The sequence below is a fragment of the Thalassophryne amazonica genome, chromosome 5, assembly GCF_902500255.1.
Source record: "Thalassophryne amazonica chromosome 5, fThaAma1.1, whole genome shotgun sequence".
Classification (NCBI taxonomy): domain Eukaryota; kingdom Metazoa; phylum Chordata; class Actinopteri; order Batrachoidiformes; family Batrachoididae; genus Thalassophryne; species Thalassophryne amazonica.
In genome coordinates this window covers 72905772-72977860 of record NC_047107.1, presented here as the reverse complement: position 1 = coordinate 72977860, position 72089 = coordinate 72905772, and the positions used below count along the sequence as shown (strand labels likewise).

General features: G+C 41.6%; 1 protein-coding gene across 1 annotated transcript; it reads right to left on the bottom strand.

Moving 5' to 3' along the window:
- Nucleotides 1-22168: 22168 nt before the first annotated feature.
- On the bottom strand, nt 22169-64024 carry ercc6l2 (excision repair cross-complementation group 6-like 2). The gene is given in 22 exon segments (XM_034170534.1): nt 22169-22955; nt 23007-23726; nt 24884-25041; nt 26215-26369; nt 26454-27495; nt 28595-28684; nt 29135-29287; nt 31532-31631; nt 31896-31991; nt 32124-32269; nt 32923-32994; nt 33077-33196; nt 36267-36383; nt 36753-36893; nt 37040-37247; nt 37419-37486; nt 40794-40887; nt 41005-41198; nt 46696-46775; nt 46778-46805; nt 46927-47345; nt 63988-64024. Coding segments are annotated over 22 exon segments (4689 nt in total). The 5' UTR covers nt 64016-64024; the 3' UTR covers nt 22169-22495.
- Nucleotides 64025-72089: the final 8065 nt, after the last annotated feature.

The window sequence follows — 72089 nt, the reverse complement described above, 5'->3', positions numbered from 1 at the left end:
CTTGCTGCAGATAGTCTCTCTGTGCATCATTCAACTATACAGTGCACTTTGCACAAAGAGATGCTGTTTGATGCTGTAATGCAGAGGAAGCCTTTTCTGCGTACACACCACAAACAGAGTCGCTTGAGGTATGCTAAAGCACATTTGGACAAGCCAGCTTCATTTTGGGATAAGGTGCTGTGGACTGGTGAAACTAAAATTAAGTTATTTGGACATAACGGGTGGTATGCATAGCTGAAAAAGAACACAGCACTCCAAGAAAAACAGTTGCTACCTACAGTAAAATATGGAGGTGGTTCCATCATGCTGTGTGGCCAGTGCAGGTACTGGGAATCTTGTTAAAGTTGAGGGTCATGTGGATTCCAGTCAATATTAGCAGATTCTTGAGAAGAATGTTCATGAATCAGTGACAAAGTTGATGTTGCGCCGGAGCTGGATCTTTCTACAAGACGACCTTAAACACTGCTCAGAATCTACTAAGGCTTTCATGCAGAGGAACAAGTACAACGTTCTGGAATGGCCATCTCAGTCTCCAGACCTGAATATTATTGAAAATCTATGGTGTGATTTTAAGCGGCCTGTCCATGCTCAGAAATCAACAAACCTGAGATGTTTTGTAAAGAAGAATGGTCCAAAATACCTTCAACTAGAATCCAGACTCTCTTTGGAAGCTATAGGAAGCGTTTAGAGGCTGTTATTTCTGCAAGAGGAGGATCTACTAAATAATGATGTATGTTTTCTGTTGGGTGCCCAAATTTATGCACCTGCCTAATTTTGTTTAAAGAATTCTTGCACACCTTTTGTAAATCCTATAAACTTCATTTCACTTCTCAAATATCACTGTGTGTGTCTGTTATATGACATATTTAACTGAAATTGCTGATCCAAACAACCAATGATTTATAAAGGAAAATCATGGAAATCATCAGGGGTGCCCAAACTTATAACATACAACTGTAGATGGTTACTTTCAAGAGGTGGGAATGACGCTTCTGTGGTGGGGTGGATTTATATGCTCCCAGACCTGACCACATGGTCTTAACAAGAGATCTGTCCTCAAGAAGGCCCAGTAACACCCACCAGATTAGGAGTAAAGCAACAGGTGGTCAGGCTCATACTGACATTTGAGTCCTCCCTGATATTAGAAAAAGTGGGTCAAAGTCAGGGCCCCTGAACTCACAAGAAGGTTGTGAGATTATCTAATATCTCAAATCCAGTGCATCTGGAAAATATTCACAGAGCTTCACCTTTTCCACATTTTGTTATGTTACAGCCTTATTCCAAAAAGGAGTAAATTAATTTTTCCCCTCAAAATTCTACACACAATACCCCATAATCACAATGTGAAAAAAGGTTTTTTTTTTTTTAGATTTTTACCAATTTATACATATAAAACAACAACTAAGAAATCACACATACATAAGTATTCACAGCCTTTGCCATGAAACTCAAAAATTGAGCTCAGGTGTACCCTGTTTCCACTGATCATCCTTGAGATGTTTTTGCAGCTTAATTGGCAGTGCAGTGTCATTTGAGGGTGGGCGCTAAAGGGTTAAAATATCACACATATATGATGCAATAAACCCACAACCCCGTATTACTCCATCAGAAACATGGCACTTTCTCTGAGTTTTTGGGCAAATTACACAGCAAACAAAGTGAAAATGCACAGAAACAGTGACAATGCGGTGGAAAGTGGACATGCGCCGCAGTTTCTTTATGACCTGGAGCTCAAACATGTTGAGGTATTTGTGCAGGCGAGAGACTGTGGCTACTCTGTCAAAATATGTAGGCTAAAACCTCCCAGCACGACCTCTCCCATATGCCTTGTCTTCCCTTCTGCACTGGGAACCGAAAAAACTGCAGTTTCGCGACTGATTTGGTGATTGCAGCCGAAAACAAAATAGTATACCAACTTTCCATGTGAAGTAATGCTGTTTGTGTTGTGCAATGGCACGCTGTCCCCGTAAGTGGTCAAATCCCGCAATGTCATGCAGGTGTTCAAACTAGACTGGGCTGCCCCATTGGAGTCCACCTGGGGTAAATTCAGTTGACTAGCCATGATTTGGAAAGGCACACACTGTTGTGCTGCCTTGGTGTGTTGCTCCCACTCCCTTTCTGTTTCCTGCAGCCACCACTCCATGGAGCTGACGGTCTACACCTGTGCACAGTCATCGCCACCTGTATTTATACCCTGGTTCATCCACTTCACATTCGCCAGAAACTCCGCTGTCCTTAGCGGTATCTGACCCTTGTATCTTTCAGAATATTTCCATGTCTGTATGTTCTCCAGTCTTAGAACAAGTAAGCTCTCCTTCTTTGTTCCCCAGACTAGGCATGACCCGGTTTTAGGGTTTCACGGTATTATGTATAGCTTTAAAATGTGCTTTAACAACATTATGGCTATTTGCATATGAAGCGCGCATGATTCAGGTGCACTAATTGATGCGATGTCTACCCCTACGAGCACTATACCACTGATAAATTTAGTGAAAACACCAAAATAATAGTCACTCTTTTAGACATCTGCCCTGTGGGAAATATGACTTACTTGCTTAGGGAGAAACGTGGCTGGAATAATGTCTGGAACTCCAGATGCTCAATACTGGCCCAGCTTCACCAACAAAGTGCTTGGAATAGATGTATTTGTCTTTCTTGACGTTTTTGGGCGAAATTGCGTCGATCACAAGCACAACTCGAGTCCACTGCTTGTAATTCTCAGTGGTTTCCAGGATGGGATAAAGTTTGCTCCTTCCATGAAATCCTTTGTGGGTATCTTGAATCACTCCGAGGCCGACACAGGCCATAGCTACGATGCTTTGTTGCCACCGTTTTTGGCTTGAAGGGCTATTCCCCGGAAAATAAAATGAAAAAGCTGACTCGGTCCTTTTAGACGGAGGGAAAAGTTCAGTGCAGGCTTCGCCTCCTTCAGCCATGATGCAGAGCTAGCTAACGTTAGCTGCCTGTTTGTAAACAGAGACAGAGGTGCACGCCAGGGGGAAGGGCGGCAGCGGCTGCCTCTGCTCTGCCTGTCAAGAATTCTCATAAACCGCTCATACCGTAGGGATGGTATAACGGAAAATTTTAGTGGTTTTGATACTGTGGCTTTTTGATACCTCGGTATACCATGAAACCGGTTATCGGCCCATGTCTACCCCAGACTATTTCAACTGCCAGTCAGCTCCGTGGGTGGCCACCTGGTTCCAGTTTCCAGACCTGCTCTAGCCCGTGCTTTGTGATTCCATTGACCTCCTCCCATTTCAAAATTCTGTTTATTCCTGTGCTCATTATTTCAACAAATTGTTACTCCTTTTACTCCCGCTCAGCTTCCCGCATTTGTTGGGTCCAATGTGGTTGTCCACGGCTTGGCCACAACACACACCTGTCTACATATAAGGTCCCACAGTTGACAGTGCATGTCAGAGCACAAACCAAACATGAAGTCAAAGGAATTGTCTGTAGACCTCTGAGACAGGATTGTCTCAAAGAACAAATCTGGGGAAGGGTACAGAAACATTGCTGCTGCTTTGAAGGTCCCAATGAGCACAGTAATCTCCATGATGCATAAATGGACCTGGCTGCCCGTCTAAACTGATTGATAGTGGGAGAAGGGCCTTAGTCAGGGAGGTGACCAACAACCTGATGGTCACTCTGTTAGAGCTCCAGCATTCCTCTGTGGAGAGAGTAGAACCTTCGAGAAGGACAAACATCTCTGCAGAAATCCACCAATCAGGCCTGTATGGTAGAGTGGCCAGACAGGAGACTCTCCTTAGTAAAAGGCACATGGCAGCCCGCCTGGAGTTTGCCAAAAGGCACCTGAAGGACTCTCATACTATAAGAAACAAAATTCTCTGGTCTGATGAGACAAAAAATTGAATTCTTTAGTGTGAATGCCAGGTGTCATGTTGGGAGGAAACCAGGCACCATCCCTACAGTGAAGCATGGTGGTGGCAGCATCATGCTGTGGAGATGTTTTTCACAGCAGAAACTGGGAGACTATGAATGCAGCAATGTACAGAGACATCCTGGATAAAAACTTGCTCCAGAGTGCTCCTGACCTCAGACTGGTCAGGAGTGGTTCATGTTTCAGCAGGACAATCCCTCTAACCGCACAGTCAAGATATCAAAGGAGTGGCTTCAAGACAACTCTGTGAATGTCCTTGAGTGGCCCAGCCAGAGCCCAGACTTGAATCTGACTGAACATCTCTGAAAATGGCTGTGCAACCTGATGGAGCTTGAGAGCTGCTGCAAAGAGGAATGGGCAAAACTGTCCAAAGATAGGTGTGTGGAGCTTGTGGCATCACATTTAGAAAGACCTGAGGCTGTAATTGCTGCCCAAGGTGCATCAACAAAGTATTGGGAAAAGGGTGTGAATACTTGTGTACATTGTATTGTATTTTTTTTTAATCAATATGAAAAACAAACTTTTTTCATGTTGTCATTATGGGGTGTTGTGAGTAGAATTTTGAGGGAATAAGGCTGTAACATAAACTGTGGAAAGGGGAAGTTCTATGAATACTTTCCAGATACACCGTATCCTGGGTCTGCAATGATTTTGTGCTGAGTAAGAGCACAGGGACAGCCTATTTTTACATGTATATCAGAATTTGACCAAGAAATAGCAGCTCAAGATCAGCACTGTCTGAACAACTGCCTGGTGTTTCAACTAAACAGCATTCAAGTTACTACAACTTCAGTACAAAAACTCAATCTTCAAACAATACTCAAGGCAAAACTGTCGACCCAACATGAGAGTACAGTATTCCTTGGGGCTTAGAATACGTTGGAGTTTAACGTCCCTATCAAGGACACTTTGGCATACACGTAGACCAGTGGTGTCCAAAGACATCCCAGAAAGGGCCAAGAAGATGCAGGTTTTCTTTGCAACCACTGACTCAACTGGGTTATGTCATTGATTAACATCACTTGAGGCAGATGAGATAAGTTTATCATTGAAACCACCTTGTGTGGGTCAGTGGTTGCAAAAAAAATCTGCACCCTCTTGGCCCTTTCTGAAATGTCTTTGGACATCACTAAGTTAGATAGTTGGTAACTCTGTGGGATAGGAGTTCAACTACCAACCTATGGACCGAGACTTGATTCCAGGACTGTACTTCAGGCTACCTGTCTGTGCCCACGGACAAGACACTTTATCTGCATTGTCACAGTCCACTCAGTTGCAAATAGGTACTACCACCGTGACCACAAAGATATGTCACTTGGTCACACTTCCATTGATCCAGTGGACAGCAGTGATGTTGGGTGGCTATGAAGCTAAGGTAAGCAGCTAACTGTATAATAGGTGAGCTTAAATAATTTTATTTACGTTTAGTGATGTTTCCTCACTAAATGTTCGGTGGCAACAATTCGAGTCGTGTTAGCTTGCTTCGTTCCATTACATTAATTAGCTGTTTGGCCTGTGATGGTGCTTGTGTTGTAAATCAATACTGCAACAATTAACATGCTATTGTTAAAAGATGAACCCCGAAACTAAAGTTAACTAAAGTTTAAGGCAGACATATGCCTGAAAATGTTTGCTTGCTCAGGTTTTACATTGAGAAGTTAAATCCTGGCCCCTTTTCTCCTCACAAACAGATCTGTGCAACTCCATAACATAATTCTGTCTTCTCCACAAGAGCATGCTATCAGGGACAGGCTATGGCGGGGAAACGTTCTGAGGGATAGACTGAAAAGGCCAAAAAGGCCAGAGACTTCTGCAACGGCTCAGTGCTCGCATATGGCAGGCTGTGCTTGTGTAGGCTCACTTCAAGGCGAAGGGGCCGTGCAAACATAAACAGTGGAGAGGCTGCAGCTGGAGAAGGGAGGCAGCCGCTTGCTTACCAAGACCTCTCTGCTACGTTAAACAATGGATCAAGTGACACACAGGCCTTTGGCAGAGCAACACAGATGCAGAGACGAGCCTGTCGTCTGGACATTTATATCTCCCTCAATATTTACCCCACAGAAAATCACTTTTCCATTCCATTTTGTCCTGAAACGGCAAAGGACTGCCCTCATTCACACCTTGAACACAGGAGAAGTTTAGAGAGGACAAGTGCTTTCTGTGCAAAAACGCAAAAGTGATATTTCAACAACTGGGTCTTGAATTCCAATCAGTGTTGCATTTAGGTGTGGGGAAATAAAAGATGCTGTTTTTGCACAGTGCTGATATTCACACTTTCTACTTCCAACCATATTGAGGGGAAATAAAACAAGGATTAGGGTTCATTGTGCTTAACTGAGAAAGCCTGTGTGTGATAGAAACTTTGTGTGTGTCTGTGTTATGTCTCTTTTATGACGGGGAACAATAGGGAACGGAAGGGCCCAGGAGCCAGTGAATTAACCCAAATTATAGTTAACTGTTGCTTGGGTAACTGGATAGGAATGAGGGCTAAATGCTGTGTAATTTCCAAATGAAGGGGGAAGATTTCTCCTTTTTTCACATTGAGAGACCTCCTCAGCCTGTTACCGTAACAACAGGAGGACTCTATGGTCCCCTCCACTGCAGTTTTTTTTTCTTGCTGAGTCACATAAAAATTTCTCATAACAGGATGTAGATGAAAACTATTTATCCTGCAGCCTCATAAACACCTCTGATGCCCAGTTCCATACTGAGCTCAATGAAGTATTGCCCTGAGGGTGGATTACACACCAAGAGTGCACAGTTTATGGGATGTTATTAAAATTTTCATCTGTAACAGAGCTGGATTTCACTAGTCTTCTCATCAGCACACTGTCTTTGCACATTCAATGTGGGAACCTGAGCTAAAGGTGACTGGGGGCCCAACAAGGCTCCAGGTCAGCACACCAAGCACAGATTTTTATGGATCAAACCAAAGGAGGTGTCGGAGGACTTCTACAAATAAACCCACCAAACCAGCACGTGTATGTGAGACTGTTCAGATTAGTAAAAGACACCCAGGTTATACTGGCAGTAATGTAAACAGACCCTGACCCTAACAAACGGAACACTAACAGCAAAATCCCTGCTGGTAGTTTTCATGTTCATTTGATAAAGAGCGTACTGTCAAGGAGAGTGGGACAGTCTCTCTCTCATATACACACACACACATATATATATATATATATATATATATATATATATATATATATATATATATATATATATATATATATATACACACACACACACACACACGATTTATTTTATTAATATAAAAATCACTTAATCGTAAGTAATAGTCCACTACATTCACCAATAACACTAAAATCGAAGGATCAAAATGACAACAGTATCAAGTATCTACCATTTATTGTTATGGCATTACAGTGCATCTGGAAAGTATTCACAGCACTTCACGTTTTCCATATTTTATTACAGCCTTATACCAAAATGAAGCAAATTAATTTTTGTCTATTCACAAAACCCCATAATGACAAAATGAAAATGTTTTTAAAATTTTTTTCAAATTTATTAAAAATAAAAAACCTAACAAATCACATGTACATAAAGTATTCACAACCTTTGCAGAGTACTTTGTTGATGCACCTTTGACAACAATTACAGCTTCAGGTCTTCTTGAATAAGATGCCACAAGCTTGGTGCTGTTTTGCCCATTCCTCTTTGCAGCACCTCTCAAGCTCAATCAGGTTGGATGCGGCGTGTCGGCGCATAGCTATTTTCAGATCTCTCCAGAGATGTTCAAGCTGTTTCAGTTGTGGACTCTGGCTGGGCCACTCAAGGACATTCACCGAGTTGTCCTGAAGTCACTCCTTTGATATCTTGGCTGTGTGCTTAGGGTCATTGTCCTGTTGAAAGATGAACCGTCGCCCCAGTCTGAGGTCAAGAGCGCTCTGGAGCAGGTTTTCATCCAGGATGTCTCTGTGCATTGCTGCATTCATCTTTCCCTCAATCCTGACTAGTCTCCCAGTTCCTACTGCAGAAAAAAACATCCCCACAGCATGATGCTGCCACCACGCTTCACTGTAGGGATGGTGCCTGATTTCCTCCAAACATGACACCTGGCATTCACGCCAAAGTGTTCAATCTTTGTGTCATCAGACCAGAGAATTTTGTTTCTCATGAACTGAGAGTCCTTCAGGTGCCCTTTGGCAAACTCCAGGTGGGCTTCCAATGTGCCTTTTACTCAGGAGTGGCTTCCATCTGGCCACTCTACCATACCGGCCTGATTGGTGGATTGCTGCAGAGATGGCTGTCATTCTGGAAGGTTCTCCTCTCTCCACAGAGGAATGCTGGAGCTCTGACAGAGTGACCATCAGGTTCTTGGTTACCTCCCTGATTATGGCCCTTCTTCCCTATCACTCAGTTTAACGGGATGCCAGCACTAGGAAGAGTCCTGGTGGATCTGACTTCTTCCATTTAAGGAAGACGGAGTCCAATGTGCTCATTGGACCCTTTAAAACAGCAGAAATGTTTCTGTAACCCTTCCCCAGATTTGTGCCTGGAGACATCCTGTCTCGAAGGTGTACAGAAAAATCATTTGTGCTCTGACATACACTGTCAACTGTGGGACCTTATATGTAGACAGGTGTGTGACTTTCCAAATCATGTCCAATCAACTGAATTTATCCCAGGTGTACTCCAATTAAGCTGCAGAAACATCTCAAGGATGATCAATGGAAACAGGATGCACCTGAGCTCACTTCTGAGCTTCATGGCAAAGACTGTGAATACTTCTGTACATGGGGTTTGTTTTTGTTTTTTTAAATAAATTTGCAAAAATCTAAACATTTTTCACATGGTCATTATGGGATATTGTGAGTAGAAGTCTGAGGGAAAAAATTCCTCCATTTTGGAATAAGGCTGTAACATAAAATGTGGAAAAAGTGAAGCGCTGTGAATTCTTTCTGGATGCACTGATCATGCACCCAAGAACATGTTCACACAGACAAACACAAACGTAACAACATAATAGCCCACTTCCTATCGCGGTGGGATATAATAAAACTCCTCACTAATGGGAGCTGTATTTTTCATTACGGATGCTTAGTAAAATCCTGCAGTTGTGTGAAGGATTAGAGTACTTGTTCTACTACTGGGCCATGCTATCTGCCATCCATTAGCTTCAAACCACTTAATTATTAAACCCATCTATCGTCTGTAGCAAGCTAAGCCTGTTCTTTCACCCAGGCTAAAAAGATACAGATCTGAAATTCTTGTGGAGAATGAACAGAAGAAAAGAGGCAGAGAGGCTGAGCCAAAGGTTATTTTTTTAACCCTCCTTTCTCTGTGATTTAAACAGGTGTGACAGATGTGTGTCTATGTCCGCAGACAGCCATGATTTACCTCCCAGGACATGTGCATGCAGACACATGCACACATCTCATTTTCAACTCCAAGTTACAGTGCACAGGATTCAGTGTGCTCTAGTGGTGAGGTTGCAGATTGCATTATGCCAACACCTGTTACGATTTTTCCTTTCACAATTTAGTAGAGGACCTAGGAGAGGCTAACTCAACTGTTCTAGATTAATATGACCCCAATGAACTTGGGATATGTGCCAAAATCTCTATCCAGGATAAACAGCCCAAAAATGACCACACCCTTTTTCGTCCCAAGTGCTACTTCAAATACAGCTCTATTTTCTAAACTGCAGCAGCTACAGATTTCCCAAGGTATTCAAAATATTCAGAATGACCAATACATTTAAATGTCATAAAATTTCTCTTTTGATATTTTAATATAAAATGGGTAAAATAAGTGGGTCAACTTAATACCGTACATCGACAGAAAACGAACATTTAACCAATATAATGAAATTTTATTTTCAGTCATACTGTTGTCAATGGAATATTAATTTACATTGAAAAATACAAAACAAAACTAGAGATCTTATTTTTTTTAAAGACTATCAGGGAAATTTCCCAACAGCCAATAATTAAGGAATAACCCTGTTGAGTCTGATGATTTGCGGCCGTTCATGCTGGTTTATATGGTTGTAAATAGAGCTTTACGGGGATGCAGAGCCGTAAAAAACAGCTATTTGCGACCGTATAACAGCATGAACGTCCGCAAATCTTCTGACACAAGGGGGTTATCCCCATTCTAATTCAATTCCATCGTTTGGATGGTTTATTTTTCTGTAGGTAATTCGGTCGGCAAGGCTTAAAGTCGCGCTGAGGCAGCGTCGCTCCAGCAGCGGTCAGGGTGCGGAGTAATCCATCAAACGTGATAATTCATCAAATGTAAAATAGTAATTCTGTATCATACTCCACATCAATACCTTCATATGGTCGCTTAAATTCACCCATTTCGGGGGCGGCGTCAGTACGCGACTTTCTCTCACTCTCAGCTAACAGCACTAACAGCTAGCAGCACACGCAGCCACTGTTCTGTCTAATTGGGCGTCTCGTCGCATAAATTGAGAGTTCCGCGTCCTGACTATATTGTTATTGTTATATTATTATATATTGCACGGTGGACAGAAATGACATTTGACAGGAATGACATCTCGTCAGAACACCAGTCAGGGCACGGAGTAATACATCCAAATGTGAAACAGTCGAATATTTTGCAACTGATACCCTGATATTATACGGTCTGAAATCTCACACGCTTAACCAATCAGATTTGTGGAAAAAATGTAATTGGATTCAAATCCAACTTATAACATCACACTGCTGTTTCTTTTTCAAACATGTAAACACAACAAAATCCAGATATGACAATTATGCTCATTCAGTGTTCGGGTTTCCACAGCAATCTCCTCCCTTGCATTTGCAGTACTTGCAGCAACATATCCCAGCTACCCGAAAATACAGCTGTATTTGAAGTAACACTCTGGACGAAGATGAATGTGGTCATTTTCGGGCTGTTCGATAGAGATTTTGGTACATATCCCAAGTTGTTCATTGGGGTCATATTAGTCGAAGACAGTTGAGGTATCCATTCCTAAATGATGTGCATACATGTCTAAGCTAGAGTTGTATGCAAAAGTTTGGAATCTTGTTAAAGTTGAGGGTCACATGGTTTCCAGTCAATATCAGCAGATTCATGAGAACAATGTTCATGAATCAGTGATGAAGTCAAAGTTGCGCCGGGACTGGATCTTTCAACAAAGAACGACCCTAAACACTGCTCAAAATGTACTAAGCACTCATGCAGAGGAACAAGTAAAACATTCTGGAATGGCCATCTCAGTCCCCAGACCTGAATATTATTGAAAATCTGTGGTGTGATTTAAAGCGGCCTGTCCATGCTCGGAAACCAACAAACTTGAGATGTTTTGTAAAGAAGAATGGTCCCAAATACTTTCAGCCAGAATTCAGACTCTCACTGGAAGCTATAGGAAGTGTTTAGTGGCTGTTATTTCTGCAGGAGGAGGATCTACTAAATATTGATGTATTTTTTCTGTTGGGGTGCCCAAATTTATGCACCTGCCTAATTTTGTTTGAAGAATTATTGCACACTTTCTGTAAATCCTATAAACTTTATTTCACTTCTCAAATATCATTGTCTGTCTGCTCTATGATATATTTAACTGAAATTGCTGATCCAAACAACCAATGATTTATAAAGAAAAATCATGGAAATCATCAGGGGTGCCTAAACTTTTACATACAACTATAGACTATTTTAAATATACCTGTCAAAGACTCATCTTGGTTAAAACAGTGACCCCCATTTACATGCACATAAAAATCTGGTTGCTATCTGATTATTGGCTGCTATCTGATTATTGAATGGTCATGTAATGTGTCATGTAATGTGTAATGTGTCATGTGCTTTATCCGATAATGGCTGTTATCTCATTATGAGAAATCAGATTAACACACCTGGATTTCTCCCCAATACTCTTGATTTATTCGGTACATGTATACCATTAATCTGATTTAACTAATTGTTGTTGTTTTTTTTAAGCAAAGTTTATTTATTGGAAATATTTTTACAACAACGCCACACAAAATTTTTCAGACATTTTTCTTTTTTTTCCTAAACAACTCACCCCCCCAAAACAAACCCTGCAACATATAACCCCATGCCAGACAGGTATAAGAATGGTATAAACAAATAAATAAATAAAATAATAATAGTATATATGCATATATAAATAATAAAATGAAGAAAAATAAAACAAACAAACAAACAAAAAACCGCACAGTTAAATCACAGAAATAAGATACATTAATGGAGTGAAATACAACCATACCACCGATTCATATGTCATATGTATCACACAGACATGTCATTCCCCCGTTACATTTCATGCAATTTGGTTTGCTTCCATCGCTTGAAAAAATGTAATAAAGGGATTCCAGATTTTATAAAATTTTTGGACTGAACCTCTTGTTGTATATCTGATCTTCTCCAGTTGAATGTAATATAAGACATCCTTAACCCAAAGTCCAAATACAGGAGGTTGTGGCTCTTTCCAATTTAACAAAATTCTTCTTCGGGCTAATAGTGTGCAGAAGGCCACTAGATTAGCCTGTGCCTCAACGAGCCGTAAACTATTAGTTACTCCGAAGATTCCAACAAATGGGCAAGGAGCCAGTGGTTTACCACTTATCTTGGAGAATACATCAAATATATAGCTCCAAAAATTTTGTATTTTTGAACAAATCCAAAACATGTGCAACAGAGAGGCAGGTTCTTGCTTACAGCGATCACAAGTAGGGTCAAGCCCGACTCTAATCTTACTTAGTCTGGTTTTAGACCAGTGGAGGCGGTGCACCACTTTGAACTGAATCACAATATGCCTAAGACAAATTGATGAAGAGAAAATTCTCTCAATAATGCTTCCCCAGGTCTCGTCAGAAATCTGTTTAGTTAACTCTTCCTCCCATTTGCATTTAAGTGACTGTAATGTAGTCATCTTGTATCTGTTAAGCAGTTCATATGAAGTACTTATGACGCGTTTAGCATTTGGTTTTAGCTTAAAGTAGACCTGCATTGAAATAAATGTGGTCAGATTTCAGAAAGAAATAGCTGATATGTATTTATAAGACCCTTGTGAATGCAGTAAAGTAAATCTGTAAGCCCAAATTTGTAATTCAGCGGAGAAATCTTCATTTAAAAATGACAAATTTGCAGCTAAAATTTAGCCCTCTGTGAAAAGTTTGTACAGCCGCATCATTTCCATGACGTCAGGGACAAGACAACACGCTCCGCCTTCAGTCCGATCCCGCACTGAAATTGATTTTATGTTAGTAATGTTACTTATACACGTCCTGGTTTCAACATCCAAAAGTAAGCTGCAATGAATGTGAGATACAGATCTGTGTGCTAAGATCAGCAACACATCGACAGCGGGTGCCGTTCTTCCTCTCCCGCTCTCTGCCTCCGCTGCGCTTATGAAGTCTGCGGGCTCGTTAACGAGCTTGTTAACTGCCTACAGCCCGTGTCTGCTTTGCAGCCGGTGTTGTGCCAGATTCAGCGCACAACACCGGCATCACCTCTCTGTCTACTGAATGGAGCTGCAGCACACTTGGCACAAGTCCTGAGATTACACTCGCTGTTTTAATGCGAAGCGGCCGGTACACCTGTTGCTGCAAGGACAGACTTCTTGCGGCAAAATCCACAGCACTGCATGTCTCGGCAATTGGAGCCCCAGAGCTCCATGTACGCTGAGAGAAGTTTATATATTTTTAATGACTGGGATTCTTTGCGGGCCTCGCCTCCATATCCCGCGATGGTACCAGAGGCGAAAGACAGTAGATTTTCATTGCGACACCACTCAATCAAACGGGCGTATGAAAAAGTCCCCCAAAATAATTTTCAAGCACAAATAAAAGAAATGTGTACTCACCAAACGTGGCGCAAGACAATATGAAGTTTTAAAAAAGTAGATCCTTCCGTATAAGACAAGAAAAAGGTGCAGATGCAAACTGACGTAAATCCACAATTTACAATTGGCGCAATGCATGCTGGGAGAGGGTCTTGTCCGTGACGTCTCGGCAGCGTCCATGATGAGAGGGACAATTTGCAGAGGGCTAAATGTCAGCTGTAAATTTGTCCTTTTCAAATGAAGATTTCTCCGTTGAATGACAGATCTGGGCTTACAGATTTACTTTACTACATTCAGAAGGATCTCATGTGTAAATGTAAGTCATTTTTTGTTCAAAAAATCTGACTGCATTTTTTTCAATGCAGGTCTCCTTTAAATACAGTATGTCATCCAAAAGGGTTGGTGCAGGGCAGGATGAAGGAGGCTGTAGCCTATTACATGAAATGGAATTTCTAACCTGCAGGTACCTGTAAAAATGTGGCCTTGGTAGGCCAAATTTAAAGACCAGTTGTTCAAAAGAGCTGAAGACATTGTCATTGTAGAGTTTGTACACTGAGGTTATTCCACAGTTCATCCATATGTTGAATGCGTCATTTGTCAATGATGCTGGAAACATGCAATGTCTTTGAGGAGGCGCCAGTAGACAAAGTTCAGACAATTCAAAGTGCCTTCTGAATTGGTACCACAGTTTGAGTGAATTAATAATAAGTGGGTTAGATGTAAAGTTGGAAATAGGTCTTGAAAGCGGCAATCTCGTACAAAGTAAGGACCATAATGACATGTTTAACAGACATTTTCTCCAATACCGCCCATGATGGTAGGTCATCATTATCTTGAATCCAGTGCAACATTGCCCTGATATTGGAGGCCCAATAATAAAATAAGAAGTTTGGGAGCGCCATGCCACCCGCGCTCCGAGGTTTTTGTAATACACTTTGCTTTAGTCTTGGCGGTTTCTTATTCCAAATAAAAGAGGATATTAGGCGATTTATATTAGTGAAAAAAGATTTTGTTAGAAAAATAGGTAAACTTTGGAATAAATATAAAAATTTGGGAAAGACTGTCATTTTAATAGTGTTTATTCTACCACCGAGTGAGAGGGGCAACAACTCCCATCTTTCAAAATCTTGTTTCGTCTTTGAAAGCAGCACTTGATAATTGCATTTATACAACTCTTTATGATTCTGTGTAATCCACATTCCTAGATATTTGAACTTATTGTAACTAAGTTTAAAAGGGGCAAATATTGCTGACATGTTCCCAGTCTTTTTACCAAGTGGCATCACTTCACTTTTTTCATAGTTCACTTTATACCCAGATATTGCTCCAAAGTCCTCAAGTAAATCTAAAACTTTTGGAAGACATTCGGATGGATTAGAAATAAACAGGAGCATATCATCAGCATATAGCGAGGCCTTATGTTCTGTGACCCCACGATGTACGCCTAAAATATCAGTACGCTGTCTCAACACAATGGCGAGCGGTTCAATCACCAGAGCGAAAAGAAGTGGTGACAGCGGGCATCCCTGCCTTGTCCCACGCTGAAGTTGAAAATACTGAGATAAATTGTTATTAGTGTGAACTGCCGCTAGGGGAGAGGAATATAATACCTTAACCCATGAAATAAAATTATTACCAAACCCAAATTTTTGTAATGTATAAAAAAGAAAGTCCCATCTCACCCGGTCAAACGCTTTTTCAGCATCCAGCGAAACTACAGCCTCAAGTGTATCATTATTGGGTCGATCATAAATCACATTTAATAAACGTCTAATATTAAAGTAGGAATGTCTATTCTTAATAAATCCAATTTGATCGGGTGAGATGATGGACGGCATAACTTTTTCTAAACGTAGGGCCAGGATTTTAGCAATCATTTTAGTATCCACATTCAATAATGAAATTGGGCGGTATGAACTGCAATCTAAATGGTCTTTGTCTTTTTTAAGAATAAGAGAAATTACAGCTCGTCTCATAGTTGGGGGCAAAGAATGTGTTTGGAATGATTCATCAAATGTGAGTTTTAGTAGTGGGACAATTTGAGGTGCAAACCTCTAATAGAATTCGGATGGAAACCCGTCGGGACCCGGAGCCTTGGCTGATTGCATACTCCTCAGCGCTTTTTCAATCTCAGCATGGGAGAATGGCTCCTCCAACATGTTTACAGCGTCTGCTTCCAGCTGAGGAACATCAACGTTACTGAAACAAATGTCAAAATTTGAGTTGTCGGCTGTAGTTGGGCAGCTATACAATGTTTGGTAAAATTTCAAAAAACTGTTTATTTCCAGATTGTCTGTACATTTAATTCCTTGATCATTTTTTATTTCTGGTATGGTTTGATTGGCTGTTCTCTGTCGTAACTGTTGAGCCAATAGTCTACCTGTCCTCTCTCCATGTTCATATGAGCAACTTTGTGATTTATATAGAAGAAATTCAGCCTGTTTTGTGGATAGAAGATTATATTCTGTTTGCAGCTCTAGCCTGTTTTTATATAATGTGAGGGTAGGTGAATGGGTATTTGCTTGATCCAGTTTAACAATTTGATCAGCAATTTTATTGAGACGCTCATTTGCGATGCATCTTTGTTTTGCACAGAACGAAATTATCTGGCCCCTCAAATATGCTTTGAGTGACTTCCAAACAGTTGAGTGAGACACATCTGGAGTTTGATTTATGTCAACAAATAATTGGATTTGAGTTTGTATAAAGTTTGTGAATTCCTCATCTGCAAGCAGCAGTGGGTTTAATCGCCATGGCCGATAGAGTGGGCATTCGGAAACTGCAGAAAGAACCATAGGGGAGTGATCAGAGATAACCATAGCCTTGTAGTCACAGTCCTTGACTAAAGGTAGAAGTTTTTTGTCCAAAAATATATAGTCAATTCGAGAAAAAGATTTATGAACATTAGAAAAAAAGGAGCATTTTTTTGAGGTGGGATTTTTAAATCTCCAAACATCTACAAGCCCATAGGTATCAAGGAATGAGTGAACTGCACGTGCTGATTTTGACATTTGTGCCACCGTCTGAGTGCTGCGATCCAGAGTTGATAAAACACTGTTTAGATCCCCCCCAAAGATAATATTATGGGATGCCATATTTGGAAGTCGTGAAAAGAGATTATTGAAAAAGTTTGCATCATCCCAGTTAGGAGCGTAAACATTTGCCAAAACTAGAGGGAACCAGTACAATTGGCCTACAGCAATAATATAACACCCGCCTGCATCTGCATCAACCCTTGATACCACTAGAGGTAATGATTTATTTACGATAATTGCAGCCCCCCTCGCCTTAGAATTAAATTTAGAGTGGAATACTTGCCCCACCCATCTATTTTTTATTTTACAGTGGTCAGAAATTCGCAGATGTTTCCTGAAGAAACCCTATATCAGTCTTGAGTTTATATAAATGAGTAAGAACCTTGCTTCGTTTAATTGGGTGGTTCGCAGATGTTTCCTGAAGAAACCCTATATCAGTCTTGAGTTTATATAAATGAGTAAGAACCTTGCTTCGTTTAATTGGGTGGTTCACAGATTTCACGTTCTAGCTTACAATGTTAACAGAGAGACCAGTATTTAAGCAGGCCATGTTTGTAATATGCATAAAAGTGACAAAAACAAAGGGAAACAAACATTCATCTCAAAACAAAAATAAAATAAACCTGTCTGGTACAACCCCAACCCTCCCACCTTCAGAACTCTGTCATCAAACAGAACATGATGACTACAGAACCACTTACACAATATAAATCCACACATCTGGTGCTTATTTGGCAGACTTCAAGCCAGGAAAAGAGAAGGCTCCCGCTAAATCTACAATTCAACCTACAATACTTTATGTAGTAAAGGGAATTTTAAATCTGTAAATGAATAAAAGGAATACTGCAACTTATGGGTATAAAGATCAGAGCAGGTCAATTTAACGTCCAATCACATCTCTGTTGTAAATGAAATCTCTAGAAAATACAAGTTACGGATATTACCGTGTTACAGCGTTGTCACTCAGTCTTGGTATAGCAAATTAAGAAGTGGTGAAATCACGTCGCTCCCGTAGCAAATCCTCTGGTGCTCAGACTTTAATCACGTTTCTTGATGTACTCCATGGCGAGTGCGGCATCTACAAACTCCTTCTCCTCCCCGTTGTGCGTAATGCGGAGCTGAGCTGGAAACAGGATGCCGAACCGGACGCCTGGTTGATCATGAAGAAGTTTCCGGGCCTCAGTGAAGGCCGCACGGGCCCGAGATACTGCCGCGGTGAAGTCGGGGAAGATGGCAACAGGTTTTCCCTGATGATGCAGTGGTGCTTGTGTGCGAGCGCGACGTAACACTTCCACGCAGTCCTGGTAGTAATGCAGCTTTGCGGCCTTCCACCAGGCTATCTTGGCCCGCTGGTTCTGTGTGAGCGATCGATGACAATATTCTTTCCCACGTTCAGCACTTCATTCAGTAACTTGGACACAGCTGTGGTGGTACTGGAATCTGGGGATTCTTGAATCCCCACTATGCGGATATTACATCTCCTCATTCTCCCCTCAAGTCCGTCACATTTGCCTCTCAGATCGTTCAGTTCCTTTTTCAGGCCCTCTACTGTAGTTTGCAGGGTGGACACTTCATCGCTCCATGTAGAAAGCCCGTCCTCGATATCCTTCACCTGCGTTTTCACCTGGGCCACTTCCCTGCTCGTCGTCTCCTTGCAGTTAGCAATCTCGCTCCTTATCGTTTGCAGTTCTTCTTTTATAGCGCCAAAATCTTCCGCGAATACCTTTCTAAGTTCCTCTTTAATCACAGCGGAAATGTCCTCTTTGAGTGACACGAAGTTGGGATTTCAAATCACTGATAATGATCTGTTCTTCATCCGGGTCTGGAGCCGTGGCCAGGCTAGCAGTTTCAGCCGGATTAGCAGGCATGGTTAGCGGTGTAGCCTCAGCACTTTTTCCCGAGGCGGTCTCTGGCGTGGAAACAGCGGATCCGGTGTACTTATATTTTCTTAAACTGTGTGCCATTTCAGTTGAAAAAAAAAAAAAAGGACTGATGTAACGACAACCTCTCAAATTTCTTTGATACAGAGAAATACGCGATTGTAGAACGGAAAATTAACTTTTGGAACTTTTTAGCAGTAATTAGCAGGAGCCTCCAAGAAACACAGCTTACTCCATCGCAGGCTTGCTAGCGCCCCTAATTAATTGTTTTACATCTGTGCATGTGTGTTGTTTCAACATTCTAAAGAGCACATTTCTTGGCGATCTACGCAATTTATTGACTAATTAATTCATTAATTATATTAAGCTGAGTGGAGTTTCCTAAAACCATGACATCATACTTAGGGCACAAGAACATCAACTCCACGCAGAGACAGAAAGAGAGACAGACAGACAGACAGAAACAGAGAGACAAAGACAGAAAAGAGACAGAGAGCGTTGCCCATGCCTCAGTAAGAAAAGTAGCTATTGACTGTCACAATAAGCCGCTAGAAATCACAAAATAATGTAATTGTCTAATGTGCATAATATGATGCTGTAACAGATGCTGTAGGAAAAAAGAATAAGATCTTGGGAGAGACAAAAAGGTGAGTAAAAACACCTTAAAAATATTTTGAACTGCAAATACGTAAACTTGATTCTAGGTTTATTTATTTTGTCATCTGCTCTGTGTAAGCCTGACCCCGTCAGATCTCAGAAGCTAAGCAGAGCAGGATCTGGTTAGTACTTGGATGGGAGACCTCTTTGGAACACCAGCGGCCATGTGTGTTTCTCCAGGTAACACTGGAGTTGCGTCAGGAAGGGCATCCGGCGTAAAACCTGTGCCAATTAGCGATGCGGATCTGGCTGTATCTGCTGTGGCGACCCCGAACAAAACCGGGAGCAGCCGAATGAACGACAACATTTCTCAAAATACTAACTCTCAGAGTAAATTTCTTGTACTTGGTAAAACAAAAACAACAACAACAAAACACTATTCACTGTTTCTGTACTCTGGCAAAACAATAACCTTTGGGATAAATAAAGTTGTTCTTATATTAAAATAAAATATACTCAATAAAAATATAAACGCAACACTTTTGGTTTTGCTCCCATTTTGTATGAGATGAACTCAAACATCTAAAACTTTTTCCACATACACAATATTACCATTTCCCTCAAATATTGTTCACAAACCAGTCGAAATCTGTGATAGTGAGCACTTCTCCTTTGCTGAGATAATCCATCCCACCTCACAGGTGTGCCATATCAGGATGCTGATTAGACACCATGATTAGTGCACAGGTGTGCCTTAGACTGCCCACAATAAAAGGCCACTCTGAAAGGCGCAGTTTTGTTTTATTGGGGGGGGATACCAGTCAGTATCTGGTGTGACCACCATTTGCCTCATGCAGTGCAACACATCTCCTTCGCATCATCCGTGAAGAGCACACCTCTCCAACGTGCCGAACGCCAGCGAATGTGAGCATTTGCCCACTCAAGTCGGTTACGACGCCGAACTGGAGTCAGGTCGAGACCCCGATGAGGACGACGAGCATGCAGATGAGCTTCCCTGAGACGGTTTCTGACAGTTTGTGCAAAAATTCTTTGGTTATGCAAAGCGATTGTTCCAGCAGCTGTCGGAGTGGCTGGTCTCAGACGATCTTGGAGGTGAACATGCTGGATGTGGAGGTCCTGGGCTGGTGTGGTTACACGTGGTCTGCGGTTGTGAGGCTGGTTGGATGTACTGCCAAATTCTCTGAAACGACTTTGGAGACGGCTTATGGTAGAGAAATGAACATTCAATACACGAGCAACAGCTCTGGTTGACATTCCTGCTGTCAGCATGCCAATTGCACGCTCCCTCAAATCTTGCGACATCTCTGGCATTGTGCTGTGTGATAAAACTGCACCTTTCAGAGTGGGCAGTCTAAGGCACACCTGTGCACTAATCATGGTGTCTAATCAGCATCTTGGTATGGCACACCTGTGAGGTGAGATGGATTATCTCAGCAAAGGAGAAGTGCTCACTATCACAGATTTAGACTGGTCTGTGAACAATATTTGAGGGAAATGGTGATATTGTGTATGTGGAAAAAGTTTTAGATCTTTGAGTTCATCTCATACAAAATGGGAGCAAAACCAAAAGTGTTGCGTTTATATTTTTGTTGAGTGTAACTGCTCAAGGCCAGGGCTTCTCAAAGTCTGGAGAATAATTAGGTATACATCCGTACTGGCAGCCTCTTAATTTATCACACGACACTCTCCCATCACATGTTCGTTCACCTTTTCCCACTTAGCCTAAATGTTAAACATTGCCTACTTTTATACTGCTGGGTGTACATATGGGACTAGATGATCAGATCATTGCAGCAGTAATGATTTAGGTGAGAATTTTTTTTTGTTTGTTTTAGATCTTGCTCTAAAACAGGGTGGGATCAGCCGTGGCGGCATCGCACGTGCATGATTCATTTTCGCTTTAAATGCAGAGGATTGTAGATCCCCGTCCACTCTGTGCTTTGCAGCTGCCGCGGGCGGAGCACACACCTGCTACCGCTCAGTGAAAACAGAGACTGTAGATCAATACATGCTTTCACCTTTGACTTGTCAAACACCAGAAAAGTCTCCAAGATGCCAGGAAAAGTAGCTAGATTTGTTGCTGGTCGCTTTTGAGAAAATAAGTCATCAGATATATAAAGTCTCCAGATATAGCGAGAAAGTTGCCAAGTTGGCAACACTATTCTCCACTTCCAAAGAAATCCAACTAATGAACTAAAATCATGGAAACCTGGTTTTTCCAATTATCAGATTACTGAAGTGCATGTAAACGTGAGCGATCAGATTATTATAGTTATCTGATTATTATGGTCATGTAAGCGTGGCCGGTGACTGAGGGTGGATAAAGGAATGATGGTTGAATGGCTGTGAAATATGTGCCGTTACTCCACCTCCAGAGCTTTCTGCTGCTTAGCGTTGTTTCACTATTATCGCAGGTAAACCTCCAGTCTGAAGGATGTCTGCGGTTCAACTCGGCCAAGTCACAGACGATCGGATTACTTATGCACAGCCCCATGCGAGTGAACCACACCATCTACACACTGTAATGAGGCAGCAAGTGGTTGAAAGCTTGAGGTGGGATCTCTGCTTGGCCACCAACAGTCCTGTGGTTGTGCTCACGGTATCCAGTAACATTAATGGCCAGTGCCCACAATGAGCTAGATTATGCACATAATTACATCAGGTAGAGCTACAGTTTGGATACTTTCCACAAACTAGGGCCATGACTACTAATTATTTTCATAAGAAATTAATCTGTCAATTATTTTCAGAATTAGAAACAGTAACAAATGACAACTGCATTTTCTCAGAAAGCACAGAAGAGTCCTACATCTATAGTGTTTAAAATCTGCTTAAGTAGTTTTTCCTTGTGTAGACTACTACTAACAGTTTACTATGAAAAGATATGAAAGGCATTACAAGGGCAGTGCATACACTCTTACATGAGTTTTTTGAATTATAGTGATATCAGCATGGCGTACCTTGGTGATCAAGTGAGTTAAGAAAGAAATTAAGAAAGAAAGAATTGCATTTATTATTGCAAGAGGTTAATATTGTGGGAATAATTCAGAGAACAAATAATATTTTTTGATTCTGACAAATGCAAATGAAGAATTTTTTAAAAGTACAACTACTACAAAAACATAATCAGTAAAAAGACTCTGAAGTAAAAAAAAAAACTGTACATTCAAATTACTGTATATGGAGCAATTCTTCAGATCTTTTCATGCAAAGAAAAATAAACTATAACTTTACCTAAAATGTTTCCTTTGTATCATTTCTTCCACAAGAAGTTTTCATTGGACTTCCAAAGTGTCTTTCTATCCTCTTGTCCAGATTTAGTTCGAGCTGCCACACTGGTGTTAATACAAACCCTGTGCACTTGTGACGGGTCAGTCAGCTTGTTAATGTGCTCTTCATTGCCCTCATTCAAGATGTCCCAGAAATCTTTGCGGCTGCCCTTTGATGCCTGTGTACTTGGAGGGTCCTGGTGTCTGCATGGTGTGTGAGAAAAAGGTGATGCAGAGTTTAAGTGGGCTTTCGAGCTAGAATCAGTTTTCAGAGTCACACTGCGCAGAGACGCCACAGCAAGGCCTGCGTTTGCTGACACCAAAGAGGATACAGGGGGGGTTTTAGGAGAGGCTCTGGGTTTGGGTCTTAATAAGTCATCCAGGATTGTAGTGTCTCCTATGAGATCTGTGAGAGTACAGGCAGACGGGGCATGTACTGGAGAGGAAAGAGAGTCTGGATCTCTGCTTTGTTTTTGAAAACTGCCACAGGTACAGGAAGAGCTTTCCTGCTGTTCTTCTTTTCTCTGTGCTGTAGGTTTAGACAAAGAAGACGAGGGATGACTGAGTTCTGGACAAAATGAGGTACCTCTGTCTCTTTGGTCCTTGAAAGCAGCAGCCTCCTCAGGTTTCAAAGTGCTACGGCTAACGCCATCCCCAGCTCCGAAAACAGAACACAAGACACCACAGGTTTTTGTCTTCTTTTCTTCTCTTGCACTGTAGACTGCCTCCTTCTGTTCGCCTGACTTGGAGCTCAGGACATCATAAAGAGGATCTAGATTGCCCTCTAGTAAGCTCTTCTTCTGGGGGCGCAGAACATTACCTTGTGAAGGTTTTGACATTTTGTTCTGTGATTTTGTGATTCTAGCCTTTTTCAGGGGTTGTGGAGTCTTTGGACCACATTTAGGGCTCTTCCTGGAGTTTTCTCGACAAACGTTTTTTTGTGGGGTTTGAGTTCTCTTGTGAGATTTTGCAACACTGGTCTGAGGCGTTGTTTTGGAGGTAGAGGATGTGACAGTTGTAGAAAAGGAGGTCTGGGCTGAATGAGGTTGTGGGAAGTTGTTTGTGACTGTGGTGGCCAGTTCAGGGTGGTTCAGAGGGATGTAATACTGCTGCAGCCATTCCAGTCTCTTGGTTGAGGTTGTTGTTAGAACTTCTTCTGCAAATTGATGGACTGAGGGAAAATGGAATTTTGCTGCCATCTCCTCCAGCTGCTGTCTACATACAAGACCACAAGAAATGTGCCACATGTTAATGGACGCTCCATGAAAATACATAAAAATGCAGCATTGAATAAGCCACAGCACAGTGTAGCCAGGCCTGTACTATAATCTGATATTCTGTGGGACAATCAGGCTGAGCTGAAAGAGAATAGTTCTCCCCACACACAGTTGTATCCAGACAGCCATGCGGTATAATGTATTTTTCCTAAGTCATTACAGTTTTGATCTAACCAGAGTCAGGGACAAAAATACTTCAAAGCCACGAGTGGTAAAGTAGCGTTATGTGTTATTACCATTTGTGGCTTTCCCTGGAAAAACAATAAATAAATGTCATAGCCGTAAAACCTGACACACATGTAGACTTACACCATTAAACAACAAGGTTAATTGAGAGGACATCAATATAACTCGTGTATATTTTCATTCCTTAGTGAGCCTCTGGGCAAAGATCCAGTGTTCCTCTCCGAGGACTAGACTGGACCTACAAAGGTGTCTGTGTATTTGCTGAAGTAGTGGGTGGAGGTGACGCAGCCGGACACAGGTCCGAATGAGAGATCTGCATGCCTGCACATGAGAGTGTGTGTCCGAGTGTGTGTAAATGCGTGCTCAGATGTGTGTGTGTGCATATATGAGTGCAGATTCAGAGTCCTCAGGCAATCATTTTTGGGAAACCCAGGAGGGCTGTGGTTATGGAGGGGAAAAAACCTCCTGCTGGGCTTCAACACAACTGCGTATTCTTCGGTATGATGCTGGGAAAGCTCACAGGTGGTCTCTCGAAGCGCACAACACATACACACATATGGATAATTCCTGAGGCCCAGTTGGGGCCGATGAAAACCAAAACTGTGCCGACCTTTAATGCCAAGAATTCTTCTTCTCCTCTTTCTTCCCAACATATATTCTCCTTCCAATACACAGACCTTCAATCTTTCACTCAGTTCTCTGCTTTGACTCTAGTCTGGCCAAATCCTTTTGTTTTTGTTGTATGTACCTACATTGTTATAATGGGTCATTTCACGAGAACCAATTGTGTCACATCTGCCATAAGATTCTTTTGTTCTGTCTTCCCTTCCATGTATTTACTTTGTCCTAACGGCTACCTTTCACATTTTTTTTCTTGCGTCCTGAGCTTGCCTGTTGCTCTCTGAGTACCTGCGTATGGCCTGTGGAGTCTCTCCAATGATGATGGTAGAGGATTTGTTGTGGTGTACACTTTTGTTGGTGAAGATGACTGGTTGGACCACACTGGGCTTCACCAGCCTCACAGCAGTGGGACATTGCTGACTGTCTGGTGGGCTCGCAGAGAAGCTCTGGTTAAATCAAACAAGAATTTTATTAAAATAAATATCAAATCACAATTTGTATGATTTTTTTTTATTTATTGAGATACATTGAAAAAAATAACAAAACAAAAAAATTCAGTAACATTATAAATTAACTGTTGTACGTATACAGTACTTAATATCTGAAAGGAACAGGGGTGAATTATAAACTTATCGAGTCGTATCCTCTTTTTTAAAATTTGAATTAAACAACAAAAATAAATTATGGCTTTCTGCTTCAGTTGGTTTTCACGTGAACTCAATTTAATCTGTCAACAAACATTCAGACAAGCAAACAGATACACAACATAGAAAAAGCCTTATAGTCACAATTTTACAATCTTCTCATGCAGCTCCTAGATATACGTATTTACTAAAATACAATCACAATGGGCAACTGGATAAAAAAATATTTGTGTCAAAGAATGAGTAGAAGTGTAGTGCATCCAGAAAGTACAGCAAAGGGAAAAAAAAAACCCATTACAAATCTGATTATGCGGAAAGATGTAACTATTTTCCAGGTGACTGAGAAATTTAGTGATCTAGCATGAAAGATGTTCCAGTCCAAATAAGAAGAAAAAAATTGGGACACTATGGAAAATGCAAATAAAAAAACAAAAAACAATACTTCTGGCATTTACTTTGATTTTTATTTCGCTGCAGATCATATGGAAGTCGTGTTTGGCACCAAATGCTTATCCCTGGATACTGCAGTGTGAAACAGAAGAGACTCGAAGACTCCCTCTGGATGCGACACCAGTCCATCGCAGGTTACTACCCCAACCAACTTCACTGAGCCCATTTTGCCAAAGGGAAGTGACAACATTCGCCGCCATGAATACTTATATTCTTCTACAAGTGTATCAACAATGCACACATCTAAAACAAACAAACACACAACCAACCCCCCCCCCCCCCCCACAAACACACACAAAAATGCTCATCGGCCCTCTGGTTGGAGAGAGACAAAAATATGTCATTACATTTTTTTAATCCTTACCACTCTACCAAACTCTAGTCAAGTAATCTGTAGTCTAATCTAGGCAGACAACTGATCCTTTATCTACCAATCAATGTAGTATAGCCCTGTACTGGAGCTGTGATAAACACAGCCTCACTAGTGTGTAAAAAAAATAAATAAAAAAATAAGGTTCTATGTACCTGCTGGATGCCTAGAAGGTGATTGGCTGGGAGCTGAGAGTACATCTTGCGTTCAAACACATCTCGCACAGCAGCCCTACTGATTAGCTCCTCTGCTTTGCTCCCTCCCACAACACGTTGGTTAGAGTGGGTATATACCACGTCCTGCACACCACCTTTATATAAACAAATACATAAACACTGAGTAATTTCTTTAAAACCTGTTGACATATATGGGAGTGACAGGCTTACAATCTGACCTAGCACACTGTCGATGGTTACACCCTTGGCTTGGGATGTTGGGGAGGTCTGACCTTTCAGACCTGTAAATGAAACCACTTTAGTCATCTCTGGCTGTCTCTCACTTCTTCTGTTTACTGCTGTAGATTGTTGATAATCTCTTGGCAACTCCTCTTTGCATCTTTCTGTCTGTGGAGTTGTGATATGGCACCTGCGAGACCTCTCTCTCTTAGCAGGTGTACTTTCATCATCTGAAGAAGTGAATGTTTCAATTTCTTCTCTATATTTATACCTGGCCTTGTCCCTTACACTGTGCCTCTTCCTGATAGGGTCTACCTTTCCTCTACCTACTCCCCTATTACATGAGTTGAAAGCATCTTTCTTGGGCAAAGTCAATGCAGCTATACCAAAGTCCTCTGATTCATCTGAATATCCTTTATAGTGTTGCACTTTTGAAACGGTTTTAGAATTGTTAGGTTCCTTTTTCTCTACTGAGTTGTTTCCATTACTTTCCTCATCTGTTTTCTTTGCCTGTACTTTTACACCATCATCTCTCTTTTCTACCACAGAAATCATCTCTCGGCTCCCCTTATCTTTTCTGTCTGAACCAGAAGAGATATCCCAGGTGTTTGTTCTGGATTTTTGGACACAGACGGTACCGGCCCCTCTACTGGAGTTCTTACACGTGTCAAAGGCTGTAGTAACCTTCCACCTCATTTTTCCTGGACCATTTTTATCTTCTTCAGATGTGTTGTCTTCCAAAGAGTCCATCTCATCCCAACTACTATCACCCTCTACTAGCTCTGGCTTCCCTCTAACCCTTTGGAGGAGTCTGGAGAAACCATGCTGGAGGAGACTCAGTCGGCCTGGATCAGAAGCAATGTTTCCACCCGCAGTGCTGTCAGCGGCATTGGGGTCTAAAGTCTTCCTCCTCATTGCCTGCTCTGATTCATCCACTTCACTCCCACTGCTGAAGTCGAGCACTCCTATGGGGATCTTTGAGGTATCTTTGTACTCAGTAGCTGATGCTGGCACATTGGTATGTAAAGCCCCTCCAGGTTCCTTTTATAGGACAGCAGAAACAACAACAGAAGACATGAAAACAACAGAAAAACAATACGAGAAGTAGAACACAGAAAATACTAGTGAGAAAACCCTTAATATATACAGTACATACTACAGGGAAAATATTAGGCTCAGACACAGAGCCAAAAGGCTACTTTGTTCTTGTCATAATTCAGATGGACAACCCATCTGAGAATTCATTGTATATTAGCAGACAGATGTTTGTAATAAATCACAATAAACATCAGCTTGACACATGCTCTCCATCTTGATGTAATATCATGAAAATAACACACTCAGAACGTTTACTACAGTTACTGGGACTTCACAGAATCAACCACTAACCATTGTCATAATCACAAAAACTTTGGTGAATTTCGTTTACTCCGCCCTATTCTTGCAGTGCTTGTATACATGTCGTGATTCAAGTGATTCTGTGCATATCGGCAGGCATCGTAAAGTACTGTTTATTTCAGTAAGAATCAGAATAGTCTCAGTGTAGCTTTGGCTGGGAACAGAATGACAAGGAGCATCACAGCTGCAAAGCAAATGATAGACTTCAGTGTGGTCTGGTCCTTCCACTGGGACACAAGGTAATTTTATACAGCTGTTTAAGACAACATCACAGAGATTAATGGACAAAGGGAAGAAAAAAAATTCATTGGAAATTAGAAACCCCTCAAAACATCCATGGAGCATAACTCTTGTGGCACAGCATAATGGAGACACTTACAGATGTTTTCCAAAAATACTGCCAAATGTACTACTACTACTACTACTACTACTTCTAAAACATCTAGGTTTGATAAGGATGACAGTATAACATGGAAGCAGTTGATTCAGCCATATTCTGACAAAAATATGTGTGTTGGCACATACTGAAACATATCTGGGTTATTTATTTATTTGTTAGTTTTTCTGCCACAATAGCAACATAAATTTCTGAAAAAAAAAAAGATGGATAGAAACATCCCTGTGTTTGATATCCCATCATTCACATGGGAATTGGGGGGAGGGGGGGTGAGTACCAAAGGCAAAGCATGGAAAACAAGAGTACCCCAAGTATTGGATCCACAAGAAATGCACCGTTACTCACACCACCGTTCTTCGTCTTTGCCTCCTCTTCCTTCTCCTTACCAGTGTGTGTGATGGTCGTCATGACACCAGCCTCCACTTGTCCTTCTCGCTAATTGGAAGCATCAAAGTGAAAAACACAATCATCATTATAAAAATATTTCTGTGCGTGATTGAAAATTCAACAGCTTCACAATCAAGTACAAGACGGATACATTTTATGTTGCTGATAGTATACAAAGAAAAAATTTCAGAGTAGTGGAATGTGGCTCTTGCATTACAATCAAACCATAAATAAACCTATCACATTCAGGAGCTCGTGGATATGGGTAAGACATAGTAGCATGACAAGGACATTATTCTGTGAAGAGAAATAAACTGAGGTATTGAAAAATCTACACAGTATGGCAGCAAAAAGTTGCACCAAGGTGTGAAGTAACTTTTGGTCTGACTGATTTAGTCATAACAGAGTAAACTATCTATAAATCACTAAAACCATAACATCTCTATGATACAATACGATCATATCTATAAATCACTAAAACCATAACATCTTTGGTACCTCTATTATTTTTTGTGTAAGGCATGTCCCTTGAGTCTGAAGCCTGAACAGGTTCTTAATCCCAAACAGCTCCCCCTGATGGCCTCCATCACCTTGCACGGCCTCAAAGTATCGCCGAGAGCTCTCCTTGCCCACCACTGAGCTCTGCAATTGCTGACAAAAACAAACAAGGTATATTAGTTTTAAAGAAGCTTGCACAGAGTGAGAGCAGAGTCAACAGCTAAATTATCTTTGTGTGAAGCGTCACAGTGCATTTGGAAAGTATTCACAGCGCTTTACTTTTTCCACATTTTATGTTACAGCCTTATTCCAAAATGGAGTAATTTTTTTCCTCCAAATTTTAATCACAACTCCCCATAATGACAACATGAAAAGAGTTTTTTTTCCCTCAAAATTTGTGCAAATTTATTAAAAAAAAACAACAAAAAACAAAACTAAGAAATAACGCGTACGTAAGTATTCACACCCTTTGCAGAGAACTTTGTTGATGCACCTTTGGCAGCAGTTACAGCCTCAAGACTTCTTGAATATGATGCCACAAGCTTGGTGCACCTATCTTTGGGCATTTTGCAGCACCTCTCAAGCTCCATCAGGTTGGATGGGGAGCGTCGGTGCACAGTCATCATCAGATCTCTCCGAAGTTGTTCAATCAGATTCAGGTCTGGGCTCTGGCTGGGCCACTCAAGGACATTCACAGAGTTGTCCTGAAGCCACTCCTTTGATATCTTGGCTGTGTGCTTAATGTCATTGTCCTGTTGAAAGATGAACCGTCGCCCCAGTCTGAAGTCAAGCGCGCACTGGAGCAGGTTTTCATCCAGGATGTCTCTGTACATTGCTGCATTCATCTTTCCCCCAATCCTGACTAGTCTCAGTGTTCCTGCTACTGAAAAACATCCCCACAGCATGATGCTGCCACCACCATGCTTCACTGTAGGGATGGTGCCTGCTTTCCAAAGAGTTCAATTTTTGTCTCATCAGACCAGATAATTTTGTTTCTCATAGTCTGAGAGATGCTTTTTGGAAAACTCCAGCCAGGCTGCCACACAGTAAATATTGCAGAGTATAATTTACTCTGCTGGGAGAACATTTAGTCCTAGTCCAAATAGAGTTAAATATACTCTATCACAGTGCTAAATCAACTCTATCACAGTGTAAAATCAATTCTTATTGGAGTAGAAACACTTGATGGTAGAGCTGATTTCACTCTATAATAGTGTATTTTACTGCATTTAGACTGGGAGCAAATGTTATCCCAGCGGAGTATAATTTACTCAACAAAATTTACAATGCATATGCCATTTATAAAGGCGTGGCTTCCGTATGGCCACTCTACTATACAGGCCTGATTGGTGGATTGCTGCAGAGATGTTTGTCCTTCTCAAAGGTTCTACTCTCTCCACAGAGGAATGCTGGAGCTCTAACAGAGTGGCCATCAGTCCACCTCCCTGATTATGACCCTTTTCTCTGATCGCTCAGTTTAGACAGGCTGCCAGCTCTAGGAAGAGTTCTGGTGGATCCAAACTTCTCCCATTTACAGATGATGGAGGCCACTGTGCTCATTGGGACCTTCAAAGTAGCAGAAATGTTTCTGTACCCTTCCCCAGATTTGTGCCTCGAGACAATCCTGTCCACCTTTGGGAGCAATTACTGCCTCAAGTCTTCTTGAATATGACGCCACAAGCTTGGCGCACCTACTATTGGGCAATTTTGCCCATTCCTCTTTGCAGCACCTCTCAAACTTCATCAGGTTGGATGGGAAGCGTCAGTGCACTTTCATCATCGGTCATTTCCAGATCTATGGCAGAGATGTTCAACCGGATTGAGGTCAGGATGTCTGCACATTGCTACATTCATCGTTCCCTCAGTCCCGAATAGTCTCACAGTTCCTGCCGCCAGTGGCAACTGTTAATTACTGTTAATAATTACTGTTAGCAGGTGGACAGTGGCAGGTGGGGAGTTTGACTGGGGCGGGACACCTATGAAACAGTAACGCAGGTGACCTAAGTCGAGCTCAGGGCGGACAGAAACCTCCCGTGAACCAGAAGGGCAAAAGCTCACAGACCATGAAAGTGTCTATCAGTAATTAGAAAGCAATCCTGCCCCTTGTCAGTGGAAATTCATATCACTAATATCAGCTTTACCCACAGTATGTACACAACATACAGTATATACAGAACTCCATATTAGAAAAACAGAGAAGTGGGAATTTAATATGGCACAGTTCATGGTATCACAAACTCAACAGCGACGTGTAATGTTTTATATATAGCTCCAGCTCCCCCAATAACGAAGCAAGCAGGTAGACATGAAAACAGGAGCAGGGCAAGAAACACCTACTCTGCACCCAAACATATACCAAATTGTGTTTAAGAGTCTATTGTTGCTATTATATACTACCTGTTTGTAAACTTGTCTTAGGTAGATGATCTCCTCAACAGTCCCCAATGAGATAAGCCTGAGAACGGTCACATCTCTGCACTGGCCAATACGATATGCCCTGAGAAATCACATCAACGTGCGCATGCACACACACACACACACACACACACACACACACACACACACACACACACACACACACACACACACACACACACACACACACACACACACACACACACACACACACACACACACACACACACTATAATAGCACTAGTGATCATCGAAAAACAATTTGCCATCGAAAAACAATTTGATCGAAGCTACAACTCTCTAAAATTCTCTAAAATTTTTTAAACCCATTACATGGTCTACCTACCTGTCAACAGCTTGGAGATCATTGGCAGGGTTCCAGGTGGGGTCAAACAGCACGACTACATTTGCCCCAACAAAATTAAGGCCAAGGCCACCCGCCCTGACAATAAGAACAAAACTGTTTTCAGAAGAATAGGCTTAACATAAACAATTACTTCAAAAAAAAAAAAAATCTTGCAACAGGTAACTGTAGCAGCATGTTTCCACACTTAAAGAGCAGCAAGGAACTAACATAGTGGAAACCAGGCAAAGGTTGACGTGAGAAGAACTGTTGAATTCTTTGACAATCTGGACTCTCTCTTTGGCTTTGGTGGTTCCATCCAGTCTGCTGTAGTCCAGGCCCTCTGCCATACAGTAGCTCTCCAGCACATCCAAAAGCTAAAAATTTCAAAGCATACCAAATCATCACAGTATTTTAACAGAGTAAGATTGCAGCACCCTCTAAATCTAGCATATGATGACATTCATATTTAAATGTTCAAGAGAGAAATGAAATACAAATACAATGCAAACACATCTAATTAAAAAGTACATGCTTACTGTAAGGCTAACATTAAGTCGTTAACTCCACAAAACATAAAATCTGAGCTCTGAAGAGATGACCTCGGAGCAGCCAGAAGCTTGAAATGTTATCATAATGTCTCAAGTGACAGCAGCCACTGGAATCTGCACTCTGGGGACTGCATATTAATCCATGTTATGAAAAAACAATCCTCCCTGCTACTGTAATTTTTTTTCTACAAACAAGACATCTGTTCCAATAGTGATGGAGTTAAGAGCGCTATGTTGAGGCCTGTTGTGAGTCTGAAATATGTTAAGGGGTCTAACATTCTAAAAGCAGCGAGCACACTCCAACCGTGACACCATCTAAAATCCTTGGCAGATGATATCACTGTAAGTGCTGGAGGATTTTCTTACAGGACACAACTCAGATGATTGCTCAACCACCTCACACAGAACACATCTCCTCAAATCACTCAGGTGCATATGTATTCTGGTTTCTACATATACAGACAAGACACAAATCTTACCTTAGTTGAAAGAGAAAAGAGCAGCACTTTATCTCTCTTTTGCATATAAAATTTGAGCAGCTTTTGCAAAACCTAAAATGTAAGACAGCCTTGTTAACCCAAAGTCAAACAGCCTGTAGAAGCAACTGACTTAAAACTTTGTCTTTCTGCGTACCTTCATTTTACCACTGTACATCGGGTCTGACAGAGCCTCAAATGCTTCTTCCTTGCATCTCTGTACAAAATCTGGAAACTTTTGGAAAACATTCTCACATATGGCATTCACAAACTTTTCCTGGGAAGAAGAAAACAAAACAAAAATGTAATCAATGACTGGAAGCTGTCATGTCAAATTAATCTGGAGGATCATGTCTTAAGTCCCTCTCACATGTGCAGCAAAGCGCCTGTGTTTATGTGGGATAAACATAATGCAAATAACCACAAGTTGTGGGACGCAGGCGTCTACATCACGGTGAAATCGTAAAAGGTGCAGGGTTATTGCAGAGTGGTGGAACTGTTGGGGAAACCTTATTGCACGTTAACTACATTCTGTCAGCAGCTGCCACACACCGTCTGTGTCTCTCTGTGCCAGACAGGAATATCCCTTCACTCACATTAATAAAGAAACACATGCTGTACTGCAGTGTGTATCTTACAAACTGACATGTAACATGCTATGTGCAGTCATAGAGGAACGTGCACACATGTTGCAGTTTGCACTTGATGTCACAAACCTGCATGGATGACACATTCACATGTCAACAAAGGCTGCTGTTTATAGAATATGTGTTTTATAAAATCATACAATAATTCCAATTTGTGTGAAGTAGAGAAAGATGATGTGTTGCTAAGAACTCAAACTCCAGCAGCTGTAAGAAAACACAATATCTAGGCAAACCTAGCCTGCCTTCAACCTGAGCTTTCTCCCTACATACGGGAACAGATGTGGGAGTGACCTATACTTTACCTACATGATGTGTGTCTCATGTATCTGTTGGTGGGGGAAAGGTGTGTGTATGTGTGTGTGTCGCCAACTCATGGCGTTTGTTGCCCGGCGTCCTCCGCAGCAGCTTCCACCTTGGGCCCAGCCCACACTTGACAGTCAATTCAGGTTTTTGTTAAAAGGTGGAAACCCCATACAGTCCACAAGTGATTCTCTTCTAAGTTTTTCGTATTTCTTGCCATCTCCTCACAGTGAAGTGACCAAAAACCACTCTCACGCTCTCTCTCTCTCTCTTCACACAAGTATGACAGAATTCTGCCATATTTTCCTTTTTTCACTCATTGAAGCTGTCTCCCTAGAAGTTGCAACGTGGGTGCTGCTTCTGTTCTAGGGTCGGCCGTTCGAATCCAGCTCCAAACCAGTTAAAAATGTGCATGTTGCCATTGTGTCCTTGGGCAAGACACTTAACCCACCTTGCCTGTGTATGAATGAGGTGGCAACCATGCTTCCATCAGTTTGCCCCAGGGCAGCTGTGGCTACACCGGTAGCTTACCACCACCAGTGTGTGTGAATGTGCGAGTAAATGAATAATGCAACTTGTAAAATGCTTTGGGTGTCTTGAAAAGTGCTCTATAAAACCAAATCATTATTATATCTGGATTTAACACAGATATCTGGTTTAAGAAGTCTGTGGGTCACAGAGCTTTCTCTTATCATGCTCCTGTTCTATGGAATGATCTCCCTGCGTCAATAAAACAGTCAGATTCTGTGGAGATTTTCAAGTCCAGAGTTAAGACGCACTTATTTTCCCTTTCATATGGCTAGCATACTGGTACAGTTTTGTTTTACGCTTTTTACTCTTTTAATTCATTTATTAGTAATTGGAGCGGGCTGCGGCCTCAACTTTACCTAAATTCTGGGTCTTTTAGTGAAGTTTAGGGCTAGTGGCCGGCGATCACCTTAGTACTTCTCTGTTTATCTTGTTTAATGCTGGCAAATTATACAGTATTTTTTGTCTTTCTGATGCCTAATTCTGTTTTTTCTCTCTGTTTATGGTGCAGCTCCATCCAGAGATGGGAGCTGTATTCGTGTTGTCGATCCTCCTGTCCTGTGCGCCAATAGCATTTCTTGTATATTCGTCCGTGAATTGTTCTGTGAATTGTTCTGTAATTTATGTTTGTAGCATGGCCCAAGCAGAGGGTCACCCATTTGAGTCTGGTCTGCTTGAGGTTTCTTCCTCAGAGGGAGTTTTTCCTTACCACTGTTGCTCTGGGGGTTGGTAAGGTTAGACCTTACCTGTGTGAAGTGCTTTGAGGCAACTCTGTTGTGATTTGGTGCTATATAAATGAAAATAAATTAAAAAAATACTGAATATCTGGTTTAAGCCACACCATTTAGTGAAAACTGCAGCGGCCAAATCAACTGAGTCCGAAACATGGGGTGATGGCATCACACTCAATGTTCAAAGTATCATCTGTAAGCACGTTTGTGTGTGCACGAGAAACTACATAAACTGGAAAAGCAGTTGAATATTGTTCCTCTAACACCTTGGTCTCTTTAACATTGCAAGGCATTGGAGACAAAAGAGGAGTCACCATTATTTGATCATGAGCCAGATCCTTGCCCAAGACAAATGTAACACCCATAACTGGTAACTCAAGCACTACTCCCACAGGAGCACATCCAACAAAGAGGTTAATTCTTACAAACATCTGGTATAAAGGAACAGCACCATTAGCTCTCGCAGTCTCTTAAAGTCATTTACATTACTGGCTCCCAGCCATTTGTCAAATGCTGGTCTCTCCAGGTTGTACTCTCTCTGATCTGTCTCTGTGCTTCTGGAACCAACTCATACACTTTTAGCACTGCCTGTCGGACCACATCATAGTCGTTTGTCTGACTTAACTGCAAAGAAACATAGGCTTCCTCTGCGTTCCCTGTTAAAGAACCTTGTTTCAGGGTCAGACACTGCCCTTTCAGCCAATTTTGTGGCACAGGACTTCAAACAATGTACAACAAAGAACTTCAAACATGCAAAACAGAGATAAAGGAACTAGGTGTCCAGATAATAAAGATCACATCTCACATTCTCACAATCGCATCGCAGATGTTTTTAGCATGCTTGTTTCGTAATGCAGTGTGTTTCTGTACGAAGCTGTGGCAAGGCGCACTGATGTAAGGCCCAAGCAGACAGTGACAGAATGTGGTAACTGGTGACAGCCTTTTAGTTAATGTGAGAATACTTTGTGATTTATGACATTTAAATTTTTTTTTAAATCCTAAATGAGATAACTCTATACCTGTTGCATCTTCACTGCAATGGAGACGATTACCTACTGCACACAACTTGCTGTTATGTCTATCCCAAATAACTTCAGGCTTTTGGCTGCATGGGTGAGTGAGTAACTAAATTAGTTCCTACCTGTTTCTTGCTGGTACCAGCAGTGGACTGCAGCAGTGCGACATGATTGGCAACCTTCCTGAGTATAGCCAAGTAACTAAAATACAGTGCCTTTATTTGTACACCATCAGAGTTTGTCTGCAGAAAGAAGACATTGGTGTATTATTACAAGTTTGCTGGCAATCACCAATCATTAGAGGTGAAATGGTGTAGGTCTGTAGGAGTTAAAAGTGTCTACTCCAATCTGGTGAATGTTTGTGGAAATATTTGTGAGAGATGATGCAAGTTTGTTTTTTTGCATGTCATTTTTCAATGCTTTGACAAGAACAAACAAACTCTGTATGGTTATATCCCACTAAAAGAAAGGTGGAAATTGGTGTGGTAAAATTGGATTAATTTTCATTTTTCAAAATTTGCAAGAGACACTTTAACCTTCACTGCCTTGTTTGGCCCGATATATTGCACAGCATACTAAAGCACACAATAGGAATTGAGGGATGAACTGACTTTATAGCAGCAGCTCCTGCGAGTGCGTCCACTTTGACAATGACATTTCTCAGAAGATCTTAGCAGTAATGTCACATCTTGGGTGTCCAGCACTGTCTGATAAACTGTGCTCTGAAAGTCTGTCAGAGTGCAATACACCACCTAGGAGAAAGACAACACTACGTCCCTTCAAGAAATGACATCAGACTTGAAAGATTTCTATAGAGTTAGGTGAAGTGACTGCTGAGCTGTGAGATGATCAACTGATACACAAAGGAAATAGTCTGTGGCCCCTCAATCCATCCTACCCTATCATTTTTCTTAGGCAGCTGCTCCTTGATGAGCGCTTTAGTTCTTCTGAGAAACCAGGGGGAAATCATCTTCGCCAGAGCTTTGACAGTCTTCCTTCCAGTAGCTAGGGCACGTTTGGTTGCAGTGTGTCTTTGGCCCTTTTCAATTGGGTCTGCAAACTTATTTTTAAAACATCCCAAACTGCCAAGACAACCAGGTATGGCCCTGAGCAGAACAAGAAAAATTATATTTCAAAGGAAGTCATTAAAATGAATAGCAAAAAACATCAAAACATCACTTTCACAACAAGGAATACATGTCTCACGTGTGCTTACAAGTATGCAAAGAAAAACTAATTTCAAAAGCGCCTTAAAACAGAAAAATTTCTGAACCTACCAGTCCATGACACACCACAGCTCCTCAAGATTGTTCTGCAAAATGGTACCAGTGAGGCCAATTCTGATCTGACAAAAAGAAGGTGAAACAACAGAATGAAAAATAGAGTACCTATGCAAAGACAAAGCATTTAGGACACCACTCCACAGAAACTGTGCTCAACTGAAATTCACACTGGGACTATGCTTGTTGAATCTTCGTGTGGCATATGATGCTGTGAGTTCATCTATACTGTTGAAGAGACTTGAAAATTCTTTTGGTGTCTCTGACTGGGTTCTTTTGCAGTTTAGATCATGCTTACAGGTCGATGGATGTGTGTACAGTAGTGTCCAGAATAATAGTAGTGCTATGTGACTAAAGATTAATCCAGGTTTTGAGTATATTTCTTATTGTTACATGGGAAACAAGGTACCAGTAGATTCAGTAGATTCTCACAAATCCAACAAGACCAAGCATTCATGATATGCACACTCTTAAGGCTATGAAATTGGGCTATTAGTAAAAAAAAAGTAGAAAAGGGGTGTTCACAATAATAGTAGCATCTGCTGTTGATGCTACAAACTCAAAACTATTATGTTCAAACTGCTTTTTTAGCAATCCTGTGAATCACTAAACTAGTATTTAGTTGTATAACCAGTTTTTCATGATTTCTTCACATCTGCGAGGCATTAATTTTGTTGGTTTGGACCATGCTTTTGCTCGTTTATTAGTGTGCTTGGGGTCATTGTCTTGTTGAAACACCCATTTCAAGGGCATGTCCTCTTCATCATAAGGCAACATGACCTCTTCAAGTGTTTTGACATATTCAAACTGATCCATGATACCTGGTATGCGATATATAGGCCCAACACCATAGTAGGAGAAACATGCCCATATCATGATGCTTGCACCACCATACTTCAGTCTTCACTGTGAACTGTGGCTTGAATTCAGAGTTTGGGGGTCGTCTCACAAACTGTCTGTGGTCCTTGGACCCAAAAAGAACAATTTTACTCTCATCAGTCCACAAAATATTCCTCCATTTCTCTTTAGGCCAGTTGATGTGTTCTTTGGCAAACTGTAGCCTCTTCTGCACGTCTTTTATTTAACAGAGGGACTTTGCGGGGGATTCTTGCAAATAAATTAGGTTCACACAGGCGTCTTCTAACTGTCACAGCACTTACAGGTAATTCCAGACTGTCTTTGATCATCCTGGAGCTGATCAATGAGTGAGCCTTTACCATTCTGGTTATTCTTCTATCCATTTTGATGGTTTTCCATTTTCTTCCACGCGTCTCTGGTTTTTTTGTCCAGAGCATTGGAGATCATTGTGGATGAACAGCCTATAATTTTTTGCACCTTCCCCTCTCCAATCAACTTTTTAATCAAACTACGCTGTTCTTCTGAACAATGTCTTGAACGTCCCATTTTCCTCAGGCTTTCACAGAGAAAAGCATGTTCAACAGGTGCTGGCTTCATCCTTAAATAGGGGACACCTGATTCGCACCTGTTTGTTCCACAAAATTGATGAACTCACTGACTGAATGCCACACTACTATTATTGTGAACACCCCCCTTTCTACTTTTTTTACTAATAGCCCAATTTTATAGCCTTAAGAGTGTGCATATCATGAATGCTTGGTCTTGTTGGATTTGTGAGAATCTACTGGTACCTTGTTTCCCATGTAACAATAAGAAATATACTCAAAACCTGGATTAATCTTTTTAGTCACATAGCACTATTATTCTGAACACTACTGTATGTGTGTGTTTGTTTAACATAATACTACATTAGAACTGTCTACAATGAAGCATGGGGTACCTCTTGCATCTGTCTTGGTCCCACTCGTTTTTACTTTATGCTCCACCTGTATTGTGTAATCATGAGATTAGCTCTCATTGTTATACTGACAGAGCACCGCTGTACATACTTGTTAACGCAACAAATGGCTCATATTGCAAAGCTGAAAGCTTCTTTGGCTGTAGTTAAAGGTTGCTGGATGTCAGTTTTTCACTTTATCTCATAGAAGCCTGAAACAATAGTTATTAGCTGTGATAAACAGACATTTGTATGATCAATTAACCTTATGTCTTAAAAATCTTGGTGTGATCTTTGATCCCACATTGTCCTTTGACTTAGAGAGGCCAAGACATCATTTTTTCTTCTAGATAACACTGCAATGGTCCAATCAATCCTGTCTAAGGATGACGCAAACATATTGACTTTTGCATTTGTGGCTCATAGAATTCCATCCATCCATTTTCTATACCTGCTCAGTCAATTTACATTTTCCAATTCACCTACCCTGCATGTCTTTGGATGTGGAAGGAAGCCAGAGCACCTGCAGGGAGCCCATACAAACATGGGGAGCACAAGCAAACTCCTCACAGAAAGGCACCAGGTGGGAAGTGATCCCACAACCATCTTGCTGTGAGGCAACTGGGCTACCCACAAAGCGTCGTATTGAATTGCTTAGTGTAATATTTTATTTTTTGGCATATCAACATGGTAGGATAAGCGGTCTTAAATTGTTCCAGAATACGGCTGCTACAGGTTCGACCAGTACTAGGAAAATTAATCATATTACTCTGGTGTTAGCTTCCGGTCACTAGCTCCCTTGCCATGTGAGGACTGCTTCAGGTTTTGATTCTAACATACTTGTATATAACCCTGAACAGAGGTGCATGCCCTTCCTCATCTTATGGTACTTGTGGAGCCTTATTTGCCATCACGTGGCCTGCGGTGTCAGGGTGTAGGGTTGGTGCAGATTCCTAAGGTGAAGCACTCGTCAGCATTTATTTGTCATACTGCTGCTTTGTGGATCAGACAACCTATTAACATTAAATAGGTCAGATTCTCCAAAATTGCTTAAATCCAAACAAAGCACATTTCTGCTTTCTTGTAATTCTGATTTGCATATGTTTTTATTTTATTATCATGTTAAATGTTCCTTTGTTTAGGATGGGCTTATGTTGATTCTTTTATTTATTTACAGTATTTATGTTGGATTCTGGTGCTTGGTGTTTTATCCTTTTGTTTAGCTTGATTTTTCTGTAATCTCTTGGATCTTGTTCAGCACATTGAATATTTGCCTCTTCAAAGTGGTATACAAATAATAGTAATAACAATAAACAGTAGTAGTATTACACTCTTGACAATTCACAGACAGTCAGAAAAAAAAATCCTACAGAGGATCTGACAAAACATTTTAGTAACAGATGAAGCTAAACAGGAAGATGATTAACATTTCATAATCTGACATCCATTTGTAGTTTAAAGTTACATAAATATGGCTCTTCTTTCCAAAGCCGATCTCTTCGACCAGTAAATTTAAACAAGCAAACATGACAATAACAAAAAAACTTTTACATTCCCAAAACATAAAGAGCACTGACATGACATCTCAGCTCCTTCATGGCTTGCGTGATCTGAGAGTTAGGATTCTTTATCTTGTGGGCCTCATCAACAATCACAGTAGACCAGTCTATGCTGCAAAAGGCACACAGGTGTCACTTAGTTACACATGTGAAGTCAGAAAAGGTTTACATTTTCCTAAATCAAATGGTTATAGTGACTATGGTCCGTTTAGCAATGTTGTTTGCCAACCTGTTAAACTGATCCAGACAAAGACGAAGTGTCTCGTAGGTAGTGAGTGCGACCTCAAAGCGTTGTTTCTTAATGCGAGCCAGTTCCTCATATTTTCTCAACCCGTGGACCACCACACACTGAAAGTGACCCCATGTGTCCAGTTCATCCTTCCAGTTGTAAAGCACCGACAATGGGGCCACAATCAGGAACACCTGAATGACATTACACACCTTCATCATGCATAATGTTATTGGTGCTTTTACACCAAGCAGAACTTTAAATGCAACAGCAAGAATCCACAGGTATATCTGGTAAGGCTTACAAGATACTGATTTTGGATAGTGATTCTTTATATATGAATTGAGAACTCCAGAGTGTTTAAGCTTTTTGTGCCAATAAACTATTCCTGAAAGATTTCATAACGTGGATAATTTATAGGTTTACCCTTGGTTGTTGGTTGCTCATTGTCCTTTTGAAATTTGATGAATAATATTCCAGCTGTTGGAACATCACGGTAGCAGGTTGCTCAAAGTCTTCACTAAATGTGTCTGCTATTTTCAGGTCATGGAATGGAAACAATGATAGAGGTAGCGCAAATGACCAACCACATACTCCTAAACCTAGACTATGTGTAACTTCACTTCAACTACACCACAGTATCTACCTTCAGCACCGATGACTTCACTTTTGCCCAGATAAATCACAATCCTAATGAACAAATCAGTCTGCAGGAAGCTGGTTTGCCAATATGATTAATTTTTAGAGGCAGGAGACTAATTTTGCGAATACAGTGGTCCCTCGCTATATTGCGGTTCACCTTTCGCGGACTCGCAGTTTTGCAGAATTTTTTTAGTGCAATTTTGCATGCTTCTTCTTTTTTTTTAACAGCGCATTGTGTTCTGTGCCCTCATCAGGCGGACCGGTTGGCATCACCGCAATTGCTCTCACTGCCTCCGATGCGCTTACCGAGTCTGCGGGCTCACACCGCCCCACTGTCTGCTGTGCTGAGTTGCAGCCAAAATCTGGCAACAGGTCCAGAGACTACGCTCGCTGTTTAGATGCAGAGCTGCATGGTCTCGGTAACCACAGCCGCAGAGCTCCGTGGCCACTGAGAGAAGTTTGTTTCTTTTTAATGACTTGGATTCTTTGTGGGTCCCTCATCCGTCCTGCAATGGTAACACCAGAGGCAGTGAGCGAAGGGAGAGCATGCGCATTGTGTTCTGCGTGTGTCTGTTTATAAGAATCTTCTCGCCCAGAAGAAAAAAAGAGCGCCAACAACTACCCATAACTGTGTTCTTCACTCGGAAAAAGACACCTGCACTGAGGTGTCTCTCAGTGGAAAAACACACTGCGGAGCATCGCCAGGACGAAGACGCGTGATCAGAGGAACTGTGAAATACTGATCAGTCACTATTAATAATTTCTTATGTGTCCAACCTCGTAGGTTGATCGTTAAAATTTAATTTGTTAGTTCTAAAAGCCATCATAATTATTTATAGGAAAAAGTTCTATTTTTATTTCTCAAACAAATGCGTGGGCCTGAAAACAGGTTTTGATCTTTGGTTTCATTCTATAATACTGGTCTTATTTTTCTACTAAGGTTTGAACTTAGTGTTTACACAGGAGAGAAAAGTGAGAAAATGTGTGTAGTGAGGGGTTTTACAGCCTTAAAACATCCATAATAATTGTAAAAAATAATGCTGACTACTTCGCGGATTTCACCTATCACGGGCTATTTTTAGAATGTAACTCCCGCGATAAACGAGGGACCACTGTATTAATAAAGCCCGAGTCGCAGTGGCAGGAGACCACCGTGATTGAGATCTGAAAAAGAGGCAGAACTGAATGAATGATTGAATGGATAATAAAGCCCTTGCAACAATGTTTCTTGTCAGAAGAACAGAACTTTGAATTTTGCTGCCAAGGTCTGACATTATAGTAGATGTACATGTTTATCATGTCATTAAAGTTCATATCATTGTTGCGCTGGGTTGCATTGTTCAGTATACATTTGTCTGAATAAAATGCTTATTGTATGCAAAAACACATCAAAATCTATATAATAACAGCCAAGTGGCCTTTGTGTGCATACATGGATGCCTGTTGAATGGCTCAGACCACACAGAAACTGGGGAGAGCTGACATTTGCCATTTGGTATGCTTATGTATTTTGGGTCAAGGATGAACACTGTAAAATGGAAAGTTGATAACACTAATATTTTTGGAGAAATTAGCAATTTTAGCTAACCAGTAAAAATGGACATTGTGCTGCAATTCATCATGGGAGTTTGAGGTTTTGAATGTTGTTATTGTGGTTCATGTTAGTTTAACAGTGTTGTTAGTGTTATTGATTTATTGTGTTTATGTAGTTCAATTAGTTTAGTCAGTTTAGTTACATGTCATGTTGTCGTGACCATGAGTGAAAAGTGTACTGCTTTACATGTCTTCCGCTATGTCTCTGTTTGTGCATTTGTAAAAATTAAAAGCACTTGCTTGCAGCAGCCACCGTCTCTGTGCGTGTGTAAAAATTAAAAGCACCTCCTTGCAGCAGAACGGTTTACAGGCCAGTGACGGTAGCTCAGTGGTAAAGTTTTGGACTGACAATCAGGGTTTTTTTTATATATATATTTATTCCACATCAGCAGCGCGATGTGGTTCCACAGGTACCAGCTGGTTTTTATGTTCTGTTTATTCCACATCAGGAACACGATGTGGTGCACCTCGCACTGTGTTCCTGCTCGAAAGACACCGTTGCGTCCACGAACCCTCGCACTGGGATCTTGCACGCCTGCCCGTCAGCGTGATGTTTCATGGTGCGCTAATTCGAACTCTTTTGCCGTATTTGATCAAACTTTGCACTATCTGTGAAGGAGCCTTAAAAATGGTTGAGGTCTGAGGTTCTAAAAACTTTCTGAACTCATACACCATTCCAACTCATTATACAACCCCAATTCCAATTAAGTTGTGACGTTGTGTAAAATGTAAATAAAAACAGAATACAATGATTTGCAAATCCTATTCAACCTATATTGAATTGAATACACCACAAAGACAAGATATTTAATGTTCAAACTGATAAATTTTACTGTTTTTGTGCAAATATTTGCTCATTTTGAAATGGATGCCTGCAGCACGTTTCAAAAAAGTTGGGACAGTGGTATGTTTACCACTGTGTTACATCACCTTTCCTTCTAACAACACTCAATAAGTGTTAGCATCCCCAAAAGGCTCAGCAAAAATAGTCCAGCAGTTTAAGAACAATGTTTCTCAACATTCAATTGCAATATATTTTGGACTGGGATTCCAGTTCAAAATATAATCAGAAAATTCAGAGAATCTGGAGAACGTTCTACAAGTATGCGGCAAGGCCGAAAACCAACACTGAATGCCCATGACCTTTGATCCCTCAGGTGGCACTGCATTAAAAACCAACATCATTGTGTAAAGGATCTTACCGCGTGGGCTCAAGAACACTTCAGAAAACCATTGTCAGTTAATACAGTTCGTCGCTACATCTACAATTGCAAGTTAAAACTCTACCATGCAAAGCAAAAGTCATACATCAACAACATCCTGAAATGCCGCTGCTGGCTCTGGGCCCCGGGCTCATTTGAAATGGACAGACACAAAGTGGAAAAGTGTGCTGTGGTCTGGTGTGCTGTGGTCTGATGAGACCACATTTCAAATTGTTTTTGAAAATCATGGATGTCGTGTCCTCTGGACAAAAGAGGAAAAAGACCATCTAGATTGTTACCAGCGCAAAGTTCAAAAGCCAGCATCTGTGATGGTATGGGGTGTGTTAGTGCCCATGGCATGGGCAACTTACACATCTGTAATGGCACCATCAATGCTGAAAGGTACATCCAGGTTTCAGAGCAACACATGCTGCCATCCAAGCAACGTCTTTTTCAGGGACGTCCCTGCTTATTTCAGCAAGACAATGCCAAGCCACATTCTGCATGTGTAACAACAGTGTGGCTTCGTAGTAAAAGAGTGCGGGTACTAGACTGGCCTGCCTGCAGTCCAGACCTGTCGCCCATTGAAAATGTGTGGCGCATTATGAAGCGCAAAATATGACAATGGAGACCCAGACTGTTGAACAACTGAAGTCATACATCAAGCAAGAATGGGAAAGAATTCCACCTACAAAGCTTCAACAATTAGTGTCCTCAGTTCCCAAATGCTTATTGAGTGTGGTTAGAAGGAAAGGTGATGTAACACAATGGTAAACATACCACTGTCCCAGCTTTTTTGAAACTTCTTGCAGGCATCCATTACAAAATGAGCAAATATTTGCACAAAAACAACAAAGATGATCAGTCTGAACATTAAATATCTTGTCTTTGTGGTGTATTCAATTCAATATAGGTTGAAGAGGATTTGTAAATCATTACTTCTGCCAAGGAGGTTATGTTTTCGGTCGCGTCCGTTTGTTTGTTGGTTGGTTGGTTTGTTAGCAGGATTACTCAAAAAATCCTCAACGATTTCAATGAAATTTTTACCAGGGATGTATCTTGGCCTAACTTAGAAGTCATTAAATTTTGGTAATGATCCGAAACACGACCCAGATCCAGTATTTTTTTTTAAGGATTCTTTATCATTGCAGGATAGGGTCAATTTCAATATTTTTGCATCTAACTTCATGAAGACAGGTCACAAAGGCTGAACAAAAATTAAGTTACGACACAACAATAATTTAGCATTTGTTTCTCCTCATTGAATAAACTTATTAGAAAATAAAAAAAACTTGTGTAGTTCATGCAGTTTCTCTTTATAAATACACTTGCTGAAGATCTAAGGGTTTAACCCTCTGGGGCCGACGCCGTCGTATACGACAGCTGAGACCAAGCTTTACTACAGTATAAATAACTTTTTAATATTTTTTTTTTTTTTGCTGAAAAGTTAACTTCGCGGACTTTCACGCCACCATCCACCATCTTTGTACTCCTCATAGAAGCTGTGTGATGACGTGAGCAAAGTGACTGTCCATTCGGAATTGGTTCACCGTCACATGGTTTTCCAAAATCCAATCATAGGGCAAATTCACCTCACGTGACACACCAAAGATTGTTTTTAGGAGTGATGTGTTACTAGTTTATTATAGTTTGCTGTGTGTTTTGAATAAATGGGTGTGGAAAATTATTTCCGCTTTACTTTTTCCTTTCTTATTTCTGACTGGAAACCTTTATTACACTTATAAAACACAACTATAGAATATATATTTTGCAAGTACGTATAGATTGTCCTGAAAAAAGAGACATAAAACTTGATTGTGGGATGCAGGAAGATCTGTTAACAGCAATAATAAAACATTTATGCCAGGCGAGTGAACTGTCCAAAAAATGCCCTCGGACCCCAGAGGGTTAACCACTGAATCTGAAACATGATGGTAGATACGTGAAACGACGTGGAATAAGTCTCTTTGCCAAAGGGTATTCCATGCGACATCAGTGACCCTATGGCCTTGGCAGAGGTTTGCGCTCTCTGATTGCTTCTAGTTGTATTTTGTTTTTATTTACATTTTACACAACATCCCAACTTCATTGGAATTGGGGTTGTACAAGCTTTGCTTAATATATTACCACCATGAAAAATGTCAGCTACCTATTTTATAAACACTACCCAATCTAGAGCCCGTGGATCCCATGGGCAACTTGCTAGTTATATCATTAATGCAGTTTTTCTCTTAGCAGCGTATTTAACACCTACTTTGTCAGGTTTATTCAGCTTGGAGGGCATTTGAAGGAACTGAGGCCTGTTGTTCTCAATGTCCTTCCACAGTCCTGTTTATGCAACACTGCAGCTAGAAAACCAATGACCTAAGATAAAAGAAGTAGAAACAGATAAGACAGAAACAGTCAGAGGAAATACTATTGACACAAAAGATGTTTTAGAAACTACCAACAAGATTAATTTTCTAAATGCAATTGTACTTTGTACCTGAACAGTTTTCCCCAAGCCCATATCATCCCCCAGGATACAACCTCTGGATTGCATGTAATTGTGGTACAAAAATCTGATGCCTTCTCTCTGGTAGTCCCTCAAGTATCTGTTTATGGTGAAGGGGACTTTTTCTCCACTTGCTGCACTCAGCTCCATGGGGATGCAGGCTGCAAGCGGAGTGACAATGCTGAGAAACAAAGGCTTCTGGTGAAAGTCATTCAATTGTGGTCTCAAGAGCTTTGAGACAGGTATAGCTTCCTCGTTTTCCTCTGCAGCATCATTGCCATGATCACTGAACACTACCCATGCAGTGCTATCTTCACTGTGGGAGGGCGAGAGTCTCTGGATGGTGGCTTCACGTAACACGCCATCCCATGGATGAGGAGCCAAACAACAATCTCCTTCACACCAATCTGCTGTGAAACATGACATCATCATAAATACAACTGCTGATAATTTCTTCCATTCATCCATATAAATCTGTTGATTTTTTTTTAAAACAACAAAGGTTCCTCCAAAGTCTAAATTTTTCCCGTCCATTTACTCACCGGTATATCTAAAAATTCTCAACAAATTAACACAGTATCAAAACTGTTAAACCCCAATCATGAACATTCTCCTTGCAAATCTGGAAGCACGTTATAAAGAACAGGTTCAATACATGTCCAGCAATATAATAAACAACCCATCATAAGGGAAACCTTTGGACAATCATCCATCATAATAGAGCAAAAACTATCAAGAACAGCATACAAATAAAAGGTTGGTTGATAAAAAAAAACTATAATTTTTCGAGACATAATCTGGCCTCTAATAAAGTGTCTTAATATCCTGCACAATTTCTGTTGTTGTGACCTTTTTCCTTAGATCATGGCAAGATTAAAGATTGTATTTTAGACAAAGGTCTCTCGTTGTTTTTTTTTTTTTTTTCTCACAACCTCAATGAAATTCAACTTTGGGGAAAAGCATATTAAATACCTGCGGCTTATTGACACTTGATATATGGACAGTTTTTATACCACTTCCCACCCACAGCTTATGTGACTTCAATCTAGCAGAAGTATAGTTCCATCATGTATAATATGCATATGTCACGGACATGAACGAGCAAAGCTCGTCAGCATCTCACCATGTCATTTAGGCCATTCAGACTTTATTTTGAGTAACTTCTTCAGGGGAGCATTAGCATGGCAAAATCTTTCAGCTTCTGGGGGGACGTAACAATTTTGTTTTCCTCACGCCAGAGAGTTGCTGCTGTTTAAACAACAGAATCCACAATGACATTGGTAAATGAACATTATACAACCAAAACGTACATTTTTATTTCTTTAGCTGCTGCAAGAGGCTGCAACAATTCTCTGTCATGCAAAGGATTATGGGATATCTCAATACTTAGGATGAATACTGCCATGAACACTACTGGCCAGTAGACAGCAGTAGAGACCGTGAAAACTTGCCAAAACAAATAGTCCAAATTATCTGTGTGCTATATGTAATCTGTGTAGAAAGCAACCTGAGGTTCTTCTGGCATTTTTACATACAACAAGCACAATAACAATGTCTATAAACCCAGAGAATATAGTTTAATGCTGTTGTCCGTGCGGAGCCTGATCAGAACGTCTCAAATGCATTTCTCCTGTCGTGACTGTACAGAGATTACCCATAATGCACCTGGACACAGCATGACCACACTAAAACCTTCAAAATTAGTGCAATACTTTAAAACTAAAACATATAGCTGATGTTTTCACTTTATAAAACTTCAGAAGTGGCATTAATTTAAATAACATGTCCGAAATTAGTTTTGTTAAAATTTTAACCATAAGTTAAAACTGTATGCCTCTGGATGACTTAGGTGATATTGCCGGTGAGTTAGTATGGTGTCAAGAGCAATTATCTTGTGACCAACTCTTCTCTGATTGCAGAGGATAGAGCAGTTTCTCCTGAAACCAGCTCTCTTCTGTTTACAGAGAACAAGGCTGTTTATCTGCTACAAAACATTTACACGTGCTATAATCTTTGATATCAGACTTAATAAATGTTTTTAACTGATTAAGATTTATTCACTTCACCTACAAAAACATGTTAGCAATCTAAAAATCATCGAACCAAAAGGACCAAAATTTATCAAAAGATAATTGGTCAAATTATGGTTTTCAAAGTTATCTGTAAAACTAATCTGATAATGAAATCATTAGCTTCAATAATTAGCAGTGAGCGGATTAGCAGAACTGTGCCCACCAGTGGCAGCTAGGTAGGGTTCAACTGAAGAATTACACAGGGGTCAAAATTAAAAGATGCTCCAATCATATAGCAAACTACACCACATTATTTGCCTGATCATAAAGATTCTTAAAAAAGGTATAGTTTGGACAATGTGTGACTGAATGTCATGGAGTTATGAGGTAAAAGTAGCAAGAATGGTGACAAAGGTCCGTTTCAGTTTGTACAGGGGTCAAAAGTTAAAGTTTCTCCATTAATTTTGATCCAGCTGTATTTGTGCTGAATTTGATGCTTGTATCACCATTTGAAGGATTCAGTTATCAGCTGCACTAATAAGCCAACAGAGCATGAACCAGCTGCTGTCTGTTAGCTTAAACATGTGTATATAAGGCAACCCAAATTAAAGGAGAAATGTTGCTTTTAACAACCTGGACCTCATTTTTGGCATAAAGTATGATCATTTACTCACCATAACTATAACTATAAGACAAAGGTTTTGGAGTGTCAGAGGACAAGTTGGGACATGCCTATCTCGGCTTTTAGTGGCTTACCAGTCGAGTGAGTATAAGAGAAATTGTGGAGAGCTGGGCATGTCCCAACTTGTCCTCTGACACTCCAAAACGGAGGTGTTCTTTGTCTCGCTCCATCAGCAAATCCGTCGTGACGCGCGAAGCCTCCGCGCGGCTTTCCATGACAAAATCTCTTGTTAAAAGTGAAATCTGCCGGAAAATGGCTGATGTCCAGCTATTGTGATAACCAGAGAAATTGCACATGATGGTCCTGGATCCATACAGCCATCCGTTTAGAAATGAAATGGTGGTTTCAGCCTGTCGATCGTGGCTCGTAGCACGGAGAGCCGTGTGCCATTGTGGGCCGTCCTTAAAGCGGTAGTAACACTCCTTAATCTCTGTGAAGCCCATAAAATTTTCACTGAAAGCCATGTGAATTTTCTGAATGGTTTCCAGCTGCCTGTCTCTAACAGTTTCTGAAAACATTCTGATGGAACAAAGCCCAAATCATTCCGCCATTTCCTCGCAATGAAAAAACGACGAGAGGGGTGGACCAGTGCTCACTCAAAGCCTGCCCACAGGCGAATGACGCAACCAACAGGCGTGAAAAAACTCACGCATGTGCACGAAGGTTCAAGCTTGGCTGACGTAAAAACATATGAATCAAATCCATATATTTTTTGCATAAAATAAAAAGGTCGGATACTTTTCTCACAGACCTCGTATGGTCGAATGAAAATCAAAAAATCAAACCTGTTTGATATTATTCTGGTCGGCTGTTGTGAGTGTATCCTGCTGCTGAAGAGCTACAAGCATCCAACTGCTCGCACTGTGCATGTGCAAACACCACAGAGCTGTCTTGTAATGTTTTTTGTTGTTGTTGTTGTTTTGTTTTTAAACTTAATTTGTAAAAAAAAAAAAAAAAAGCCATTTGCAAAGCCAAAAAGTTGATTTGACAACCATCTGATATAACCGGGGTCGAAATAAATAGAACACTGCCATCTACTGGTGCCCAGACACTTAGTACTTAGGGCGAATACTGCCATGAAAACTACTGGCCAGTAGATGGCAGCAGTGGCCTTGAAAACTTGCCAAAACAAAATTCATGTCTGCTACATTTAAGATGCGTGGAATTTAACAAACACAAATACAATAACGTCTATAAACCCAGAGAATATATTCACGAGAGTTTTAGGCACTAGAGTTTAATGCTGCTGTCCGTGGAGCCTGAACAGAGGGCACAGCATGTGGTCAGAAAACCTTACAAATTAGCACATTACTTTAAAACTAAAACATATATCTGATATTTTCACTTTATAAAACTTCAGACATGACAGTAATTTTAAATAACTTGTCCAAAATTAGTTTGGTTAAAATTTGAACCATAAGTTAAAAATGTATGCCTCTGGATGACTTCGGTGATATTGCCAGTGTATCAGTATGGTGTTAAAGAAAATGAAAATGATTTTTTTTGTGACCACTTCTCCTTTGCCTGCAGAGGATAGAGTGGTTTCTCCTGAAAGCAGCTCTCTTCTGTTTGCAGAGGGTAGAACTATACATCTCTTAGGAAACTTTTAACAGGTAGGTCTCAACTGATTTTAAATTTAAAAATGTTTTCCGCTGTTCAGCTTGGTTTACTACGTCATCGGTCTAAAAGTTATCGGACGACAATTTATCGGAAGATAATTAGTCCAATAATGGTTTTTAAAGTTATCTAAAAAGATAATCCGATAATGAAAACATTATCTTCGATAATTATCTGTTATCGGATTATCGGAAGTGTGCCAATAGCCAATCACAGATTAGATCATTTACCTGTATTTTGGCATGCTTGGCGCCAGAAAGTTATGTTGGATCCAAAAGGATCCAAAAAGGCTAGGACCAAAAGTTATATTGGATCGGTTCCCACTGACCAATAGCGTTAGAGCTTACTGCCAACAGCTAGTCAATCAGAGCGCGGCATACGAAGGTTAGGAACTAGCTGACAGACGCTGGTTGAAAAAATGGCAACAAACATGTCAACAACACCAGAAAATCGTCTGCCAGCAAGGTTTGCTGAGTTCACAGAGGAGGAACTGGTGGAAATATTGAACTCCAAGGATGCCAAAAACACTAAGAAGGTAGACAAGCATGCTACTGACGTTTTAGAAGCATTCATTGCATCAGAATCAATCATATGCTGTTCACAACAAAATAAACTGATCTAATTTACTTGACTCTTTGTTGTTTGCTTAATTTGGGGGGGTGGGGGGGTGGAGAACATAACAATTGATGAATGGCAAGTCGTCCAACATAGAGAAATATTGGATGAAGAAAAGTTATATTGGACGAGGCGTAGTCCGATATAACTTTTCTTCATCCAATATTTCTCTATGTTGGACTCCTTACCACCATTGTGTGTGTGCTCCCAGACCACCAATAACCAGTAAAAATCTATTTAAGCATAAAAATTCAAAAAGAAAAAATAATATAGCACCTTCAACTGCACCACCGACTAAAACAGTTAAATGTGGTCTATTAAACATTAGGTCTCTCTCTTCTAAGTCCCTGTTAGTAAATGATATAATAATTGATCAACATATTGATTTATTCTGCCTTACAGAAACCTGGTTACAGCAGGATGAATATGTTAGTTTAAATGAGTCAACACCCCCGAGTCACACTAACTGTCAGAATGCTCGTAGCACGGGTCGGGGCGGAGGATTAGCAGCAATCTTCCATTCCAGCTTATTAATTAATCAAAAACCCAGACAGAGCTTTAATTCATTTGAAAGCTTGACTCTTAGTCTTGTCCATCCAAATTGGAAGTCCCAAAAACCAGTTTTATTTGTTATCTATCGTCCACCTGGTCGTTACTGTGAGTTTCTCTGTGAATTTTCAGACCTTTTGTCTGACTTAGTGCTTAGCTCAGATAAGATAATTATAGTGGGCGATTTTAACATCCACACAGATGCTGAGAATGACAGCCTCAACACTGCATTTAATCTATTATTAGACTCTATTGGCTTTGCTCAAAAGTAAATGAGTCCACCCACCACTTTAATCATATCTTAGATCTTGTTCTGACTTATGGTATGGAAATAGAAGACTTAACAGTATTCCCTGAAAACTCCCTACTGTCTGATCATTTCTTAATAACATTTACATTTACTCTGATGGACTACCCAGCAGTGGGGAATAAGTTTCATTACACTAGAAGTCTTTCAGAAAGTGCTGTAACTAGGTTTAAGGATATGATTCCTTCTTTATGTTCTCTAATGCCATATACCAACACAGTGCAGAGTAGCTACCTAAACTCTGTAAGTGAGATAGAGTATCTCGTCAATAGTTTTACATCCTCAATGAAGACAACTTTGGATGCTGTAGCTCCTCTAAAAAAGAGAGCTTTAAATCAGAAGTGCCTGACTCCGTGGTATAACTCACAAACTCGTAGCTTAAAGCAGATAACCCGTAAGTTGGAGAGGAAATGGCGTCTCACTAATTTAGAAGATCTTCACCTGGAAAAAGAGTCTGTTGCTCTATAAAAAAGCCCTCCGTAAAGCTAGGACATCTTTCTACTCATCACTAATTGAAGAAAATAAGAACAACCCCAGGTTTCTTTTCAGCACTGTAGCCAGGCTGACAAAGAGTCAGAGCTCTATTGAGCTGAGTATTCCATTAACTTTAACTAGTAATGACTTCATGACTTTCTTTGCTAACAAAATTTTAACTATTAGAGAAAAAATTACTCATAACCATCCCAAAGACGTATCGTTATCTTTGGCTGCTTTCAGTGATGCCGGTATTTGGTTAGACTCTTTCTCTCTGATTGTTCTGTCTGAGTTATTTTCATTAGTTACTTCATCCAAACCATCAACATGTTTATTAGACCCCATTCCTACCAGGCTGCTCAAGGAAGCCCTACCATTATTTAATGCTTCGATCTTAAATATGATCAATCTATCTTTGTTAGTTGGCTATGTACCACAGGCTTTAAGGTGGCAGTAATTAAACCATTACTTAAAAAGCCATCACTTGACCCAGCTATCTTAGCTAATTATAGGCCAATCTCCAACCTTCCTTTTCTCTCAAAAATTCTTGAAAGGGTAGTTGTAAAACAGCTAACTGATCATCTGCAGAGGAATGGTCTATTTGAAGAGTTTCAGTCAGGTTTTAGAATTCATCATAGTACAGAAACAGCATTAGTGAAGGTTACAAATGATCTTCTTATGACCTCGGACAGTGGACTCATCTCTGTGCTTGTTCTGTTAGACCTCAGTGCTGCTTTTGATACTGTTGACCATAAAATTTTATTACAGAGATTAGAGCATGCCATAGGTATTAAAGGCACTGCGCTGCGGTGGTTTGAATCATATTTGTCTAATAGATTACAATTTGTTCATGTAAATGGGGAATCTTCTTCACAGACTAAAGTTAATTATGGAGTTCCACAAGGTTCTGTGCTAGGACCAATTTTATTCACTTTATACATGCTTCCCTTAGGCAGTATTATTAGACGGTATTGCTTAAATTTTCATTGTTACGCAGATGATACCCAGCTTTATCTATCCATGAAGCCAGAGGACACACACCAATTAGCTAAACTGCAGGATTGTCTTACAGACATAAAGACATGGATGACCTCTAATTTCCTGCTTTTAAACTCAGGTATTGTACTTGGCCCCACAAATCTTAGAAACATGGTGTCTAACCAGATCCTTACTCTGGATGGCATTACCCTGACCTCTAGTAATACTGTGAGAAATCTTGGAGTCATTTTTGATCAGGATATGTCATTCAAAGCGCATATTAAACAAATATGTAGGACTGCTTTTTTGCATTTACGTAATATCTCTAAAATCAGAAAGGTCTTGTCTCAGAGTGATGCTGAAAAACTAATTCATGCATTTATTTCCTCTAGGCTGGACTATTGTAATTCATTATTATCAGGTTGTCCTAAAGTTCCCTAAAAAGCCTTCAGTTAATTCAAAATGCTGCAGCTAGAGTACTGACGGGGACTAGAAGGAGAGAGCATATCTCACCCATATTGGCCTCTCTTCATTGGCTTCCTGTTAATTCTAGAATAGAATTTAAAATTCTTCTTCTTACTTATAAGGTTTTGAATAATCAGGTCCCATCTTATCTTAGGGACCTCGTAGTACCATATCACCCCAATAGAGCGCTTCGCTCTCAGACTGCAGGCTTACTTGTAGTTCCTAGGGTTTGTAAGAGTAGAATGGGAGGCAGAGCCTTCAGCTTTCAGGCTCCTCTCCTGTGGAACCAGCTCCCAATTCAGATCAGGGAGACAGACACCCTCTCTACTTTTAAGATTAGGCTTAAAACTTTCCTTTTGCTAAAGCTTATAGTTAGGGCTGGATCAGGTGACCCTGAACCATCCCTTAGTTATGCTGCTATAGACGTAGACTGCTGGGGGGTTCCCATGATGCACTGTTTCTTTCTCTTTTTGCTCTGTATGCACCACTCTGCATTTAATCATTAGTGATCGATCTCTGCTCCCCTCCACAGCATGTCTTTTTCCTGGTTCTCTCCCTCAGCCCCAACCAGTCCCAGCAGAAGACTGCCCCTCCCTGAGCCTGGTTCTGCTGGAGGTTTCTTCCTGTTAAAGGGAGTTTTTCCTTCCCACTGTAGCCAAGTGCTTGCTCACAGGGGGTCATTTGACCGTTGGGGTTTTACATAATTATTGTATGGCCTTGCCTTACAATATAAAGCGCCTTGGGGCAACTGTTTGTTGTGATTTGGCGCTATATAAAAAAATTGATTGATTGATATATATATATATATATTGTTGTATGGCTGGGGGGCCTGGCTGCCTTTTTGTTTCTGTCTTTTGTTTTTCCTTCCAGGTGGCTTGCATTTGGGACTGAGTGGCTGTGTTGCTGAGGTTATCAGGACCTCACCCTGATCACCTGCGGCTCGTCAGGACTCACAGCTGTAGTGTATCTATATGGATTGGAACATGGTGGCATTTAAGACTGGAGTATACAGTGTGTATTTGCCAGAGACTCGACCTTGTGACCAGACGGGTGAGATCGTCGTGTCGGGAGCCATCTCATCATCAGTGGATGCAGAGAACGTCCAGGGTTTGATGCACGGTCTGTGAAAGAGGAGGGGGTGAGGTCTCACGCTCGTCAGCACACTTCCTGAGGTACGTTAGATTTTGTGACTAACGTTTATACAGTCAGTAAATGTGGTGTCCCTCACACCTTATTATATTGAGCTGTACGTTAGTCATGTATCGGCTTCCACTGCAGTGGAGTTTTGTGAACTGGATGTTCCATGCCTGCAGGTTGGGAAGCTGATTAGTAATTAAGCCAGGAAGTGTTTGCTGTTTATGTACACCTTTGAGTGGTCTCTCTGTGTGTAGAGTGTGGACTCACATAATGGTTCCTTCTTTCACAGACTCGGTTTGTTGCGGCCACCTGGGGGGTGTCGGCGGGGTCCTTGGGTCCGAACGGCTTCTGGCTCCGGACCGTTAGCGCTGCTGGGAGCGCACCGTATCACCACCACGCCAGACCGCACACTCTTTTGTTGTTTTGTATCACATCACTGTTATGTATTAAATTCAGGTTAGCCTTTGTACCGTGCTCTGCTTATTTCATACTGGGTCCTTCAAACGCTGGTCGGTTCTCCGAGCTGCGTCCGACACATAACAGTAGTCTCTGGCCAAAACATCACGGACCCAGCGGTAGTAGAGACGGTAAACGCGCCGGGAAGGCGGCAGCAGACGTTCAGTAGTTATCCGGATCAGTTGCGGGTGCTCTCCGCCCGGATGGTGCGTGTTTGAGACCCATTACTGAATACTGATTTGTGCTCTCTTGCAGCCGTGTTCCTGTGTTTGTGCCTTATCCGTGGGTCGTGGTGGAGTGTGACTGGCGACGGCTTCGCGTCACGCTCCGACCGGATAAGAGGTTTAAACGGGAGCTGCAAGAGTGTGTCTGTAATGGGTGCGCGCGCACGGCGGAGCTCTGTGGCACGGGTCGCTGAGCTTCCTGTGTTACAGTTGTAGCCCCATTTCCCCGGATAAAGATAACTACTGCGTCTGTTGTATCAGCTCCGGCGTTATTTAGTTGAGCACATTTTGGTTGTGTGTTGCACACAGCTGTGCACGGAGATGCAGCTCGTTTGTTTTTTGTCACCAAAGGGGTTTTTTTCATTGTTAGCACTTTGGCTCCCTCTTTTGGTGACTTAGTCACATTACCGTTAAGCTCTTAAGTTAGAACAGGTGTGTTCGACTTGTTTGAGCTTAACGGTATACGTCACTGATTTGTTTTGTGTTAGTTCATTTTGTGTGGGTGTTTTTTGAGTTGGTTTTTGTGTGGGATTTTATTTTTTTGTTTTACACTATTTAGTGTCTGGGTCGTGACCCTGCAGTTCTAAGAAGAAAAAAAAAAAAAAAAAAAAAAAGGACCCACACAACTGTATGTTGGTCTGTTAGTCTTTCTTTTTATTTCTTTTTGTTTCACCTCCCCAGGGTTTGATGGGACGGTCCCCTGGGGGGGTGATGGGGTGGTATTTGGGTTTTTTTTCTTTTTTTTTGTTTGTTTTTGTTATGCCCTCTCTTCTCCTCTGACTCCAGCCGGGTGAGCCGTAGTGTCGGCGTTGCTGGAGGGGTGCAGTTTGGTTGTGCTGGGCATTTCCCAGGTAGCCTCTGCACCCGGGGGGGTTGGGGTATTTTCTTTTTCTTCCCTCTCTTCTCCTCTGGCTCCAGCCGGGTGAGCCGTAGTGTCGGCGTTGCTGGAGTGGTGCAGTTTGGTTATACTGGGCGTTTCCCGGGTAACCTCTGCACCTGGGGGGGGGGGGGGTTTGATTCCCTGTTTCACCTCCGGCTTCAGCACGCCTTGGCCGTCTGCCATCGGCGTGGCTGAGGTTTGGGGCAGTGGGATATACCCGCAGCTAGTGGCTGGTGTAGAAGTCGGAGGAGTGGCGCCGTTTTGTGCCGTTTGCCATAACCGCTGTTCCACTCCTCCCGGTTGGCTTCTGGGGTATAGTCACGGTTGGTGACACTGGACGTGCTTCCAGTTTCCACTGCGCCAAGGGGGTGGGGTTGGGGTTGTTTTGTTTGTGTGTTTTTTTTTCTCTCTTCTTGTTTTTCCCCCCAGTTTCCGCCCTCAGGGTTTGACTGTGGTGTCCTCTGGGGGGGAAAGGGCTGTGGGTCCATCTAGCCATAGACGGCCGGGGCTGGGTCCGTTGGTCATGAGGGCAGGCGTCTCCTGGGGTTGACGAGTGGTCCTCTGGGAGGCGCTGGGAGTCCCCGTGGGTGACGCTGGATCCCAGAGGGACCTCGGCTGTGGTTATTACTCCTGGAGCTGGCGGGAAGTCCTCTGGGGGGTGTTGGTCCCTACATGTCGTTTGGGGGGGGGGGGGGTGTTTTAGCACTTTTATTTGTAAGCTTAAGTTTGGGGTTTTTCTTTTCTCCTCTTCCCGGGGTTTGATGGGACGGTCCCCTGGGGAGGGGGGTGTTTTGGTTGTTTGTGTTTGTCTTTTTTGTTTTATGACTAAAGACCGAACATGGTTGGATAAAGGCTGACCGCACAGGTTTAAGAACTCCTGGCCACACCTGTGCTAAGTGACTGACTGAAACAAAGGCAAAGATGCAGCCAGAGGAGAGGACATCAACCATTCTGTTGGAAGACGAATGCAGATGCGGTTTCCAGCCATGGTCCCTGGAGGGGGGTGTTTCTCCTGGGCCGGGTTTGTGTGGTCGCCGGGAGGCTTCCCGTGAGGGTGGGGTACTGTTGTATGGCTGGGGGGCCTGGCTGCCTTTTTGTTTCTGTCTTTTGTTTTTCCTTCCAGGTGGCTTGCATTTGGGACTGAGTGGCTGTGTTGCTGAGGTTATCAGGACCTCACCCTGATCACCTGCGGCTCGTCAGGACTCACAGCTGTAGTGCATCTATATGGATTGGAACATGGTGGCATTTAGACTGGAGTATACAGTGTGTATTTGCCAGAGACTCGACCTTGTGACCAGACGGGTGAGATCGTCGTCTCGGGAGCCATCTCATCATCAGTGGATGCGAGAACGTCCAGGGTTTGATGCACGGTCCTGTGAAAGAGGAGGGGGTGAGGTCTCACGCTCGTCAGCACACTTCCTGAGGTACGTTAGATTTTGTGACTAACGTTTATACAGTCAGTAAATGTGGTGTCCCTCACACCTTATTATATTGAGCTGTACGTTAGTCATGTATCGGCTTCCACTGCAGTGGAGTTTTGTGAACTGGATGTTCCATGCCTGCAGGTTGGGAAGCTGATTAGTAATTAAGCCAGGAAGTGTTTGCTGTTTATGTACACCTTTGAGTGGTCTCTCTGTGTGTAGAGTGTGGACTCACATAATGGTTCCTTCTTTCACAGACTCGGTTTGTTGCGGCCACCTGGGGGGTGTCGGCGGGGTCCTTGGGTCCGAACGGCTTCTGGCTCCGGACCATTAGCGCTGCTGGGAGCGCACCGTATCACCACCACACCAGACCGCACACTCTTTTGTTGTTTTGTATCACATCACTGTTATGTATTAAATTCAGTTAGCCTTTGTACCGTGCTCTGCTTATTTCATACTGGGTCCTTCAAACGCTGGTCGGTTCTCCGAGCTGCGTCCGACACATAACATATATACACACACACACACATACATACATACAACCATAATTCCAATGAAGTTGGGATGTTGTGTGAAATGTAACTAAAAACAGAATACAATGATTTGCAAATCCTCTTCAACCTGTATTCAGTTGAATACACCACAAAGACAAGATATTTAATGTTTCAAACTGAAAACTTTATTGTTTTTGTGCAAATATTTGCCATTTTGAAATGGATGCCTGCAACACATTTCAAAAAAAGCTGGGACAGGGGCAACAAAAGACTGGGAAAGTTAATGAATGCTCAAAGAACACCTGTTTGGAACTTTCCACAGGTGAAAAGGTTAATTGGAAACAGGTGAGTGTCATGATTGGGTATAAAATGAGCATCCCCAAAAGGCTCAGCTGGTCACAATCAAAGATGGGGCGAGGATCACCACTTTGGGAACAACTTGCGTGAAAAATAGTCCAACAGTTTAAGAACGTTCTCAACGTTCAGTTGCAAGGAATTTAGGGATTTCAGCATCTACAGTCCATAATATAATCAGAAGATTCAGAGAATCTGAGAACTTTCTACACGTAAGCAGCAAGGCCAAAAACCAACACTGAATGCCCATGACCTTCGATCCCTCAGGTGGCACTGCATTAAAACCAACATCACTGTGTAAAGGATCTTACCGCGTGGGCTCAGGAACACTTCAGAAAAACCACTGTCAGTTAACAGTTTTGTTGTGTGGGCCGCTGAAGAGGAGGCACTGCTGGCCCACCACCACCAGATGGCGCCCTGCTTGGAGTGCGGGCTCCAAGCACGAGAGGGCGTCGGACCTACTGTGAGTGACAGCTGTCACACATCATCAACACCAGCTGTCACTCATCAACCACATCCTCCATAAAAGCCGGACTGCAACTCCACCTCCCCGCCGAGAAATCAGCTACCATTCAGGTAACCTTCTCTGCTGTGATTTTCTGAGACTGAATATTGTCTGTGTGCAGCCGTTTTCCTGTGGTGACAGTCTGAAGCTGGATTGGCGGATAGTGTGAGCGCGACGTCTTCGCCTCTCACTCCTTCCAGGGAAGTGACTGACAGGAGCTGCATGGGTGATTCTGTGTCTGGAGGTGGAGGGTTTTCCCTCTTGGAGGAATTAGCTCTGTAAGATTGCTGGGGTGATATACACACACCCACCATTACTGTTTTTGTTTCTGCCATCAGTAACCGGGTACTGACTGCTGAAGACAGGGCCACCTGGGGCGCAGGGCTTGCGGCTCCGGTGTTCTTTCAGGTCCGGTGGCGGTGGAAGCTGTGTGGGATCCGGCTCTTCTCTTGCCAGACGTCTTCTAACTTCGAGCCTGCCCACACGTCACCTTGTGTATAATTGACGATCCACATTCTCTGTCATTGTCTGTTTTTCGTTGTGCGATTCACAACATTAAATTGTTACTTTTTGGCTTATCCATTGTCCGTTCATTAACGCCCCCTGTTGTGGGTCCGTGTCACGACACCTTCCCAACAAGTTTGTCACTACATCTACAAGTGCAAGTTGAAACTCTACCATGCAAAGCGAAAGCCATACATCAACAACATCCAGAAACGTTGTCGCCTTCTCTGGGCCTGAGCTCATTTGAAATGGACAGATGCAAAGTGGAAAAGTGTGCTGTGGTCTGATAAGTCCACATTTCAAATTGTTTTTGGAAATCATGGACATCGTGTCCTCCAGACAAAAGAGGAAAAAGACCATTCAGATTGTTACAAGCGCAAAGTTCAAAAGTCAGCATCTGTGATGGTATGGGGGTGTGTTAGTGCCCATGGCATGGGCAACTTACACATCTGTGATAGAATCATCAATGCTGAAAGGTACATCCAGGATTTGGAGCAACACATGCTGCCATCCAAGCAACGTCTTTTTCAGGGACGTCCCTGCTTATTTCAGCAAGACAATGCCAAGCCACATTCTGCATGTTACAACAGCATGGCTTCATAGTAAAAGAGTGCGGGTACAAGACTGGCCTGCCTGCAGTCCAGACCTGTCGCCCACTGAAAATGTGTGGTGCATTATGAAGCGCAAAATATGACAATGGAGACCCTGGACTGTTGAACAATTTAAGTCATACATCAAGCAAGAATGGGAAAGAATTCAACCTACAAAGCTTCAACAATTAGTGTCCTCAGTTCCCAAACGCTTATTGAGTGTCTTTAGAAGCAAAGGTAATGTAACACAGTGGTAAACATACCACTGTCCCAGCTTTTTTGAAATGTGTTGCAGGCATCCATTTCAAAATGAGCAAACATTTGCACAAAAACAATAAAGTTTATTAGTTTGAACATTAAATATTTTGTATTTAATCATCCCATCTTCTTCAGAGGACTCTGAAGATGTGACTCTCACATCGAAACGTCAGTCCCTTTGAACATTTTTTTCCTTTCAGCACCTTATTAAAGACTTTTTGCACTTATTTCTGTGCTGCACCAGTTATTTCTTTTTTACAAATTGGTCCTGCCTGGTTGCACCAGATTTGTTTGTGCTGTGCAGAAGAGCGGTGAACTCTTTGTTTTTGCATTAAATATTTTTTCTTTGTGGCATATTCAATTGAATATAGGTTGAAGAGGATTTGCAAATCACTGTATTCTGTTTTAATTTACATTTTACACAACGCCCCAACTTCATTGGAATTGGGGTTTTGTGTGTATTTATATATATATATATATATATATATATATATATATACACACACACACACACAGTATGAAATGTTTGGACACCCCTGATAATTTTCATGATTTTCCTTTATAAATCATTGGTTGCCTGGATCATAAATTTCAGTTAAAAATATCATATAGCAGAGGAACACACTGATATTTGAGAAGTAAAATGAAGTTTCTAGTATTTACAGAAAGTGTGCAGTAGTTATTTAAACAAAATTGGGCAGGTGCATAAATTTGGGCACCCTTGTCATTTTATTGATTTGAATACATTTAGCACTAATTATTGGAACACAAAATTGGTTTAGTAAGCTCATTGGCCCTTCACCTCCTTACAAAGGTGAATCCAATCATGAGAAAGGGTATTTAAGGTGGTTATTTGCAAATGTTTCCCCCCTTTGCATCGCTTCTAATGAGTGGCAACATGGGAGCCTCTAAACAACTCTCAAATGACCTGAAAACAAAGACTGTTTCACATCATGGTTTAGGAAAGGATGCAAAAACCTATCTCAGAGATTTCAGCTGTCAGTTTCCACTGTCAGGAACGTAGTGAGGAAATAGAAGACCGCAGGTACAGTACTAGTTAAAGCCTGAAGTGGCAGGCCAAGAAAAATCTCAGATAAGCTGAAGCGAAGCATGGTGAGAACAGTCATAGTCAACCCACAGACCTGCTCCAAAGACCTACAACATGATCTTGCTGCAGATAGTGTCTCTGTGCATTGTTCAACTATACAGCACACTTTGCACAAGGAGATGCTGTAATGAAGAGGAAGCCTGTTCTGCATACATGCCACAAACAGAGTCACTTGAGGTATGCTAAACCACATTTGTACAAGCCAGTTTAATTTTGGAATAAGGTGCTGTGGACTGATGAAACTAAAATTGAGATATTTAGACATAACAAGGGGCTGTATGCATGGCTGAAAAAGAACACAGCATTCCAAGAAAAACACTTGCTACCTACAGTAAAATTTGTTGGTGGTTCCATCATGCTGGTCACATGGATTCTAGTCAATATCAGCAGATTCTTGAGAACAATGTTCATGAATCAGTGACAAAGTTGAAGTTGCGCCGGGGCTGTATCTTTCAACAAGAGAAAGACCCTAAACACTGCTCAAAATCTACTAAGGCATTCATGCAGAGGAACAAGTACAATGTTATGGAATGGCCATCCCAGTCCCCAGACCTGAATATTATTGAAAATCTGTGGTGTGATTTTAAGCGGGCTGTCCATGCTCGGAAACCAACAAGCTTGAGATGTTTTGTAAAGAAGAATGGTCCAAAATACCTTCAACCAGAATCCAGATTCTCATTGGAAGCTATAGGAAGCATTTAGAGGCTGTTATTTCTGCAGGAGGAGGATCTACTAAATATTGATGTATTTTTTCTGTTGGGTGCCCAAATTTATGCACCTGCCTTATTTTGTTTAAAGAATTATTGCACACTTTCTGTAAATCCTAACAACTTCATTTCACTTCTCAAATATCACTGTGTATGTCTGCTATATCATATATTTACCTGAAATTGCTGATCCAAACTACCAATGATTTATAAAGGAAAATCATGAAAATGATCAGGGGTGCCCAAACGTTTGCATACAACTGTACATACGTACATGTGTGTGTAATGAAAGGCATCAGAGGGATGATGCAATTTCAGAAGCTGCAATCGGATGTTTGGTAGTTAAAAGAGTCACATTATTTGGCAATTTTCTTATGACACGTTAACTAGCTACCTCATTTTAACTTCACCGTAAAAACACACACACACACACACATATATATATATATATATATATATATATATATATATATACACACACACACATATATGTAAGAGAATAGTACTAAGGAGCATTCTGCTTCAGCAAACATCCCAGTCAAATAATACCATTGAAATAAAGAAGATAAATTATTTTGGAAGTGACTATTCGTACGCTGCGGTACTAATAACATTCGTACATAGCGCAGCCTTGTTATGGTTACGTATAGGGAAAACGGCGACGTACGGATAGTCACTGCCAATTATTTCTGCAGAACTACCAGCAGAAGCTTACCTTTTTCAGTCGCAGAACTTTTAGCCATCCGGACATAAAAAAAGTCTAGCAGAACATACGCTAAAGTGCTAGGAAGCTAATTTTAGCTTCGCTTCAATATTTCGAACGAACGAGAGCATTACAGTGACACACAGAATTCAAATTAAACGTCATCCTGGAAAAGAGGGTTATGTTTATCTTTTGTGTTCAATGAATCACATAAATAATCAGACAACAGAAGCAGCAGCTCCGCCGCAGCTGACTGACTCATTGTTTATCTATTTTCACAAGAGCCGCAGTTTCTACATATTCTGACTTTAAAAAAATATTAACCAAACATTATGAGTAAACATAAAACACATACAATATAAATAGTAAACTATAAGCTTCTAGAAATACGCTCTCCCCCTCCACCCCCACGTCTCACAGGATAAAAATTTGTAGAAAGTGCTGCAGTGAATCCAACAGTGGTACGACCATGCAGCTCCATGGGTACGACCAAGATGTTAAATGTAATTAATCTCTGTGTGCGTCAGTTTTCATAAATTATCAATGAAAATAATTTTGAAAATATAACGCAATACTAAAATACCCTCGGCCATATGAGCTTTGTGTTCTTTATAATCTGCAGTTGTTTAATTTCTTATTAAGATCCTATTGTCTTGTGTACAGGGCAGCACGGTCGCTTAGTGGTTAGCACTGTTGCCTCACAGCAAGAAGGTCGTGGGTTCAATTCCCGTGGCCTTTCTGTGTGGAGTTTGCATGTTCTCCCCGTGTTTGCGTGGGTTTCCTCCGGGTGCTCCGGTTTCCTCCCACATCCAAGGATATGCGGGTTAGGTGGATTGGGAACTTTAAAATTGACTGTAGGTGTGTGGCCCTGCGACAGACTGGTGTCCTGTCCTGGGTGTACCCCGCCTCGCTCTATGACTGCTGGGATAGGCTCCAGCCCCCCCGCGACCCTTAATTGGACTAAGCGGTAGAAGATGAATGAATGTCTTGCGTACATGCTTAATGAAGCCCCTTTATCAATCAATCACAAACAATATTTACGTTTTAAGAGTGGACGTTGTGCAAATCAAGGACATTTGTATTTCACCCTCTGTGCATTGGAATTTAGCTTTGAGTTAGCAGAAGTTAGTGTGCACGTGCAAAATGTCCTGTAAATGACTCCAGTGGTGTTATCAGGTTGCAAAAACAGCATTTTCAGTTTTAGAAGTGTTTATTTCTCGCTAGCTTTTACATAATATATGACAACAAGAATATATTTGTGCACAAAGGAAACAGAGTATTGCAGCTAGCCACTAGCCTGTCAGGTCATCATGCTAATGTCTGTGAAATAGCTTGTAAATATGTTCAGAGGTGTTATTAGGTTACAAAAACAGCATTTTCAGTTTTACAAGTCTTTATTTCTTGCTACTAGGTTTTACATAATATATGAGAAACATTTTTCTTTCACCAAAACATTAAATCTAGGCTTGCATCTCAGATGTACATCTGGCAAATTGTAGCTGAACTTTGGGGTCTTCTTTTTAATAAAATCCTCCTCTGTACCACTTCATCATGAAGCTGTGTTACTGTGATACAAAATGCAAAACATGCACTGTGCACAATTTCTCTAATCACAGCCACAGAAGCCTGTAACCTCTTCTGGGTTGTCTGAGTGTCTTGGTGGCTTTCTTCACTCTTCTCCTTCTTGCACAGTCACTCAGTTTTTGAGAAGTGTCTGCTCCACACAGATTTACCATAGAGTCCCATACTGTTTGTATTTCTTCATAACTGATATAAATAAAGTTGAATCATTTCATGACGGAAGGATGAAAAAAAATGTGAGACTGGGCTGAACATTTCCATAGGTAGCTGGAGAAGAGGAAAGACAGGTAGAAATGAGAGTCAGAACTTTGAATGTTGGCAGTGTGAGTGATAAAGGGAGAGAGCTGGCTAATATGATGGAGAGGAGAAAGGTATAGACATACTGTGTGTGCAAGAGACCAACTGGAGGGGAAGTAAGGTCAGGAGCATTGGAGGTGGGGGTTAAAGTTGTATCATGGCATGGTTGGGAAGAGAAATGGTGTAGGGGTCATTTTAAAAGAAGGTTAACTGAAGAGTGTGCTGGAGGGAAAGTGAATGTCTGACAGAGTGATATGTGTGAGAAGTTGGAAATTGAACGGGTGATGATGAATCTCATCCATGCATATGCCCTACTGGTAGGTTATGAGATGAAGGAAAAAGAAGATTTCTGGAGTGAGTTAGATGAGATGATGGAGAGTTTACCCAAGCATGAAAAAGTGGTGAGTGGACTTCAGTGGGCATGTTGGTGAAGGGAACAGAGGTGATGAGGAAAGTAATGGGCCTATATGATATGGATGGATGAGATTTATTGTCATTGTCATTACAAGTGCAACAACGAGATTACGTCCACACTCACATTTCCACAGACAAACAGCAATTAATCCACAATTATTACTTGTTTACCGTAATAATGGCACACATCAGAATTAAGACAACACATATACATTTGACATTGTTTATGTGCACTAAACTTGAAACAGTCCGTTTTCCAAATTGAGGCGATGTGAGTGTGTGGTAGCCGCTGCAACAGGAGTCGCGCCGCCGCTAGCTTGGGGGAAACGGGGACCTGCCGCAGCTAAAACCGCGCAGCTCCCGGAGGGGAAAGGGGTGGCGTGAGGGGTGGCCGGGATGGGGTGTGTGATGGGGGGCAGGAGGGGAGGTAGGAGGGAAAGTGGAGCATGCTTCAGTCTTTGTCCATGTGTGAGTCTGTCTGTTCTTGTGTACTGGAGTATCCAGGATGGGGAAGGACAGATAGTAATAGATTTTGCAAAAAGGATGGAAATGGGTGTTGGGGATACTTAGTACATTAAGAAAAATGAATAGTTAAGAAAAATGAATAGTTAAGAAAAATGATTAGCGCAGTGTGACATGTAAGAATGGAGGAAGGTGCACATAGGTGGACTACATTTGTTGGAGGAGATGCAACCAAAAAGAAATTAGAGATTTCAAGGTGGTGACAGGGTGAGTGTTGCTAGACAGCCTTGGGTGGTGGTTTGTAGGATGACCTTTGAGATGAAGAAGAGGAAGAGAATAAAAGTTCAACAAAGGATCAGGTGGTGGAAGATGAAAGAACTGGTACTGATTGGCCAGACAAAGGAACTGAGCTGGAAAGGATATGCAGCAGATTAGGGTGATAAAGGATGCAGATGGTAATGTGCTGACAACAGAGGACAGTGTGTTGAGAAGGAATATCTTGAGGATCTGATGAATTTATTTATTCATTTATTTAACCAGGAAAAATCCTGTTGAGATTAAGAACCTCTTTTTCAAAGGAGTCCTGGCCAAGATAGGCAGCAGCAAATATAAAGCCCAATTACACAAACACAAACAAAAGACATAAAAACTAAATTACAAGCATATTATAAAAAAACAAGTGCATGTTGTGGAGTTGGCCTCAAGTACTCTCAATCTGGATTTTAAAGCTCTCAGTGAAATTAATGCTGTTAATTTCCTCTTGTAACATATTCCAGCAAAAGGTGGAGAGTGGACAAAAGCCATTTTACCCATGATGCCCTTCATTACTTGTGAATGAAGAAAATGAGAGAGAGAAGGATGAAACAAGAGGAGAGAGTAAATTAGGAAGTACTAGGGATTAGTAAGGATGAAGTGAGGGCAGCTTTGAAGAGTGGAAAGGCTGTTGGTTCAGATGACATTTCAGTTGAGGCATGGAAATGTTTAGGAGAGATGGCAGTGAAGTTTGTATCCATATTGTTCAATAAATTCTTGGAAAGTGAGAGGATGCCCGAGGGGTGGAGAAGAAGTGTGAAGAAGTGTGCTGGTTTTGATTTTTAAGAACAAAGGTGATGTGCAGAGCTGTATTAACTACAAAGGTATAAAGCTGATCAGCCACAGCATGAAGTTATGGGAAAGAGTAGCACATGATCGGCTTAAAAAAGAAGTGAAGATCTGTGTGCAGCAATATGGTTTCATGCCAAGAAAGAGCACTACAGATGCACTGTTTGCTCTGAGAGTGCTGATGGGGATGTTAGAGAAGGCCTGATGGAGTTGCATTGTGTATTTGTGGATTTAGAAAATGTTTATGGCACGGTGCCAAGAGAAGACTTATGCTATTTGTCTTGTTTCTTAATGAGAAATTCAGGAGCATACTAACATCCTACAAAATCACTTTGATTTAATTTGCTTGATATCAATAGGAAAATAATGCTGTCACTCCTCTGTGTACTCGACATACACACAGGGCATGCGCAGTAAGACACAGGTCACACTGGGCGTTCACAGCCCAGTGACATCTCATATGTGGTTTTAACTAAATCATGTATTCAATCACTAAATCAATAAATCACTGTATTCAATGTGAATATTGCACCCCTTTTCTTATAAAAAAAAACCCAATCAGTTCTGTTTTCCTTTCTTCATTAATACTGTATCGTTAATATACGCATCACTAAATGAAACAGGATATCACACACATTGGTTCTCACACATATGAAACCATTCTGCAGTGACGTAATGGCACTCAAAGTAATTTTTTTTACCTACCTGCAAATGTAGTGAGTGAACAGATCAAGAAGCCAAATCATTAAATTGCAATCTAAACAGAAACCACATAAATGAACAATTGCCATTATACAAAGAAGTCAACATTTTTATTTATTTATATTTTGTAAGGGTAGCGGTCTGCCTACACCATTTTACATGGTCTTACAAGTGTAGAACAACTCTAGGCTTGACCTCTTATCCAGATCTGGTCTTGTAAGTGATGGCAGAGGAGGCTGTTTCATCTGCTGTCTCCAAAGTGGGTAGTGTAGTGCTGTGTGCCATGCTGTGTGTTGACTTCATGATTTTTGTCAGTGTGATGCTCCTCTTTAGTGGAAAGCAGGTGATGTCTGTTTTTCCTGTACTCTTGTCCTCCAGCTGAGTGTATGTGGTAAAATCTGTCAGTTTTTGACTACTACAGGATTCCACCTCCCTTGCTCTGGGAAGCGGATGCACTGACCTTTCTACAATGGTGGCAGAAACTTGGCTGACCCTGCCGTAATACCTTTTCTGCTGTTGTTGCTAGTGAGTTGTCTTTGCATGAACTCCTCTCTGGCTGACCACCTTTGGGTGAAGTTGCTGGTGAGTGTCGGGTAAGATTGAACACAACTGTCAACTCATGTGCAGTTGAACAGGTGATCTGAAGCTGTCAACTGGGGTGTGTTACGATACTGAAGGAGACTCAGATAAGGATTTCTCTAGTCAGTTTTGGCCTTTTCCATCAATGATTTTACAATCTGCACAGATTTCTCTGCTTGGCCATTGCTTTGAGGATAATGTGGACTGGTGGTAGTGTGAGTAAACTCCCATGTGCTGGCAAAGCCTTCAAAGTCTCTACAGTTATATTGAGGGCCATTATCTGACAGAACAGTCTCTGGTGTACCATGTCTGGCGAAGGTTGCTTTCAGTTTGTGTGTTATTGGAGAAGCAGTTGTTCTTTGCAGTTTGTCAAGTTCAAAGTACTGGCTGTAGTAGTCCGCTGTGATGATGTATTGCTCATTGTTTCAAGTGAATATATCTGTAGCAACAGTTTGCCATGGTCGCTCTGGGATCCTGTGGTTGATCATGGGTTCCTTGGTATTTGGTATTTGTGTTCAAGACAAATGGAGCACTTTCTAACCATCTTCTCAATGTGCTTGTTCATTCCTGGCCAAAATAGGATGTCCCGTGCTCTCTGTTTGCACTTTTCAATGCTTATATGACCGGCATGTATCTGTGATAACATCTCTGCATGCAGTGAAGTAGGAACAACAATTCTCTCACCCTTGAATATGATGCTGTTCATCTGCGTGGGTTCATCATGATAGTAAGGTATTCTGATATACTCTGGGGGTATAATCTTCTTTGTTTGGGCCATCCTTCACTGATTGTTCTTTTCATTTCCTTGAGCTGTGTGTCCTTGTCAGTCTTTGTTTTGATTTATTTCAACTTTGTGTCACTGACTGGGAAGCTACGGTACACCATGCGTACCTGCATGTCCATGCCCTCTCTGAGGCTGTTGACCTGGTCAGACAGATATTTCCTGGATAGAGTATCTGTGACAAAGATGTCCTTGCCTGGTCTGTGGACAATGGTGAGGTCATATCTCTGGAGCTGAAAAAAACATAAGCTGCAGCCTTGGTGGTGCTGCTGCAATAGACTTGAAAGGTTTGTGTCGATGTCAAGGTGTTGCCATACAAGTACGTTGTATGGCAGCACCCTGACATCAGGGTGAATGTGAGGCATTATTATAAAGTGCTTTGAGCGTCTGATGTAGATGGAAAAGCGCTATATGAAAGCAGTCCATTTACCATTTGTGGTCACTTTCTACCATGATATGATGGCCATGAACATACTGGTGAAAGTGTTCATATCCAAACAAAATGGCATAAAGTTCTTTTTCAATATGACCATAATAGATTTCGCCGTCAGTGAGTGCTTTTGATACATATGCAATGGGCTTGCTTTCTTGCAACAAGACTGCACCCAGTCCATATTTACTGGCATCAACTTGTAGTGTGAGCTCTTTGCTTGGGTCAACATATCCTAGGCCAGGTCCTGGTTCATGTGTGAAGAGCTCCTTTGTATTCCTGAATGCTTCTTCCTGCTGTGTGTCCCATATAAAATTAACAGTTTCCTTCAAAAGGTGACGCAAAGGTGCATTGATGCTTGCAAGACCAGGAGCAAACTTTGACAAGTAGTTGATCATGCCTAAGATTGTTCCAAGTTCACTGTTGTCTTTTGGGGGTTCCATCTCTCTGATAGCCATAATTTTGGCTGGGTTAGGCTTGACTCCATCTTTGGTGATGAGGTGCCCAATGTAGCTCACCTCAGTGATACAGATGACACTCTTCTCTGAGTTGAGTTTGACTCCTCTTTCTCTGGAACGTTGTAGCATTGCACAGAGGTTTTCACTGTGTTCTTTACGTCTGCCACATATAAGGACGTTATCCACTATTGCTTCCAAGGTTGTCATAGCCGAGTGGTGGCAATGGGGACAAGCTCCCATTGGCTATAAAATGCTCCTCACGGCGTGCGTCTCCTACAGCCTCTGACAACTCAGTCCAGCTCCGAGCCTGCTCGTGTGGCTTAGATACATATAAGCCCGGCAGAACTGCTGTTACTGATAGGAGAAGCGGCAAAGGCGGGCAAACTGGCACCTTAAAAACAGTGCTTTGGGCAGATGGGGCTCATCAGTCTGGGAAGACAGCTCATCTAAGAGAAGAAAAACTCTGATTTAAAACCTCTGCTGCCTTGCAGCTATACCCACTCACAGGAAAGGCTTTGGGAGTAAACCCTGAGGAAAAATCCAGAGTTGGAGCCCCGATGGCAGTCCGAGGCTGTATACAGCAATGCTCTGGCAGCTCCTGCGACAGCACTGGAACCTCGTGCATCGGCACAGCCTTTCCAATGGACTACTCCAGTGACGTGGGGGGGGGGGGGGGGTCTGCTGCATGGGTAACAGCTTGCCCTCAATACTCACTTAGTGACTTACCCAGGCTTTGCACCCTGAAGAGGACACTCCAGCCTCGCTTCGCAGTGTCGACAAAACACGGGAAGCAGCAGTTCACTGGTGATAAGTCTGCATGCTCAGTTGGCGTAGAGTCAGATGCCAGGGGCTGCTTCCGCCGGTGGGAGAGGTCATCGGTCCTCATTGGGCAGCTATCGCCCACCTCAAGATGGGCAGCCCCACCACAGTTCGCTAGGGTGCATGGGGCCTAGGGTGAAAATTGACAAGCGGATCAACAACTGTGCACCAGACAACAGAAAAATGAAACATTCCGCCCTGAAGTTGGGCACATGGAACGTAAGAACAATGACACCAGGCTTTTCTGACAACCTGCAGGAAGTAAATGATGCTCGCAAGACAGCCGTCATTGACAGGGAACTGAGCAGACTGCAGATGGACATCATCACCCTCGAAGAAACCAGGCTCCATGGAACAGGATCTGTGAAGGAGAGAGATTTCACCCTGTTTTGGCAGGGGAAATCAGCAGGTGAGGTTAGAGAACAAGGCATGGGGTTCGCAGTCAGAAACAGCTTACTGGGGTCCGTAACCCCGCCAGCAGAAGAAACAG